The 72,089-nt window shown below is 38.3% G+C and overlaps 1 non-coding gene across 1 annotated transcript; it reads left to right on the forward strand.

Moving 5' to 3' along the window:
* The first annotated feature begins 9,651 nt into the window (after positions 1-9,651).
* On the forward strand, positions 9,652-9,761 carry LOC144309262 (U6 spliceosomal RNA). The gene has a single exon (XR_013375321.1). It is a non-coding gene; the product is annotated as a U6 spliceosomal RNA (small nuclear RNA).
* The last annotated feature ends 62,328 nt before the right edge of the window (positions 9,762-72,089 follow it).

A 72,089-nucleotide genomic window follows, 5' to 3' on the forward strand; every position in this document is an offset into this window, starting at 1 on the left:
GTTCCCTTTTCTCTGCCTCCTCTCCAACATTTGTGGTTTCCTGCCTTGTTAATTTTCCCCATTCTCACTGCTGTGAGGTGGTATCTCATTGTGGTTTTGATTTGTATTTCCCTAATGGCAAGTGATGCAGAGCATTTTCTCATGTACATGTTGGCCATGTCTATGTCTTCCTCTGTGAGATTTCTGTTCATGTCTTTTGCCCATTTCATGATTGGATTGTTTGTTTCTTTGGTGTTGAGTTGAATAAGTTCTTTATAGATCTTGGAAACTAGCCCTATTTCTGATACGTCATTTGCAAATATCTTCTCCCATTCTGTAGGTTGTCTTTGAATTTTGTTGACTGTATCCTTTGCTGTGCAAAAGCTGCTTCTCTTGATGAAATCCCAATAGTTCATTTTTGCTTTTGTTTCTTTTGCCTTCGTGGATGTATCTTGCAAGAAGTTACTGTGGCCAAGTTCAAAAAGGGTGTTGCCTGTGTTATCCTCTAGGATTTTGATCGAATCTTATCTCACATTTAGATCTTTCATCCATTTTGAGTTTATCTTTGTGTATGGTGCAAGGGAGTGGTCTAGTTTCATTCTTCTGCATGTGGATGTCCAAATTTCCCAGCACCATTTATTGAAGAGACTGTCTTTCTTCCAATGGATAGTCTTTCCTCCTTTATCGAATATTAGTTGGCCATAAAGTTCAAGGTCCACTTCTGTGTTCTCTATTCTGTTCCATTGATCTATGTGTCTGTTTTAGTGCCAGAACCACACTGTCTTGATGACCACAGCTTTGTAGTACAACCTGAAATCTGGCATTGTGATGCCCCCAGCTATGCTTTTCTTTTTTAAAATTCCCCTGGCTATTCGGGGTCTTTTCTGATTCCACACAGATCTTAAAATAATTTGTTCTAACTCTCTGAAGAAAGTCCACGGTATTTTGATAGGGATTGCATTAAACGTGTAAATTGCCCTGGGTAACATTGACATTTGCACAATATTAATTCTGCCCATTCATGATCATGGAATATTTTCCCATTTCTTTGTGTCTTCCTCAATTTCTATCAGAAGTGATCTATAGTTTTTAGGGAATAGATCCTTTGCCTCTTCGGTGAGGTTTATTCCTAGTATCTTATGCTTTTGGGTGCAATTGTAAATGGGATTGACTCCTTAATTTCTCTTTCTTCAGTCTCATTGTTAGTGTATAGAAATACCATTGATTTCTGGGCATTGACTTTGTATCCTGCCACATTACCAAATTGCTGTATGAGTTCTAGCAATCTTGGGGTGGAGACTTTTGGGTTTTCTATGTAGAATATCATGTCATCGGCGAAGAGGGAGAGTTTGACTTCTTCTTTGCCAATTTGAATGCCTTTAATGTCTTTTGGTTGTCTGATTGCTGAGGCTAGGACTTCCAGTACTATGTTGAATAGCAGTGGTGAGAGTGGACATCCCTGTCTTGTTCCTGATCCTAGGGGAAAGGCTCCCAGTGCTTCCCCATTGAGAATGATATTTGCTGTGGGCTTTTCGTAGATGGCTTTTAAGATGTTGAGGAATGTTCCCTCTATCCCTATGCTCTGAAGAGTTTTGATCAGAAATGGATGTTGTATTTTGTCAAATGCTTTCTCTGCATCTAATGAGAGGATCATATGGTTCTTGGTTTTTCTCTTGCTGATATGATGAATCACATTGATTGTTTTCCCGGTGTTGAACCAGGCTTGTGTCCCGGGGATAAATACTACTTGGTCATGGTGAATAATTTTCCTAATGTATTGTTGGATCCTATTGGCTAGTATCTTGTTGAGAATTTTTGCATCCATGTTCATCAGGGATATTGGTCTATAATTCTCCTTTTTGGTGGGGTCTTTGGTTTTGAATTAAGGTGATGCTGGCCTCATAGAACGAATTTGGAAGTACTCCATCTCTTTCTATCTTTCCAAACAGCTTTAGTAGAATAGGTATGATTTCTTCTTTAAATGTTTGATAGAATTCCCCTGAGAAGCCATCTGGCCCTGGACTCTTGTGTCTTGGGAGGTTTTTGATGACTGCTTCAATTTCCTCCCTGGTTATTGGCCTGTTCAGGTTTTCTATTTCTTCCTGTTCCAGTTTTGGTAGTTTGTGGCTTTCCAGGAATGTGTCCATTTCTTCTAGATTGCCTAATTTATTGGCGTAAGGCTGTTCATAATATTTTTAAAATCGTTTGTATTTCCTTGATGTTGGTCCTGACCAATCCTTTTTCATTCACGATTTTATTAATTTGAGTCTCCTCTCTCTTCTTTTTAATAAGGCTGGCCAGTGGTTTATCTATCTTATTAATTCTTTCAAAGAACCAACTCCTGGTTCTGTTGATCTGTTCCACAGTTCTTCTGGTCCCGATTTCGTTGAGTTCTGCTCGAATTTTAATTAACTCTCTTCTTCTGCTGGGTGTAGGGTCCATCTGCTGTTTTTTCTCTAGCTCCTTTAGGTGTAAGGTTAGCTTTTGTATTTGAGTTCTTTCCAGTTTTTGAATGGATGCTTGTATTGCGATGTACTTCCCCCTTAGGACTGCTTTTGCTGCATCCCAAAGATTTTGAACGGTTGTATCTTCATTCTCATTAGTTTCCATGAATCTTTTTAATTCTTCCTTAATTTCCTGGTTGACCCTTTCATGTTTTAGCAGGATGGTCCTTAACCTCCACGTGTTTGAGGTCCTTCCAAACTTCTTGTTGTGATTTAGTTCTAATTTCAAGGCATTATGGTCTGAGAATATGCCGGGGACGATCCCAATCTTTTGGTATCGGTTCAGACCTGATTTGTGGCCCAGTATGTGGTCTATTCTGGAGAAAGTTCCATGTGCACTTGAGAAGAATGTGTATTCAGTTGAGTTTGGATGTAAAGTTCTGTAGATATCTGTGAAATCCATCTGGTCCAGTGTATCATTTAAAGCTTTCATTTCTTTGGAGATGTTGTGCTTAGAAGACCTATCGAGGGTAGAAAGAGCTAGATTGAAGTCACCAAGTATAAGTGCATTATTATCTAAGTATTTCTTCACTTTGGTTATTAATTGGTTTAAGTATTTGGCAGCTCCCACATTCGGGGCATATATATTCAGGATTGTTAATTCCTCTTGTTGAATAGATCCTTTAAGTATGATATAGTGTCCCTCTTCATCTCTCACTACAGTCTTCGGGGTAAATTTTAGTTTATCTGATATAAGAATGGCTACCCCTGCTTTTTGTGAGGACCATTTGAATGGTAAATGGTTCTCCAACCTTTTATTTTCAGGCTGTAGGTATCCTTCTGTCTAAAATGAGTCTCTTGTAGACAGCGAATAGATGGGTCCTGCTTTTTTATCCAGTCTGACACCCTGCGCCTTTTGATGGGGTCATTAAGCCTGTTCACGTTCAGAGTTACTATTGACAGATATGAGTTTAGTGTCATCATGATATCTATTCAGTCCTTGTTTTTGTGGTTTGTTCCACTGAACTTCTTCTTAAAGGGGAATTTTAAGAGTCCCCCTTAAAGTTTCTTGCAGAGCTGGTTTGGAGGTCACATATTCTTACAGTTCCTGCCTGTCTTGGAAGCTCTTTATCTCTCCTTCCATTTTGAATGAGAGCCTTGCTGGATAAAGTATTCTTGGTTGCATGTTCTTCTCATTTAGGACCCTGAATATATCCTGCCAGCCCTTTCTGGCCTGCCAAGTCTCTGTGGAGAGGTCTGCTGTTTCCGTAATACTCCTCCCCATAGAAGTCAGGGCTTTCTTGTCTCTTGCTGCTTTAATAATATTCTCTTTATCTTTGGAATTTGCAAGCTTCACTATTAGATTTCGAGGTGTTGAACGGCTTTTATTGATTTTAGGGGGGGATCTATTTCCTGGATCTGAACGCCTGTTTCCCTTCCCAGATTAGGAAAGTTTTCAGCTAGGATTTGTTCAGATACATATTCTGGCCCTCTGGCCCTTTTGGCGTCCTCAGGAACCCGAATTAAGTAGGTTTTTCTTCCTCAGGCTGTCGTTTATTTGCCTTAATCTATCTTCATGGTCTTTTAATTGTTTGTCTCTTTTTTCCTCAGTTTCCCTCTTTGCCATCAACTTGTATTCTATGTCACTCACTCGTTCTTCCATCTCGCTAACTCTCGTCGTTAGGACTTCTAGTTTGGATTGCATCTCATTCAATTGATTTTTAATTTATGCCTGATTGGATCTAAATTCTGCAGTCATGAAGTCTCTTGAGTCCTTTATGCTTTTTTCTAGAGCCACCAGTAGCTGTATGATAGTGCTTCTGAATTGGCTTTCTGACATTGAATTGTAATCCAGATTTTGTAGTTGTATGGGAGAGAGGACTGTTTTTGATTCTTTCTTTTGAGGTGAGGTTTTCCTTCTAGTTATTTTGCTAAGTGCAGAATGGCCAAAAACAAGTTGTATTGGGAAAAGGAGAAAAAGAGAAAGAAGGAAAGAAAAGAGAAAAAGAAAAAAGAAAAAAGGAAGAAAAAAAAGAGAAGAATAAGAGAAAGAAAAAGAATGAAAGGGAAAAAGGGTGGGGGAAGCAAACAGAAATCAAAAAGAAAAAAAACAACAACACGGGGGAGTATCTTCTGATTCTGTATACTTTAAGTCCCTTGACTTCCCCTGGAACTTGTCCGTCGAGCTTGTCTTCTGGGGGAGGGGCCTGTTGTGCTGATTTTCAGGTGTTAGCACTTGGGGGAGCTCCTCTGTCCCCTGCCTGGTGCAGGGCTCTGTGGGGGTTGTTTACCCCGTGAGGCCCCAGGAGCAACAGCCCTAGTGGCGGCGGCAGCTCTGGAAACCTGGATTCAGCTCCCGCAGGAACTCCAGAGCTCTCGTCTGCAGGGCCTGGAGGTTCCGGGGGGCGGGGCTGCTGATCTGCTCAGCTCGGGGCAGGAGCGTCCTTGCTGTCCTGGGCCCTCCCGGCCTCTGCCTGTCCAGGGGGGAGGCCGGATTCCGGGCTGTGTCCCCGGCGCCCTGTGCTCCCGGCCCTGCGTTGTTGGATTCGTGCTCCCGGCCGCGTAGCCGCCTCCGCGGAGCCGTTGCCCGAGTCCCTCCGAGCTGCTCTGGGTCCCGTCGTGCGCGCTGCAGTCTTTTGTTTTTGTTTTTTTTGTGTGTGTGTGTTTTTTTTTTTTTAGGGAGCTCGGCCGCGGGGTGTGGCGCACTCTCCTGGGTGCGCAGGTGTCTGTTAGTGTCCCAGGGAGCCCGAGGACATCCCCGCCCTTCTGGGGTCCTGCTCTAACTCCCTGCGAGCCCCTTTCTCCCCAGGAAGGTTGGTGCAGCTCCTGCTTCTCCGGGACCGGGCTCTCCTGTCCTGGGGACACTCGCCCCAGCTTTAGCCCGGCTCCTCGCGGGGCCCCTCCCCCTTGGATGCCTTTTGTTTCTTTCTTTCTTTTTCCCCGTCTTCCTACCTTGATAGAAGCGCGAACTCTTCTCACTGTAGCATTCCAGCTGGTCTCTTTTTAAATCTCAGGCCGAATTCGTAGATTTTCAGGATGATTTGAGGGTTATCTAGGTAATTTGGTGGAAACAGGTGATTTGGGGACCCTACTCTTCCGCCATCTTGCCCCTCCCCGAGGCTGGGCTTTAAATGAAAACTGTAAGCACCCTTTTTTTTTTTGCTGAAAATGTAAATATTATTGACAAAGAGCCTAAAGTTCTTAAATTTAGCAGGTGGGAGTAAGCGGCAGAGAACCAGTTCATTGCCATTAAATGGCTTCATCTGTACTTGGCAGCTACTAAGGCTGGAGAAAATTCAAAGATGGGAAACATTTCTTTGTAGCTTTCTCTCTGATTTGAGGGCAGGGTCTGTGTATAAGTATCTTTTATATCCTTTGTGGTGCCTTATCACACAGCATGGCTCAGAGTGGTCACTCAACAAGTAAATGAATGGAGTATAACATACAAGGCAGAGTTGGATATTCCAGGAGAGAGAATTGGGCCATGTTACCTATGCTCTCCAGACATAACAACTGAGGGGTGTGGGCAAAGTGATGGTGAGAAAATACTTCAGGAGGTCAAAGCAAGATAAACCTGAAGATAAAAATGCAGTTCCATGTTGCCACTGACTACTAATATATGTGCTCATGACTAAACTGGATTTAATACTCATGGGACAATGTTCAATGTACTATATGGAATGTGAAGAAAAGTATAGGCCTTCTTGGGGAGTCACTGTCACCTTGGGTTCCTTGAAGCATTCTTTTTTCCATTTGACCCACTCTTCCCTCCTGGTGCATTTTCTCCCATCCTGTGGAAGAAACTACTGTTTGCACTGCTTCATCAGCCATGAGAATAGCTTGGTGACCTGAAGAACTCTCTCTGATCTAGAGTCTCTCCACTCCTCAGAGGAGGATAATTGCATTTCAAAGGGCAGTCATGGAAGCAACTTGGCATGCTAGGATAGAATCAGTGAGAACAGCCATCAAGGATGAGACTGTGCAGGAAGAGCTGAATTTTTGTTATGGTTTTGTGCACCTGCTAGCAACTACTTATTCACCTGTTCATTGGTATGTTGGCTGGATTTTTTTAAAAATGAGACTCTCACTAGGTGTATTTAGCAAATGATGTGTAGAAGCTATTTATTCTCTGTCTTCCATGGACTGTCAGGCTCTCCTCAAATTATCCATACCTTTGCTGTTCCCATTCTCATTTCTTGCCACCTGGTGTCCTGTCAGGACATTTTTTTTTTACTGTAATGGTTTTTATCTGCATAGATGTGCCTGGCAGAATTACCTCTCTCAGCACAGCTATGCTTAGAGATAATGACATAAACATTTGGGCAATGGACTGCAGGACCATAGCCCTGGGATTGAGTGCCATGCACAGTGCCTGCTCACATGCAGTTCATCTGTTGCAGGGCATACCTGGGACAGTCTTCAGCATTAGTTGTCCTGCACAAGTGGCCCTCTTAACTACATTACCATATGCTACACAAAGACAATGTAGTGTAGATTTTAGGAGCATGGACTATAGTGTCAGACGGACTCCAAATTAGAGTTCTATCCCTTATTACCTCTGATACCTTGGCAAGTCACTTAACTTCCCTCAGCTTGTTTCCCTGTTGATATCATAGGAGGAAATAACAATGTCTACCCTCCTCAACTGTTATGGGGACTAAATTAGATAATCAGGTAAAACAATTGGCATGGTGGCTGGCAAATAAGAAGTGCTCTACAAATATTAACTCTCATTTTAAAATTCATGGAAGTGTTTTTAGATCTTTTGGGATTTCTTTTCTGTTGCTTCTAGTCTGTGTTCCGCATTTGGTCTTCTCGGCATAGGTCTCTGGGGGATGGAGCGTTTCAAACAGAGGTTTGGGAAAAGTGAGGCAAAGCTAATGGAACCTACTTTGAAGCCTGAAATAAACCTCCCAAGTTGGAGGCATGACATTGAGGGATTAGGCTGCTTACAAGCTAGGAAATGATGGTCTCTAGACTCTACCAGCATCTCCTATAGTCTGAGTACTCTGTTCTGCCTAAGGCCTGCCCTGACTGTTCAGGCAGCTGCCCAGACTGTATTTGTTTGTCTAACTGCCATATCCCGAGGCACTCAGATGCTTGTGTTAGTCTTGAAGCTGTTTTAGTATTTACTAGCTTGAAAAAAATCCTTGGAATTTAAATATGAAAACCATGATCCAAATCAGCCATTCAAAATTCAGGAAGCATCAAACATAACTGTACCTAAACAAACATTTAAAAGTTAAGGTAGCAATAGAAAATTCTACAGAATTATCCAATTAACACTGGTAGCAAACTGTAATTTCTTACATATCTATAGCATAGTTTTCTTAGAACCATCAATACAATGATTTTAAATGCTGACTTTTGTGGAGAATGGGTTAATGTATCATGACTTCCTTTCTTAGGAATGAAACACAAGCTTTCTTTTATTTTGGTCATTGTTTCTGAAAAACTTATTAAGAATGGATGTTACGGGATTCCTGGGTGGCTCAGCGGTTTGGCGTCTGCCTTTGGCCCAGGGCATGATCCTGGAGTCCCAGGATCAAGTCCCACATCAGGCTCCCTGCATGGAGCCTGCTTCTCCCTCTGCCTGTGTCTCTGCCTCTTTCTGTGTGTCCCTCTCATGAATGGACAAATAAATCTTAAAAAAAAAAAAAAAAAAGAATGGATGTTACAAGACAAATAGGTTGATACCTTAACAATTAAGGCTTCACTTTATTTTTAAATCATTTTTTATTATTTTAATTCCAATGCAGCTAACATATGTTATATTAATTTCAAGTGTATAAAGTAGTGGTTCAATGATTCCATATATTACTCAGTGTTCATCAAGATAAGTGGGTGAAATACATAAAGGTTTCACTTTAATACTCAATGATCTAAAAGTTTTCCAGATTCAAAGAAATTTTCTAGATCACTCTTAGATGCCTAAGAGGCTCCAAAGAATGTTTTGCAGTTCACCAAAAACTACAGTAAAAAAAAAAAAAAAAAAAGAAAAAAAGAAAGGAAAAGAAAACTGCAGGAATCTGGATGGTCTTTAACAGAAGATGAATCTAAGAGACCCTGGGTCTAGGGTTCGTGCAGTCTGCTCTCAGGAAGTAGGCTAAGTTCAGAGAGAATCTACTTCCACCATCAATCTGATAATGTCTATGTTGATCTACAGTGGCTGCTACACAGCCCTTAAGACTTGTTTAGAATCATGTTACTATATATCCATTTATAAGAAGTTCAACTTGGTTTTCACTATCACTTGAACTACAGGCCACCCATAAACCTCAGAGAAGCAATATGTTTTATTTTTTTTAAGTAATTTTTTTTAATTTTTTTTTTTTTTATCTACAATAGTCATACAGAGAGAGAGAGAGGCAGAGGGAGAAGGGGGCTCCATGCACCGGGAGCCCGACATGGGATTCGATCCCGGGTCTCCAGGATCGTGCCCCGGGCCAAAGGCAGGCGCCAAACCGCTGCGCCACCCAGGGATCCCGCAATATGCTTTAAATATCACCCAGTTTAAACTTCTGTATTTTATAGACTGGGAAATGCAGAAGGGGGAAAGAGGATATAATTTGTTCAAGGTCACAAAGCTAGTCCACAGAGGGGTCTGGGCTAGAACCCAGACCTTAATCCAGTGCCTTAACTCCCCATTCAATGTCTTCTAAAGTACCCCCCTCCCCCGCAAAGTGAGGTTCTGTAGCCTTACCAGTTAAGACTCCTGCTTATATCTATGCAAACAAAGCATGTTTTAATGGTTTTGAGGAGTATAGAGAGTACTGAACATATTGCAGTGTGGAAATGAAGTCTACTATATTTTTATAAAGTTGCCAATTTTGGTTTTGCACTAAGGATTTGCCTCTGGAACCCTCTCAAGGAGTTTAAATTCTCTACTGTTGTCAATAATTGTGTGTATGCATAAACAGGCAGTACAACTCAATAATGGAGTTAAATATGAGATTAAGAGATATCTTGAAATCAATGGGAAATTGTTTTAGCATAAAGAAGAGTTTTTTGTTGTTGAGAACGGCTTCTTTTTCTTGTCTGTTGATGCTTTATTAATTGCAAGGATGGTTAAAAAATGGTATTTTCCTCCAAGGAATGGCATAATCAACACTAAATGAATTTAAGAATATTAATAGAATATTGAGATCCGTATTTTCTTCTCCTCATAACCTTGATATGAACTCCAAGTCCAGTAATGTCTATATCACTGTGATTTTACTAGACCATGGTGCTTGCTTCGGCAGCACATATACTAAAATTGGAATGATACAGAAAAGATTAGCATGGCCCCTGCGCAAGGATTACTAGACCATGACCCTAGAAAAATATCAAAACCAATATGTCTTGTGAAAAAAAAAAAAGATAGCAAATAGAGAGTAAATAGGCCCTTAGGAAATCAGACATTTCTTAAGCCAGGCATAGAAGAGTAGTGGTTCTTAAACTTTAGTCCAGGACTTGTGAAAACACAGATTGCTGGGCCCCTTTCCCAGAGTTTCTGATCTAAGTTCCCAGGTCCATACCATGAGAGTCACTAGTAAAAATAATTAAAAAAAAAAAAAAAAAAGAACTTCCCCTTTACAGAGTTCCTAGAGAATCACACTGTGCTAAGAGAGCTGATGGCCTGGAGACAAAGGAATGGAGTCTCAGTGTGCAGCGAACCCAAGGCCCATGACCCAGATCACAAACTCAAACAGCGGGTTATAAGCAGGAACCATGCTTTGAGAACGAGTATAGAGACTACAGAGGCAAAGAGCTCCTCAGGGAGCTCCTAGACTAGCAAGGGACATGGTTAAGGAAACAGACGTTTATAATAACAGTGTAAAGTGATATGTTGGTTATAGACTTTTAAGGTATGGATGATAATATAAAGATAGCCTGAAAAAATAATAGCTAATGTTTTGAGTGTTTTTAAAATATTATAGTATATATCCTCTAAACTGTGTTAAGTATTTTATATGGATAAACTCATTCACTTCTCAGAAAAATCCTGAAGTAGGCACTATTATTGTTGACAATTTAGAGATGAAGAAATTGAGGCCCAGAGAGGTTAAATAACTTGGCCATATGGTTAATATGGTACAAAGTAGGTTTATAATTCAAGCCCAGTCCTGGGCTCTTAGCCACTGTACTACATTTTTAGTATGATCAATTCCTTTGGGTTGAGAGAGAGCAGGGCAGAGAAAGAAAAAGAGCAAGGGGAGAAAGGTGTTCAGGGAAGGATTTCTAAAGATAGCATGTGAGTTAGGTATTGATGAAAAATTAAAAAAATAGGAAACATTTGTGTTGGGGCATTCCAGATGTAGGCTATGATCACTGACTGGGTAAGTGCTCCCTGATTGGGGTTAGCTGGTGGAGAAGATAAGGGTAGAGATAATGGAGAAAAGTGAAGACATTTTTAAAGGTTAGTCCAGCCTGACAAGGAAAAGTGGTTCTTTGGTGCCAAAGAGAACAGCACAAAAATACCTGAGGCAAGGTCAAGGCACTCCTGAGATGGAAGGCAGGAACAGGTTCAAGCAGTCACCTTCATAACCTCTACAGTCAGACAGTTAAATTGCATTTTTGCTTCTTACAAGCTATGAGGCCTTAGTCAATTTCCCCAACCTTTGTGGGTGTTTATTCTTCATCTGTGATCAGGTACTGGTCACAGCACCTTCTTCAGATAGCTGTGGTGATGCTTAAGTGAGGCAATACACATAAAATGATTTCCATAGTGCCTGGCATACAGTAAATGCTTAAAAAATTATAGTTGTTATAATCTTATAAAACAGTCATTCTTAACTTACTTTAATGCAGTGGTTTGCAAAGTGTGGTTCCCCATACCAGTGGCATAAGAATCATCTGGAAACTTGTTAGAAACGCAGTCTCAAGTCCCATCCCAGACCTTCTGAATCAGAAACTTGGGAGGTGGGAGCTAGTACTCTGTTTTAGCAAGCACCTCCAGGTGATTCTGATACAAACAAAAGTTTGAAAACACTATTTTAATCATTTCACATGAATGGATCTCATTTATTTCACATAACAAACCGATGAGGTAGGTAATATTATAATTTATATTTTATATATGAAGAAACTGAATTACAGAAAGGTAAAGTAGCTCTATAAGTTCATACACCTAGAAATGAATGGAAACTGATTTTGAATCCCATTTTAAAATTTTCAAAATTTCAAAACTTTCTTAGAAAAAGCCTTTCTTTATGCTTCCTTCCCTTTTCTGATATCATAGCCTATCCCCGTCTATCTTCATGCCTTTAATGTCCTGCACCAAAAAGAAATTACCACCTATTGCTTTATCCTCACCTTTTGGACCCATTGCTCTTGAGCATCCATAAAACTTTGCATGAAGCTAGTCATAGACAAAAGGGCAGGTATTGCACAGGCCATATCACTTGAATGATTCTCTATGTATTGCTTGCCTAGATACAGAAAACACCCTTGTCAGTAGTGCCAAGTTAGATTACAAAGGACAGCGACTGTTTGGGCAACCATTAGACATTTTTTTTAACCTTCTTTAACAATTTAAATACCTTTCATTTTATTTTGCAAATTAAAAATATTGAATTTCATGATTTGACCACACCTACAAACCATCTCTGGGTAGAAAATGCAATTCCAAGTGCCCTTACATCATTAGACTTTTATCAATATACTCTTAATCAGCAAGAAACTAAGGTCTAAATAGCATGAACTCTGCAGCATGAGATGGTAATGGTGCCTGTTTCCCTCCCTTAGTGAACATCCTAACCTTGTTTATTTCTTAGCTACTTTGATGAATTCTTTTAACGTGTGGCCAATATATCATTTAAAAACCCAGAACAAGCACTTTGAGATCTCAGAATTCTGATAATTTTGACCCCTGCTAAAAGCTAGTTTCTCCTGATAAATTATAGCAGATTCTCTGCTAACTTTGGCATTTAAATATTCAGATAATATAATAATAATTATTATTATATATAATAATATATGATAATAACCATAATAATAACCATTCCTAAAGACAAGAGAAAAACCTAATGATCTTTAAGGAGTGGATATTTGCTAAACATTTTCTTGCTGATTATGAATTTTATGGAGAAAATTTTGGAATATATAATTGTGTAGAAAGATATCTGATGTTGTTATCGGAGGCAAAATAACTACAAAGAAAGGTAGGGATTATAGTTCTAAAAAAGCAGTTACTGAACTAAGTCAGAAAAATAAATACCATATAATTTCATTTACATGTGGAATTTAAGACACAAAACAAATAAGCAAAGGGAAAAACCAAGATATGGACTCTTAACTATAGAGAACAAACTGATGGTTACCAGAGGAGAGTTGGGTGGGGGGATGAGTTAAATAGGACATGGGGCTTAAGGAGTGTACTTGGGTTGAACACCAGGTATTGTATGTAAGTACTGAATCAGTAAATTGTACACCTGAAACTAATATTACACTATATGTTAACTAGCTGGAATTTTAATAAAAACTTAAAAAATAAAAATAAAAAGTTTCCTAATTGTCACATTATATTCTAAAATTTATTTGCACATTAAAAAATATTTTAAAATATTCTACAAGTGGGGCACCTGGGTGGCTCAGTCAGTTAAGCATTCAACTCTTGATTTCAGCTCAGGTCATGATCTCAGGGTCATTAGATCAAGCCTCACATGGGGCTTCATGCTGGGTAGGGAGCCTGTTTGAAATTCTCTCTCCTTCTCCCTCTGCTCCTCCCCCCTACTTGCCCTCTCTTTCTCTATCTCCCTAAAAAAATATTCTACAAAGCTCCCTCATGACAGATTTTTAGAGCGAGCTGTGGTTGTCATTATTTCTTATCATAAATACTTTTTATTAAGGTGGAACTCATAAAACAAAATAATCATTTTAAAGTGAATAATTCAGTGGCATTTAGTACCTTCTGGTGTTGTGCAAGCACATCCTCTATCTAGTTTGAAAATATTTTCATCACCTCAAAAATAAACCCCATACCCATCAAACCATTATTCCCATTCCCCCATCTTTTAGCTCCTGGCAACAACAAATTGCTTTTTGTCTCTTACAGACTTACTTGTTCTGGACATTTCATATGATTGCAATAATATTTTTTTAAAAAAGGCATAATATAATATGTGTTCCTTTATGTCTGGCTTCTTTCACTTAGCAAATTTTCAAGGTCATCCACATTATAGCATTAATCAGTATTTCATTTCTTTTTACGGTTAAATAATATTGCATTATATGTATATACCAGGATATATTTATCATGAGTGCTTCTATGAATGTGTATGTCCATATGTTTGAATACCTGTTTTCAGTTCTTTGGGATGTAAACCTAATGGTGGAAATGATGTATGATGTAATTCTATAGTTAGCTTTTTGAGGAACCACAGTAGCTGAACCATTTTGTAAGGTTTCTAACATACCTATAACTTCATAAACGCTGATTATTTTCCTTTTTTAAAAAATTCTAGCCATCTCATAAAGGTGAACTGCTATTTCATTGTGGTTTTGATTTGGATTTCCTTTTTTTAATTTTGCACCCACATCAAACATTTTATTAAATAACAATATATATTGGCCAGAATAATGAACTGCACACATTCGCAGCTTCCAACGTAAAAACTGAACATGTCTGGAGGTATGCAGTATGTGGGAGTCAGCCAAAATTTTTTTTTAATAAATTTATTTTTTGTTGGAGTTCAATTTGCCAACATATAGAATAACACCCAGTGCTCATCCCGTCAAGTGCCTACTTCAGTGCCCATCACACAGTCATGCCCAACCCCCACCCATCTCCCCTTCCACCACCCCTACTTCCATTCCCAGAGTTAGGAGTCTTTCATGTTCTGATTCCCTTTCTGATATTTCCCACTCAGTTTTTCTCCTTTCCCCTTTATTCCCTTACACTATTTTTTATATTCCCCAAATGAATGAGAACATATAATGTTTGTCCTTCTCCGATTGACTTATTTCACTCAGCATAATACCCTCCAGTTCCATCCACGTTGAAGCAAATGGTGGGTATTTGTCATTACTAATGGCTGAATAATATTCCATTGTATACATAAACCACATCTTCTTTATCCATTCATCTTCGATGGACACCGAGGCTCCTTCCACAGTTTGGCTATTGTGGACATTACTGCTATACACATCGGGGTGCAGGTGTCCCGGCGTTTCATTGCATCTGTATCTTTAGGGTAAATCCCCAGCAGTGCAACTGCTGGGTCGTAGGGCAGGTCCATTTTTAACTCTTAGAGGAACCTCCACACAGTTTTCCAGAGTGGCTGCACCAGTTCATATTCCCACCAACAGTGCAGGAGGGTTCCCCTTTCTCCATATCCTCTCCAATATTTGTGGTTTCCTGCTTTGTTAATTTTCCCCATTTTCACTGGTGTGAGGTGGTATGTCATTGTGGTTTTGATTTGTATTTCCCTGATGGCAAGTGATGCAGAGCATTTCCTCGTGTGCCTGTGGGCCATGTCTATGTCTTCCTCTGTGAGATTTATCTTCATGTCTTTTGCCCATTTCATGATTGGATTGTTTGTTTCTTTGCTGTTGAGTTTAATGAGTTCTTTATAGATCTTGGAAACTAGCCCTTGCAAATACGTCATTTGCAAATATCTTCTCCCATTCTGTAGGTTGTCTTAGAGTTTTGCTGACGGTATCTTTTCCTGTGCCAAAGCTTCTTATCTAGATGAAGTCCCCAAAGTTCATTTTTGCTTTTGTTTCTCTTGCCTTCATGGATGAATCTTGCAAGAAGTTACTGTGGCCGAGTTCAAAAACGGTGTTGCCTGTGTTCTCCTCTGGGATTTTGATCGAATCTTGTCTCACATTTAGATCTTTCATCCATTTTGAGTTTATCTTAGTGTATGGTGCAAGGGAGTGGTCTAGTTTCATTCTTCTGCATGTGGATGTCCAATTTTCCCAGCACCATTTATTGAAGAGACTGTCTTTTTTCCAGTGGATAGTCTTTCCTCCTTTATCGAATATTAGTTGGCCATAAAGTTCAAGGTCCACTTCTGTGTTCTCTATTCTGTTCCATTGATCTATGTGTCTGTTTTAGTGCCAGAACCACACTGTCTTGATGACCACAGCTTTGTAGTACAACCTGAAATCTGGCATTGTGATGCCCCCAGCTATGCTTTTCTTTTTTAAAATTCCCCTGGCTATTCGGGGTCTTTTCTGATTCCACACAGATCTTAAAATAATTTGTTCTAACTCTCTGAAGAAAGTCCACGGTATTTTGATAGGGATTGCATTAAACGTGTAAATTGCCCTGGGTAACATTGACATATTCACTATATTAATTCTGCCAATCCATGAGCATGGAATACTTTTCCATCTCTTTGTGTCTTCCTCAATTTGTTTCAGAAGTGTTCTATAGTTTTTAGGGAATAGATCCTTTACCTCTTTTTTTTTTTTTTTTTTTTTTTTTTTAAAGATTTTATTTATTCATGATAGTCACAGAGAGAGAGAGGCAGAGACACAGGCAGAGGGAGAAGCAGGCTCCATGCACCGGGAGCCCGATGCGGGATTCGATCCCGGGTCTCCAGGATCACGCCCTGGGCCAAAGGCAGGCGCCAAACCGCTGCGCCACCCAGGGATCCCGATCCTTTACCTCTTTGGTGAGGTTTATTCCTAGTATCTTATGCTTTTGGGTGCAATTGTAAATGGGATTGACTCCTTAATTTCTCTTTCTTCAGTCTCATTGTTAGTGTATAGAAATGCCACTGATTTCTGGGCATTGATTTTGTATCCTGCCACGCTACCAAATTGCTGTATGAGTTCTAGCAATCTTGGGGTGGAGGCCTTTGGGTTTTCTATGTAGAGTATCATGTCATTGGCGAAGAGGGAGAGTTTGACTTCTTCTTTGCCAATTTGAATGCCTTTAATGTCTTTTTGTTGTCTGATTGCTGAGGCCAGGACTTCTAGTACTATGTTGAATAGCAGTGGTGAGAGTGGACATCCCTGTCTTGTTCCTGATCCTAGGGGAAAGGCTCCCAGTGCTTCCCCATTGAGAATGATATTTGCTGTGGGCTCTCATAGATGGCTTTTAAGATGTCGAGGAATGTTCCCTCTATCCCTACGCTCTGAAGAGTTTTGATCAGGAATGGATGCTGTATTTTGTCAAATGCTTTCTCTGCATCTATTGAGAGGATCATATGCTTCTTGGTTTTTCTCTTGCTGATATGATGAATCACATTGACTGTTTTATGAGTGTTGAACCAGCCTTGCATCCTGGGAAAAAATCCCACTTGGTCATGGTGAATAATCTTAATGTATTGTTGTATCCTATTGGCTAGTATCTTGTTGAGAATTTTTACATCTATGTTCATCAGGGATATTGGTCTGTCAGTCTCCTTTTTGGTGGGGTCTTTGTCTGGTTTTGGAATTAAGGTGATGCTTGCCTCATAGAATGAGTTGGTAGGTACTTGATCTCTTTCTATCTTTCCGAACAGCTTTCATAGAATAGGTATGGTTTCTTCTTTAAACGTTTGGTAGAATTCCCCTGGGAAGCCATCTGGCCCTGGACTTTTGTATCTTGGGAGGTTTTTGATGACTGCTTCAGTTTCCTCCCTGGTTATTGGCCTACTCAGGTTTCTATTTCTTCCAGTTCCAGTTTTGGTAGTTTGTGGCTTTCCAGATATGCGTCCATTTCCTCCAGATTGCCTAATTTATAGGGGTATATCTGTTCAGAATATGCTTTTAAAATCGTTTGTATTTCCTTGGTGTTGGTAGTGATCAATCCTTTTTCATTCATGATTTTATTAATTTGAGTCTTTTCTCTCTTCTTTTTAATAAGGCTGGCTAATGATTTATCAATCTTATTATTTCTTTCAAAGAACCAACTCCTGGTTTTATTGATCTGTTCCACAGTTCTTCTGGTCTCGATTTCGTTGAGTTCTGCTCTAATGTTTATTAACTCTCTTCTTCTGCTGGGTGTAGGATCTATTTGCTGTTTTTTTCTATAGCTCCTTTAGGTGGAAGGTTAGCTTTTGTATTTGAGTTCTTTCCAGTTTTTGAATGGATGCTTGTATTGCGATGTATTTCCCCCTCAGGACTGCTTTTGCTGCATCCCAAAGATTTTGAACGGTTGTGTCTTCATTCTCATTAATTTCCATGAATCTTTTTAATTCTTCCTTAATTTCCTGGCTGACCCTTTCATCTTTTAGCAGGATGGTCCTTAACCTCCACGTGTTTGAGGTCCTTCCAAACTTCTTGTTGTGATTTAGTTCTAATTTCAAGGCATTATGGTCTGAGAATACACAGGGGATGATCCCAATCTTTTGGTATCAGTTCAGACTTGATTTGTGACCCAGTATGTGGTCTATTCTGGAGAAAGTTCCATGTGCACTTGAGAAGAATGTGTATTCAGTTGAGTTTGGATGTAAAGTTCTGTAGATATCTGTGAAATCCATCTGGTCCAGTGTATCATTTAAAGCTCTTGTTTCTTTGGAGACGTTGTGTTTAGAAGACCTATTGAGTGTAGAAAATGCTAGATTGAAGTCACCAAGTATAAGTGTATTATTATCTAAGTTGTCTTAACTTTGGTTATTAATTGATTGATATATTTGGCAGCTCCCACATTCGGGGCATATATATTGAGGATTGTTAAGTCCTCTTGTTGGGTACATCCTTTAAGTATGATATAGTGTCCCTCTTCATCTCTCACTACAGTCTTCTTGGTAAATTTTAGTTCATCTGATATAAGGATGGCTACCCCTGCTTTTTGTGAGGACCATTTGAATGGCAAATGGTTATCCAACCTTTTATTTTGAGGCTGTAGGTGTCCTTCTGTCTCAAATGAGTCTCTTGTAGACAGCGAATAGATGGGTCCTGCTTTTTTATCCAGTCTGAAACCCTGCGCCTTTTGATGAGGTCATTAAGCCCGTTCACATTCAGAGTTACTATTGACAGATATGAGTTTAGTGTCATCATGATATCTATTCAGTCCCTCTTTTTGTGGATTGTTCCATTGGACTTCTTCTTAAAGGGGAATTTTGCGAGTCCCCCTTCAAATTTCTTGCAGAGCTGGTTTGGAGGTCACATATTCTTTCAGTTCCTGCCTGTCTTGGAAGCTCTTTATCTCTCCTTCCATTCTGAATGAGAGCCTTGCTGGATAAAGTCTTCTTGGTTGCATGTTTTTTTCATTTAGGACCCTGAATATATCCTGCCAGCCCTTTCTGGCCTGCCAGGTGTCTGTGGAGAGGTCTGCTGTTACCCTAATACTTCTCCCCATAAAAGTCAGGGCTTTCTTGTCTCTTGTTGCTTTAAGGATCTTCTCTTTATCTTTGGAATTTACAAGCTTCACTATTAAATGTCAAGGTGTTGAACAGTTTTTATTGATTTTACGGGGGGATCTCTCTATTTCCTGTATCTGAATCCCTGTTTCCTTTCACAGATTAGGAAAGTTTTCAGCTATGATTTGTTCAAATACACATTCTGGACTTCTGTCCCTTTTGGCGCCCTCGGGAACCCCAATTAAATGTAGGTTTTTCTTCCTCAGGCTGTCACTTATTTCCCTTAATCTATCCTCATGGTCTTTCAATTGTTTGTCTCTTTTTTCCTCAGTTTCCCTCTTTGCTATCAACTTGTCTTCTATGTCACTCACTCGTTCTTCCACCTCGCTAATCTCATCGTTAGGACTTCTAGTTTGGATTGCATCTCATTCCATTGATTATTAATTTCTCCCTGATTAGATCTAAATTCTGCAGTCATGAAGTCTCTTGAGTCCTTTTTCCTTTTTTTAGAGCCACCAGTAGCTTTATAATAGTGCTTCTGAATTGGCTTTCTGACATCGAATTGTAACCCAAATTTTGTAACTCTGTGGGAGAGAGGACTGTTTCTGATTCTTTCTTTTGAGGTGAGGTTTTCCTTCTAATCATTTTTGCTCAGTGCAGATGGGCCAAAAACAAGTTGTTGGGAAAAGGAGAAAAAGAAAGAAGAGAAAGAAGGAAAGAAGAAGAAAAAAGAAAAAAGAATAAAGGAAGAAAAAAAGAGAATAAAAGGGAAAAAAGAGAAGAAAAGAATAAAAGAAAAAGGGGTGGGAAGCAAACAGAAATCAAAAAAGAAACAAACAAACAAAAAACAAGGGGAGTATCCTCTGATTCTGTATACTGTAAGTCCCTCGACTTCCCCTGGAACTTTCCAGTGCTGCTTGGTCAATAATTTGTTTTTCCCCTGTCTGTCTAGCTGGTCTTCTTTTTTTTTTTTTTTTTTTTTAATAATTTTTATTTATTTATGATAGTCACAGAGAGAGAGAGAGACAGGCAGAGACATAGGCAGAGGGAGAAGCAGGCTCCATGCACCGGTAGCCTGATGTGGGATTCGATTCTGGGTCTCCAGGATCATGCCCTGGGCCAAAGGCAGGCGCCAAACCGCTGCGCCACACAGGGATCCCTCTAGCTGGTCTTCTGGGGGAGGGGCCTGCTGTGCTGATTTTCAGGTGTTAGCACTTGGGGGAGCTGCTCAGCCCCCTGCCTTGTGCAGGGCTCTGTGGGGGTTGTTTATCCTGTGAGGCCCCAGGAGGAACAACCACAGTGGCGGCAGCCAGCTCTCCAGCCCTAGATTCAGCTCCTGCAGTAACTAAGGAGCTCTCAGCCTGCAGGGGCCTGGATGCTCCGTGGGTGGGGCCGTTGATCTGCTCAGCTCGGGGCAGGAGTGTCCTTGCTTTCCTGTGCCCTCCTGGATTCTGCCTGTCCTGGGGGGAGCGCCGGATGGTGGGCTGTGTCCCCCACGCCCTGTGCTCCTGGGCCTGTGCTATTGGATTCACACTCCCCAGCCGAGTAGCCCCCTCTGCGTGCAGCCTCTCCCGGAGCCGCCTCCATGCAGCTTCTGAGTTCAGCCGGGCGTGCCTGCTGCAGCTATTTAGGGAGCTCGGCCGGGGTGTGGCGCACTCTACCCGGGGTACAGGTCCTCTGTTAATGCCCCTGGGAGCCTGAGGTCATCCCTGCCCCTCCTGGGGTCCTGCTGTAACTCCCTGGGAGCGCCTTTCTGCCCGGGAAGATTGGTGAAGCTCCTGCTTCTCCAGGTGGGTCTTTCCTGTCCTGGGGGCATTATGCTACCATTTGTATAGCCTCTTTGAAGAGATATCTATTTTTTTTAATTAAGTTTTTAATTTAATTCCAGTATAGTTAACATACAGGGTTTTCTTATTTTCAGGTATACAATTTAGTGATTCAACAACTCTATACATTACTCAGGGCTCATTATGATAAATGTACTCTTTAATCCCCATCACCTATTTCACCCATCCTCCACCACCTCCCCTCTGGTAACCATCAGTTTCTTCTCTATAATTAAGAATCTGTTTCCTTCTCTCTCTCTCTCTCTCTCTCTCTCTCTCTCTGCCTTTGCTAATTTGTTTTGTTTCTTCAATTCCACTTGAGTGAAATCATATGGTATCAGTCTTTCTCTGACTGATTTATTTCACTTAGCATGATAAATCCTAGCTCCATTCATGTTGTTGCAAATGACAAGATTTCATTTCTTTCTATGGTGGAATAATATTCCATTGCATACATACATCATTTCTTCTTTATTCACCTACTGATGGATACTTGGGCTGCTTTTATAATTTGGCTTTTGTAAATAATGCTGCTATAAACACTTTTGTATTAATGTTTATGTATTTTTTTAGTAAATACCCAATTTACAAAAGTACAATAGTTGGATCATAGGGTAGTTCTGGTTTTGTTGTTGTTGGTGGTGTTGTTACTGAAGCACACCAGGCTTTCCTGACTAATTGAAAGGATCAAATAAATTACTGACTTATAGATAGTATTTATTACACTGCACAATGCTCTACAAATTAAAATATGGGGAAGGAATGAAGTGGATTTTATCCTAACTGGGCAACCTGACTTTACTCTGTCTCTTCTCCTGGGTTTCTATACATCAATTGCTAATATTCTTTTAAGAAGATATAAATCTAATCATATTATTATATGTATAATATATTATATATATCCCCCTGTATAAATATTAGGTTAGTTTCTCAAGGAGATATTTGATTCCTCCTTCTGGTTTCATTATTTTGTTGATTTTAGGGGGGGGGGATCTCTCTATCTCCTGGATCTGAATGCCTGTTTCCCTTCCCAGATTAGGAAAGTTTTCAGCTATGATTTGTTCAAATACATGTTCTGGCCCTCTGGCCCTTTTGGTGCCCTCGGGAACCTGAATTAAATAGGTTTTTCTTCCTCAGGCTGTCGTTTATTTGCCTTAATCTATCTTCATGGTCTTTTAATTGTTTCTCTTTTTTCCTCAGTTTCCCTCTTTGCCATCAACTTGTCTTCTATGTCACTCACTCGTTCTTCCACCTTGCTAACCCTCGTCGTTAGGACTTCTAGTTTGGATTGCATCTCATGCAATTGATTTTTAATTTATGCCTGATTGGATCTAAATTCTGCAGTCATGAAATCTCTTGAGTCCTTTATGCTTTTTTTCTAGAGCCACCAGTAGCTGTATAATAGTGCTTCTGAATTGGCTTTCTGACATTGAATTGTAATCCACTTTTTGTACCTCTGTGGGAGAGAGGACTGTTTCTGATTCTTTCTTTTGAGGTGAGGTTTTCCTTCTAGTCATTTTGCTCAGTGCGGAGCGGCCAAAAACAAGTTGTATTGGGAAAAGGAGAAAAATAGAGGACAGAATGAAGGAAAGAAAAGAGAAAAAGAAATAAGAAAATGAAGAAGAAAAGAAAAAAGAGAGAAGAGAAAGAAAAAGAAAGAAAGGGAAAAAATGGTGGGGGAAGCAAACCGAAATAAAAAAGCATGCAAAAAAAAAAAAAAAAGGCAAACAAAACAAACAAACAAAAAAACACGGGGGAGTATCTTCTGTTTCTGTATACTTTAAGTCCCTTGACTTCCCCTGGAACTTGTCCGTCTAGTTGGTCTTTTGGGGGAGGGGCCTGTTGTGCTGATGTTCAGGTGTTAGCACTTGGGGGAGCTGCTCTGCCCCCTGCCTGGTGCAGGGCTCAGTGGGGGTTGTTTACCCCGTGAGGGCCCAGGAGGAACAACCACAGTGGCCGCGGCCAGCTCTGGAGCCCTGTAGTCAGCTCCCGCAGTAACTATGGAGCTCTCAGTCTGCAGGGGCCTGGATGCTCTGGGGAGGGGCCGCTGATCTGCTCAGCTTCGGGCAGGAGCATCCTTGTTGTCCTGGGCCCTCCCGACCCCTGCCTGTCTGTGGGGGAGGTCGGATCCTGGGCTGTTTCTCGGCGCCCAGTGCTCCCGGGCCCGTGCTGTTGAATTCAGGCTCCAGGCCGCGCAGCCGCCTCTCTGCAGAGCCCCCGCCCGAGCCGCTCTAAGCTGCTCCTGGGTCAATGCGTGCACGCTGCAGCCCTTTAGGGAGCTCGGCGCACTCTCCTGGGCACGCAGTTGCTCTGTTAGTGTCCCCGGGAGCCCGAGGGCATCCCCGCCCTCCTGGGGTCCTGCTCTGACTCCCTGCGGGCACCTTTCTGCCCTGGAAGGTTGGTGCAGCTCCTGCTTCTCCGGGACCGGGCTCTCCTGTCCTGGGGACACTCGCCCTGACCTTAGCCCGGCTCCTCGTGGAGCCCCTCCCCCTTGGATGCCTTTTGTTTCTTTATTTCTTTTTCCCCGTCTTCCTACCTTGATAGAAGCGTGAACTCTTCTCACTGTAGCATTCCAACTGTTCTCTCTTTAAATCTCAGGCCGAATTCATAGATTTTCAGGATGATTTGAAGGTTATCTAGGTAATTTGGTGGAGACAGGTGATTTGGGGGACCCTACTCTTCCGCCATCTTGCCCTCCCCCCAGTTGAAAGCTTCTTAGTTTAGATAACTATAATCATGCCAATATATAAACTTGTTGCTTCTTTGTTTCATATATTTCCTTTTAGATATTTTGTAAGTGGTTAATTTAGAAAAATCTCTAATGGTACAAACAGTGTACAATGAAAAGTAAATCTGCCGTCCACCCTGGATTAACCACCTCACAGTCTTCTTAGTTTCCCTCCACAGAGACCACTATAGTTAAGTCTCTCACACTTGCATGTTTGCAAAGACCAATGTTTCTTGAGTTTGATGCAAGAAGCCAATGTCATTTGAAGAGTTTTTATAATCATATTATTATGGAAAGACTTTCCAGGAAATAAATCGTATGCTATCCATTTGAAATGGAAACTGAAGTAGATCAAATTAACATCCTAATACCACCTTACCCTTGTATCATAGGACTTTAAATTTTACAAAGCATTTTCATATGCATTGTCTCATTTGACCTTCTTACTGATTCTGTGAAGTTCAGCAGGGCAGATATTTTCCCCTAATTAAGTGATTTCTGAGGTTCAGAGAGGTTGATTTGTCCCATAATCATGTTTCTCACCAGAATAAAAGGATTTCTCAGGGTGTTTTGAATGTATCATAGTTAAAATTGAAATATAGTGAAATATTTATTTTCAATACTTCTCAGGAGCCCTCTTGCCTGACTGCAAAATCCTACTTGGATTATTCACTAGGGTAGGATGTCCAACCTCTTTCACCAATGAAAACATTCCCTAGGTTTTCACAGGCCCAGCTACTGTGATTAACTAACCAAGCTCAGGTAATGATTACAATAACTTCAGTTAACTAAACTTTTCCAGTTTAACATGGAGCTTCATGCCCAGACAAGTATCAATTTGTTTAACAAATATTTCATCCTGTTCTGTGCCAGTCACTGTTCTAGACACTGGGAAAACAGTGGTACACAAGACAGGCAAGCTCCTTAATCTCATAGAGTTTACATTCCATTGGGGGAAAAGAAACAAAGAAAACAAATGAATATGAATTTTAGATGATGATGAGCACTATAAAGAAAATAAAACAAAAATGATGAGTGATGTGACAGAGAATGACCTGTGCAGGGTGCTCATTACTTTAGATTAGAGATGTCCAGAAGACTCTCAGGAGTTAACCTTTGGAGCTGAGAATTGAATTCTAGTCCTGGAGCTATGCTCTTTGCTAGCTGTGTGAACCTCAGGCAAGTTAGTTAACTTATTTAAGTATCAGTTTATTCCTTTGTAAAAAATGGGTTATATAAAGTAGTATAATAATGGTATCTACCTCATGGTGTTATTTTTTGAGGATTTAAGTGAGGTAACATATGCAGAGAATTAGAAAGTTTAATACTTAAGTGCCCAACAAAGATTAGTGTGTGATTATCCTTGATTTCACTTTGTCCTTGTAAACAACCCTTGTCCTTGTAAATGAATTGGGATGGGGAGTATTATGTTTATTTTTTAGTTAGGGAAATTGATATTTAGATAGGTGAAATGATAATGAAAACTAGATAATGAAACTCAATGAAAACTTGTCCAGATTATCTATTTGCAGTAGAGAGTTCTAGGAATGCTATCTTTGAAATAATTTGATAGGCTGAAGACTGGGGATGTTTGGGGACAGGCAACCATTTTATGCTGTTCACATCAGAATAGGACTTCCTATCTCATTTTCTCACTTCTATAAAGGTACAAAAAAATCATTTTTTTTTTTTATGATAGTCACACACAGAGAGAGAGAGAGAGAGAGAGAGAGGCAGAGACACAGGCAGAGGGAGAAGCAGGCTCCATGCACCGGGAGCCCGACGTGGGATTTGATCCCGGGTCTCCAGGATCGCACCCTGGGCCAGAGGCAGGTGCCAAACTGCTGCGCCACCCAGGGATCCCCCAAAACAATCATTTTAATGGTCTCCAGGAACAAAGCATTAAAATAGGGGATCAGTGATACTAAATACTATAGGTATAAAGCATCTTCATTAAGTTAATTGAAAGTGTGCTCCATCACTCGCTCCTGAATAATAAGCAATACTCATTAATTAAAATGGATACTCTCCTGTAAAACTCTAATCTATTTTTTTCTTAGCCTAGTACATTTTTAATCTAATAGAGTTAGGAAAAATTAATTTGCATATGCTGAAATCATTACATTTTTATATTCAGCAGCATCTGATATATAGAATCTATAAAATTTGTGTTATTACAAATTGATAGGTTGTGATGGTGCATAATAAAGTTAAACTGATATTCACAGGAATAAACAAAAAAATGAAACTTCTTGGTGAAATAACCTGCTCTAAAGGGGAATGCTGAACATGCTTTCCTATGCCTACCAGAGAGCCAGTCATAACATTACCATTAGGGACCCTAGAATCTGAAATCCCCTGCAGGACATAATGTGGGGTCTACTTTCATCCATATCTTTAGCAAAACGAACAGGAGGAGCCTGGACTCCTTATCTCAAGTAAGGTTAGGGGCCACTGGGCTGATGGTTTTAAATCACACTATACATTGCAAAGATTGTCCCTTTTTGTTGTTCCACTTAATGGCTAACTACAGTGTTATTATGTGCCAGCTTTCATTTGGGGGGGTTTTATATGAATTAACTAATTAAATTTTCATAGCAATCTTACAAGGATAAGTACTATGTATTAGTTTGTTAGGACTGCCATAACAATATCACAGAGTGGATAGCTTAAACAACAGAAATTAATTTTCTCAAAGTTCTAGAGACTAAAGTTCAAGTTCAAGGTATTGGCAGGGTGAGTTTCCTCTGAGGCCTCTCTCCTTGGCTTGCCAAGGACTGCATTTCTACTGCCTGTTCACATGGTCTCTCTGCACATGTGTTAGGACCCCACTCTAATGGCCTCATTTTAACTTAATCATTTCTTTCAAGGTCTTTTTTTCCAAATGAAGTTAGTTACATTCTGAAGTACTGGGTGTTAGAACGTCAATATATGAATATAGGGCAGGGAGTAGGCAATTAAGTTTATAATATACAATTATTATCGTTGCTTTATAAATGAGGAAACAGGTACACCCACTCTGGAAAACAGTGTGGAGGTTCCTCAAGAAGTTAACAATAGAGCTACCCTATGACCCAGCAATTGCATTACTAGGTATTTACCCCAAAGATACAGATGTAGTGAAGCAATGGGACACCTGCACCCCAATGTTCATAGCAGCAATGTCCACAATAGCCAAACTATGGAAAGAGCCATGATGTCTTTTGACAGATGAATGGATAAAGATGTGATATATATATATATATATATATATATATATATATATATATATATATACACACACACACAATGGAATATTACTCATCCATCAGTTGGCTGGATGGAACCATGGATAGAACTGGAGGGTATTATGCTGAGTGAAATAAGTCAATCGGAGAAAGACAATTATCATATGGTCTCACTCATATGTGGAATATAAGAAATAGTGAAAGGGACTATATAAAGGAAAGGAGGGAAACTGGGTGGGAAGAATTAGAGAGGGAGACAAACCATGAGAGACTCCTAACTCTGGGAAACAAACAAATGGTTGCAGAAGGGGAGGAGGGTGGAGAGATGGAGTCACTGGGTGGTGGGCACTAAGGAGGGCACACCATGAGATGAGCATTGGGTGTTATACTATATGTTGGCAAATTGGATTTAAATAAGATATTAAAATACATAAATAAATAAATAATGATAAAATAAAAAAAATAAAAATGAAACTGTGGCATTAGGAGATTAGGTATCTGTTCCCAGGCGACACAATAATAAGTGACAGCTGAGAATTGAACCCAAGCAATTTGGCTCCTAAGCAAATAGGCTTTTACTCACTACTGTAGGGTACTTTATGTGCAAGGGTGGGGTTCTCTGCCTCCCCTCCCTGAATACTTCCTAGTAAACTGGTTTCTCTGCGGTTTTTTACTCTGTAGAATGGAGACAAAACTTTAACAATTATTACTGTTTTTATTGTTTTGAATTGGGAAAAAGGGAGGGCAGGATAGTATTTGTTTACCCGAGAGTAGTTTATACTGCGTAAGCATTCCCTGGAAGAGGATATTTTTGAGGGACAGCCCCATCTTTCTTATATCATAATGCCTCTGTGTGGGATGCAACAAATTCTGTGAGAAATAGAACCTGGCAGGGACACCTGGGTGGCTCGTTGGTTGAGCATCTGCCTTTGGCTCAGGTCATGATCCCGGGGTCCTGGAATTGAGTCCCACATCAGGCTCACTGCAGGGAGCCTGCTTCTCCCTCTGCCTATGTTACTGCTTTTTTCTGTGTGTCTCTCATGAAAAAATAAATAAAATCTTTAAAAAAAAAAAAAGAAATAGAACCAGGGAACCTTGGCTTCTCTCCCAGGTCCCCACCATCAAGTCTCCTAAGACATCTTAGTGGCTGGGTATGTTTCACATTGATCTACCCCCTGTTTTCAGTGAGGGAAAAGAAGGGAAAAGCCTTATCAGAGCAGACCATAAAGATGGCCTGAAATCCTGAAAATTCTGCTCTGGAGATGACATTATGGAGATCTGCCTGACTTAATAGATCATATCCTGCCTTGCTTTCCAGAGTTACTTGAGCTGATTGTTACCAATTTGGTCTGCCTTCATCCTTTTTGAAGAACAGTTTTAAATAGCATCTTGTCTTTTACAAAATGGAAGCAGGAGGTTGAAGAGCAATGTGATGAAATTTCCATTTGCCATAACTCTAAGAAGTCTGCTTTATGCAGGTATTCCAGCATTGATGAGATGATTTTGAGAAATAATTGTCAGTGGCTCCTAAGGGACACATACATACTTCCAGGTTTATAGGATAAATCCATGATTATTAAGTGCTTTCAAATCATAAAGTCCTTTTAGATTTCTAAATGTTATATCTGAAAAGATTTTACAATGGCCAATTTCCCAAACATTGACTTTTTGGAAAAAAAATCAAGAGATTTAGAAATTACAATTAATAAAATCTACCTATAGGTTAGCCATAGAACTGGCTTTTTCTAAGTTATTATCCCTCTGCCACTGGCAAGAAATGGTCTGGCCAATTTATTCTTAAATGTTCAAGCTGAAAGATTAGAGATTACTTAGCCCAGCTCCTTCATAAGCCATGGGAAAACATTTAATAAACTCCAGTAACGTGGAGATGTTTTTTTCTTGTTCTCTGCTGTCTTTCCAAAACCCAGCACCATGTTTGGCCTATCACAGGTATTCAATAAGTAGTTTCAAATGGGGAAATGATTAGAGACTCCTATAGCTGAAAAAGACCTTTAAAAAGGCCATATAATTAATTTCCCTAAATTTTTAAAAGCCATATAAAATCTTCTATAAAATACACATTTAGGGCAGCCCTGGTGGCCCAGTGATTTAGCGCTGCCTTCGGCCCAGGGTGTGATCCTGGAGACCCGGGATCAAGTCCCACGTCAGGCTCCCTGCATGGAGCCTGCTTCTCCCTCGGCCTGTGTCTCTGCCTCTCTCTTTCTCTCTGTGTCTGTCGTGGGTAAATAAAAATAAAAATATATATACATTTATCCTATTGCAAAAGGCTATTAAAAAAGGAAATTCTATAATCTCTGTAGTAGAGTATTCCAAATGCTGACGACCTTCACTGATCAGAAATCTCCCCAATAGGTTCTCTGTCCCTCATGTGCACTATTCCCAAGTTGATTGTTTCTTTAAAGGCCAATGTTCAGTTGCCCTTCTGTCGTTTTTCTCTAGCTTTACCATTTTGACTTTTTACTCATCTTCTTGGTTCTCCTTTAGGACCTCTAAACTTTTCTTAGTCTCTCTTAAGTACTAAAATCACTCAATGTACAGACATAAAATATTAAAATGATCACAAAAATGTATATGGGATTTAGACAAAATCTATTTCAAATACACACAAAAATGATAAGGATAAAGAAAGTCTATTTTCTTTATTATATGGATTTGACAAGAAGGGGAGAGGAAAGGAAAAAGATTTTTTTTCTGTTTTCCTTCATTTTCCCATGTGAATTTTTTTCAGTCACCCTTACAGTCTATACCTGACAATTCTCTAGAAAATTGCTATTTCAAATGCATTGTGGTGCCTGTTAGCTCAACTGCAAATGGTCACTTTCTCTTTTCTGCAAATTTTCACTTCTCTTTTTTGGGGTACTAGTAGGACTGAAGAAAAATCAAGAAAAGAATTTCTAATTAATGCAGCACTAAAGCTGACCAGAAACATCACAAATCTAACCTATTTATCATAGGTTAGAGAGGGTCTGAGTGGCAGACCCTCAACATTGCTGGCTGCTTTCTTGATTAGCAACTCTAGTTGATTTTTAAAAATATGCTATGGTTTCCCAGAATAGGATTGTAGATTGTGGGTAGGTTGGAGGGAGAGGTTTCATCCCTTGATGATAAACTGTCATAGGGTTTTGTTAATTTATACAGCTTGAATGCTTCAGAAAACTGATTTTTTTTTTATTTAAATTTTGTTAACATATAGTGCAATATTGGTTTCTGGAGTAATATTCAATGATTCATCACTTACATAAAACACCCAATGCTCATCATAAGTGCCCTCCTTAATACCCATCATCCATCTAGCTCATCCCCCACCCTCCTCCCTCCATGAACTCTCAGTTTGTTCTTATTGTTAAGAGTCATTTATGGCTTATTTCTATCTCTCCTTCTTTTTTTCTTTCCCCCCTTTCTATCTATATGTTCATCTGTTTTCTTTCTTAAATTCCACATATGAATGAGATCATATGGTATTTGTCTTTCTCTGATTTATTTCACTTAACATAATACTCTCTAGCTCCATCCATGTCATTGTAAATGGCAATATTTCATTCTTTTTGATGGCTGAATAATATTCCATTGTATATAAAAAGTTAAAAATAGAACTACCCTACGATCCAGCAATTGTACCAGTAGTTCTATTTTTAACTCCTTTAATACATTAAGGTATATCAAGTATTCTATCAGTTTCATTTTCTTGTGAAAAAAACCTGTCCTACAGCCTTTAGAGTAGATTATACCAAGACTGTCTGTCACTATCATTCTGAGAATACCCTTTGCCTCTCTTCTAAGTTGGAGTCCATGTGAATTTTATTATCAGACTTCCTCTTCCTTGGTTTACTCCTCCACTTTGGTGGAAGATATGCCCTAGTTATTTTCCAGAAAAGTGTGCATGGGAAAAGGAAATTTAAAAAAATTTTTGAATATAGTTGACAAACAATATTATATTAGTTTCAGGTGTACAACATAGTGATTCAACAAGTTTATATATGATGCCATGCTCACCACAAATGTAACTACCACCTGTCACCATACAAAGCTCTTAAATATCACTGACTATATTCCCTATGTTGTGCCTTTTATTCCTATTACTTATTCATTCCGTGGAAACCTGTACCTCCCACACAAAGGGGATATTTTTTTGAGATTTTTCAAGTTTGAAAATGTATTTTTTATACCTGACACTTGATTAACAGTTTGGTTGAGTATAGCTTTCTAGGTTCAAAATAATTTTCTCTTAGTAATTTGAAGACTTGTCCCATTAGCTTCTAGCTTTCAATATTGCTACTGAGAACTTTTTTTTTTGTCATTCTGAATCTGGTTCATTCTCTTGGAAAGTTTGCAGGATTTTTTCTCTTTGTCCCAGGTATCCTGAAATTTCATAGTGATGTACTTTGTCAGTGGGCCCTTGCAATATGAATATTGATGTTCTTTAGGAGTAGGGACTTTTCTTGAATTATTTCTTTAATATTCTTCACTACGTTTTCTGTTGTTTTTTTTTTCCTGAAACTTCTTAATATTCAAATGTTGGAGTTCCTATAATGATCCTCTGATTTCTTACCTTTCTCTCCCTTTCTTATTATTTTGTCTTTTTACTCTGCATTCTGAAAAATTTCCAATGACTGTTTTTAAACCATTCTATCATTTTTAGTGTTTTTATTTCTGCTATATTTTTAAATTTCTGAAATGTCTCCTTATTCCCTGAATGGTGTGTGTGTATGTGTATAAAACTTACTGTTTCATGAAATTTTTTTTATATTATATATTGCACTGTGTAGTTTATTTCTCCACAATTCCTTTTGTTTAATTTTTGTGTACGTGCTTATTTGTTGTTTTGGTCTTTGTCATTCATATTAGAGATTTTCCTCAAGTGTCTGGTCATCCTTGGCTATCTTCATATTGTAGAATGAGAAACTAAAAAAGCCTGCATGTTTTATTGTAGGGTTTTCTGGTTGAGTCATTTCTTTGCAGAATCCCTGATTTCAGAGTTTTTCGGTCTTTTCTATTATATTGGTTAGATTTACCAAGAAAAATAAAACCTTCAGATTTTCTGCCTAGATAATAATGTTTATGAGAGATAAGGAAGGGGAAGAGTACTGGGGATCCCAATATTCAATGAATTCTCCTATTTTCAGCACAGTACCCAATCCTCAATTATGATTGGTGTTCCCTACCCAGAGCCTCTATTTATGCTCTACACACAATAAATTCTCAACCTTCTGTCAAGATATGGGAAGGCTGGTTCTTCAGTACATTGAGAAGAAAAGAACACTTGGTAAATCTGTTTCTTAATGTAAAGTTTGGCAATTGGAATTGAACTGTTTCTCTTCCCCATTTTCAGTTTAGGAATAGGCTTTCTTGGGGTTTCAAAATCAGGTAGTACTTGTTTATAAGCTTTCCAACATACAAAATTTTACTCCTCTGGTACCTTTCATGTTTACTTTTTATTGTAAGTTTATGCCTTTTGAAATATACCTATAATTTTTAGGAGAAATCATAGGCTAATATTTTCCTAATCTGCCATTCTTCATTTGAAATCTACTTGCCATTCTTGTGTTTTTTTGTAAACATCATTGATTTTCCTAAATTCCAAACCCATTTTTCCCTTCTGTAAAAAATTTCTGCAAACCCCAATCTGCTATGGTAATATCTACCATCTTATCTTTATAGAGGCTGTGCATAGTAAGAAAATAACTGAGTAACAAAAGGTGGCCAAATCGTCTCTTTATATAAATAATACTACACAGAATTAAATGTTTTTCATATTGAATTGAGTTTTTCTATCTATATGAAAAAAACAATATAGGTTAGGAGGGGGAAAGCAACAATAAATGCTAAAGTTACTCTAATTGCATACTTCTGAATTAGCTTCTAATTTATTTTTATCTTAAATAATTTTCAAAATGTAACCCACAAACTTACCTTAATAACTCTCAAGTATCACAAAAGTACTTAGGTACTAAGATGATAGATATCTTTTTTTTTTTTTCTTGTGCTTCACTACTTCAGACTATGGAAAGTGTAAATCTGTTAAGAGCCCAATATGTTTTTGCATCTCCTCACTTTTGTCTTCTGTAATTCTATGGGTTTTTTGCTTCTAAAGCTGTGAAACTTTTATTTTCTTATCATACGATGGTCTATTTTATGCCTTCCCCATAAACTCTATTTGCTAGATCTCTAAAGTAGACTATAACACATTAAAATGAGTTCACTATATTATGTGCCACTATATGTTACTATTGTGGACATTAGGTTGATTATTTCAGTAAAAAGTATAATTAGCCACCAAGCTGACCCCATCTTCTTTAGTAAAACCTAAAATTCAAGGTGAAAAAGATGAACTAGTACTGCCACTATTTGTCCAAAATCATTTGAGTTGTCATATATTATGTAGGAGAGAGTCTGGTACTGAGCAAGAGCCCCAGAAATCAACCATATTATGTCCAACATGTCTTACAACCAGCAGGACAAAGCTTTAACCTCAGGTAGAAGTAAACTTTTTTTTAAATATTTTATTTATTTATTCTGGAGAGACACAGAGGGAGAGGCAGAGACATAGGCAGAAGGAGAAGCAGGCTCCCTGCCTGATGTGGGACTCCATCCCAGGACCCTGGGATCATGACATAAGCAAAAGCAGACACTCAACCACTGAGCCACCCAGATGCCCCAGAAGTAAACTATTTTTCATGGAATTTCTAAAAAGCATCTATAGTAATAGTGGTCTGTTTTGAAAGAAATCATGAATGCCACGCTAATCTTTGAAGTATATTACTATACTTGTTTTAAAAGAGTTGTTATTTCATAAAAGGCTTGGAGAATTCACAACAATAATATTTCAAACACAGTCCACTGTGCACTTTGCACCCATTGGCTATATTCCATTTATCTATGTGAGAGTGAATAACTGATATGACTGGGTGTTATATTCATGGACCTACAAGGTATTGGTTTCCATAAGTACACTGATATATAGAAAATCTTTCAAAAGTTTAATCATATATCCAATTTTATCCCTACCTCTAGGTAGACAGAGCAAGAGTTGGAAGATGGAGGGTAGTGAGGAGGGTGGAAAGGAGTGCATTTGCTGAACTAATTCAGATTGGATTCTTGACTTGTATTGCTTCTCTTCTTTCAACAGTACCTTCAGGTACTGTTTCAACAGGTTGCCTTCAAAGATTGCAATTTATGGCAATGAGACAGATAGGAATATATCCTACCTATGATACTTTTTAAAAAGTACTTTAAACAAACTGAATATAACACACCACACTGTAACACTTTTCAATAACAAAAATAATGAACTTAGATTTCCAAAGGTTGATGACTGAAAAGTTCTGCAGCAATTGGTCAGTTGGTTTTTCTAAGGTTAATTTTGCTTTAGTCTGATCTTCAGAACCCAAAAGACAAAGACCTCTGGTAACAAGATCCAGATAACATCTGTCATCCTGCTAAATGACTCATTCTAAAAGTTATGGATGTACTTTATCATTGTAGTGTTGTGTCTTGTAGAACTACCTCTGAAAAACAAATGTCTGCATGGCAAAAGCCATTATTTGGGGATAAACTATCTTGTAAAAGATCCATGGTTTAGATCAATGCCAAAACAGGTACACAATCACACCATCATGCTAATCACCGTACTATGCCACAGTGAAAAAAGTGTTCCTCGTAACAGATTCCACATCAAGAAAGGAGATCATTTTACAGAAATTGTTTATAGAAGATACACACAAAAAAAGGAAAGAAGACAGTGCAGAGATACCAAGGCTTAAGAAATGTTTGATTCCCCGGGATTGTGAATAACCAATAGGATATCTTTGGCTAAGTTCTGTTATAACAAAAGTAGGCAGCACCTATCACAGAGCCTGGTAGATACCAATTGCTCAAGAAAGAAATGGAGAATGGTGTGGGGGGTGCTGATGACAATGATGATAATGATATCAGTTTTACATAATCCAACAGAAAGACTTGGACATATTATGATGTAATCAAAAAATTTTTCTACCAATGTATTTTTAATGCAGAATGCTCTGTTTTGTGTATGAAATACTGAACTTTAAAAATTAAGTTTTGGAAATGTTCTGACCACTGTCTTGACTAAATAGTTAAATGCAAAATGCTATGTAAATCAGGGATGTTTTTGTGTAAATGAAGGGACCTGTAGTTTTGGTCAAAGCAGTTAAAAAGATGGAAGTACTATCTTATTCTATAAATTCTTACTAATATATATGTTTTAGCTTTTTTTAAGTATCTTAAATTGGGATGTATCATATAATGAATGAATACATTTCTCTTTTTTTCCCACTGAGAGAGAGAGGAGAGAAAGTGCTTGCAAATGTTATTTGCAAATAACATTGTGAAGACAAGCTGTTACTCCAAATAGTGAAGTGCTTTTCTCTTCTTATTCTTTGGTTAATTTTAGAGAGAAAAAAATCAGAGCTTCTGTAAGCATCAAAGTTAGAAAAAACTTATTTCTGACTAGCTAGGCAAGGTGAATTGGCTGCCTACAAAAAATCCAAGAGTAGGCCTTCATTGAGAGATAAGTACCCTGATCATTTTGACCTCCAATATAAATACCTGAAGTTGAAGCCAAACCTGTAAGATGGCTTCTTGACTACAGGCTGTAATTCAGAATGATGTTATAAAATTAAAGATCAGAAAAATTGATACTAAATTGTACATAGTATAAATTTCTTTAAAAAGATAAAACTAAAAACAAAATCTTAAAAGCTATAAACAAATTGCCTCCTTATAAGTTTAAGCAAAGCTTTTTTGTAATAAAAAATTTTAACAGAAGATAGGAATGAAGAATGCTAATCTTTTCCCTAAAGCACACGTTTATAGCTTATGCCTTATTGCTTGGACTATATGGCTATGCCATTTTACCACCACCACCTGGTAGCAGCATACCTAAATTGAAAAAATCTGCAAGATTTTTTTTCATTTTAACAATATAAACATTTCCTTGAAGGGCAATACTGCAAAACTGGAAATATAAAGGATGGAAAATATCACATACACTTATTCAGGTACTTAGAGCCTCTTTGTGGGCACTTATTCATCTACCTCCCTGTAGAAATAGGCTATTATGATCTCTTGGTTGCTAATCTGAGCTAATTTGGCCTTGGCACATGTATTGAATCATAATTGGTTTTCTTTCAAGTGCTATACAGATTGCCAAATGTTGGAGATGTGTTTGTGAGTTTGTGCTTATGGCCCATGAATGCTTTGATTAACTTGATAATGAGACAGGTGGAATCTCATTACATGAAAGTTTGTCCTGATGAAAAAAATCTTATACATATGATAACAAGTTTGCGCAAACAGGGCTTGTCCTGGGTTAAATGATGAGATATGTGAAACTTCTCTTCCATTCCTTGCCTTTTTCCCCCTATTTCAGTATCTCAGATCTCCAGCAGCCCTCTCTCTCCAGGGACCTGTTCTGGTTCTCTCCTCCTTGTTCGGAATATAGCTTCTCACCCACACCTCCCCGACAGCCTGCCCAGGGCTTCTCTCACCACATTTTTCTAAACTCTACTATCAAGTTGAAATTGATTTATTTCGTATCTTCTCTCAAGCTCTTCAGGATTTTTAATGCAAGGGTTCCTAACCTTCTTTCCACTGCAATGCATATGTCTAATGATATTCATGTACATGACATGACCCCCATAATGTATCAGGATTTCTGCAATTCTTGGTGCACCATCTGTAATTCTTGCCCACTCAAAAAAGCCTATCCAAGTGCAGAAAAGAAAAAGTGCTGATATTATAGGGCTGTTCTTGAACCTGCTCTGATTTTGTTTTTGAAACAAATCTTTTAAACTTTAGAACTTTTTGGGTGTAGGATCTATTTGCTGTTTTTTCTCTAGCTCCTTTATGTGTAAGGTTAGCTTTTGTATTTGAGTTCTTTCCAGTTTTTGAATGGATGCTTGTATTGCGATGTATTTCCCCCTTAGGACTGCTTTTGCTGCATCCCAAAGATTTTGAACGGTTGTATCTTCATTCTCATTAGTTTCCATGAATCTTTTTAATTCTTCCTTAATTTCTTGGTTGACCCTTTTATCTTTTAGCAGGATGGTCCTTAACCTCCATGTGTTTGAGGTCCTTCCAAACTTCTTGTTGTGATTTAGTTCTAATTTCAAGGCATTATGGTCCGAGAATATGCAGGGGACAATCCCAATCTTTTGGTATCGGTTCAGACCCGATTTGTGACCCAATATGTGGTCTATTCTGGAGAAAGTTCCATGTGCGCTTGAGAAGAATGTGTATTCAGTTGAATTTGGATGTAAAGTTCTGTAGATATCTGTGAAATCCATCTGGTCCAGTGTATCATTTAAAGCTTTCGTTTCTTTGGAGATGTTTTGCTTAGAAGACCTATCGAGTATAGAAAGAGCTAGATTGAAGTCACCAAGTATAAGTGTATTATTATCTAAGTATTTCTTCACTTTGGTTAATAATTGATTTATATATTTGGCAGCTCCCACATTCGGAGCATATATATTGAGGATTGTTAAGTCCTCTTGTTGAATAGATCCTTTAAGTATGATATAGTGTCCCTCTTCATCTCTCACTACAGTCTTTGGGGTAAATTTTAGTTTATCTGATATAAGGATGGCTACCCCTGCTTTCTTTTGAGGACCATTCGAATGGTAAATGGTTCTCCAACCTTTTATTTTCAGGCTGTAGGTGTCCTTCTGTCTAAAATGAGTCTCTTGTAGACAGCAAATAGATGGGTCCTGCTTTTTTATCCAGTCTGAAACCCTGCGCCTTTTGATGGGGTCATTAAGCCCGTTCACATTCAGAGTTACTATTGAGAGATATGAGTTTAGTGTCATCATGATATCTATTCAGTCTTTGTATTTGTGGACTGTTCCACTGAACTTCTTCTTAAAGGGGAATTTTAAGAGGCCCCCTTAAAATTTCTTGCAGAGCTGGTTTGGAGGTCACATATTCTTTTAGTTGCTGCCTGTCTTGGAAGCTCTTTATCTCTCCTTCCATTTTGAATGAGAGCCTTGCTGGATAAAGTATTCTTGGTTGCATGTTCTTCTCATTTAGGACCCTGAATATATCCTGCCAGCCCTTTCTGGCCTGCCAGGTCTCTGTGGAGAGGTCTGCTGTTACCCTAATACTCCTCCCCATAAAAGTCAGGGATTTCTTGTCTCTTGCTGCTTTAAGGATCTTCTCTTTATCTTTGGAATTTGCAAGCTTCACAATTAAATGTCGAGGTGTTGAACGGTTTTTATTGATTTTAGGGGGGGATCTCTCTATTTCCTGGATCTGAATGCCTGTTTCCCTTCCCAGATTAGGAAAGTTTTCAGCTAGAATTTGTTCAAATACATATTCTGGCCCTCTGTCCCTTTCGGCGCCCTCGGGAACCCCAATTAAACGTAGGTTTTTCTTTCTCAGGCTGTCGTTTATTTCCCTTAATCTATCTTCATGGTCTTTTAATTGTTTGTCTCTTTTTTCCTCAGTTTCCCTCTTTGCTATCAACTTGTCTTCTAGGTCACTCACTCGTTCTTCCACCTCGTTAACCCTCGTCGTTAGGACTTCTAGTTTGGATTGCATCTCATTCAATTGATTTTTAATTTCTGCCTGATTAGCTCTAAATTCTGCAGTCATGAAGTCTCTTGAGTCCTTTATACTTTTTTCTAGAGCCACCAGTAGCTGTATAATAGTGCTTCTGAATTGGCTTTCTGACATTGAATTGTAATCCAGATTTTGTAACTCTGTGGGAGAGAGGACTGTTTCTGATTCTTTCTTTTGAGGTGAGGTTTTCCTTCTAGTCATTTTGCTCAGTGCAGAGTGGCCAAAAGCAAGTTGTATTGGGAAAAAGAGAAAAAGAGAGGAGAGAAAGAAGGAAAGAAAAGAGAAAGAGAAAAAAAAAGGGAAGAAAAAGAAAAAAAAACGAAAAAAAAAAAAAGGGAAGAAAAAGAGAAAGAAAAAGAAAGGAGAAAAAAAGGGGGTGGGGGAAGGATACAAATCAAAAAGCAAAATAAAACAAAAACAAAAACAAAAACAAACAAACAAAAAAAGAACCACCGGGGAGTATCTTCTGATTCTGTGTACTTTAAGTCCCTTGGCTTCTCCTGGAAGTTGTCCGTCTAGCTGGTGTTCTGGGGGAGGGGCCTGTTGTGCTGATTTTCAGGTGTTAGCAGTTGGGGGAGCTGCTGTGCCCCCTCCTGGTGCAGGGCTCAGTGGGGGTTGTTTACCCCGTGAGGCCGCAGGAGGAACAGCCCCAGTGGTGGGGCAGCTCTGGAAACCTGGATTCAGCCCCCGCAGTAGCTCCGGAGCTCTCCGTCTGCAGGGCCTGGAGGCTCCGGGGCGGGGCCGCTGATGTGCTCAGCTGGGGCAGGAGCGTCCTTGGTGTCCTGGGCCCTCCCGGCCTCTGCCTGTCCCGGGGGAGGCCGGATCCTGGGCTGTGTCCCGGCGCCCTGTGCTCCGGAGCCTGCGCTGGTGGATTCGCGCTCCCGGGCAGCGCAGCCCCCTCCGCGGAGCCGCCGCCCGAGCCGCTCCGAGCTGCTCCTGGAACCGCGCAGCCCCCTCTGCACGGAGCCTCTTCCTCTACCCGAGCCCCTCCGAGCTGCTCCGGGTCCCGCCGGGTCCCCCGTGCGCGCTGCAGCCCTTAGGGAGCTCGGCGCACTCTCCTGGGCGCGCAGTTGCTGTTACTGTCCCAGGGAGCCCGAGGGCATCCTCGCCCTCCTGGTTCTTGCTCCAACTCCCCGCGAGCCCCTTTCCCCCGGGAAGGTCGGTGCAGCTCCTGCGTCTCCGGGACGGGGCTCTCCTGTCCTGGGGACACTCGCCCCGGCCTCAGCCCGGCTCCTCGCGGGGCCCCTCCCCCTTGGAGGCCTTTGTTTCTTTATTTCTTTTTCCCCGTCTTCCTACCTTGATAGAAGCGCGAATTCTTCTCACTGTAGCATTCCAGCTGGTCTCTCTTTAAATCTCAGGCCGAATTCATAGATTTTCAGGATAATTTGAAGGTTTTCTAGGTAGTTTGGTGGAGACAGGTGATTTGGAGACCCTACTCTTCCGCCATCTTGCTCCTCCCCCCTAAACTTTAGAACTTTTTAATCCACCATATTACTTATATCTCACAATTGGCTGTGACATATCAATACATTAAGATATTTGAATAAACTATTCTGATCATGGTCTAACATAATATATTAACTAGTTTATCTGAGAACCAAGCATTTTTTTAAATTTATTTTTATTGGTGTTCAATTTACTAACATACAGAATAACCCCCAGTGCCCATCACCCATTCACTCCCACCCCCCGCCCTCCTCCCCTTCTACCACCCCTAGTTCATTTCCCAGAGTTAGGAGTCTTTACGTTCTGTCTCCCTTTCTGATATTTCCCACACATTTCTTCTCCCTTCCCTTATATTCCCTTTCACTATTATTTATATTCCCCAAATGAATGAGAACATATAATGTTTGTCCTTCTCCGATTGACTTACTTCACTCAGCATAATACCCTCCAGTTCCATCCACGTTGAAGCAAATGGTGGGTATTTGTCATTTCTAATAGCTGAGTAATATTCCATTGTATACATAAACCACATCTTCTTTATCCACTCATCTTTTGATGGACACCGAGGCTCCTCCCACAGTTTGGCTATTGTGGACATTGCTGCTATAAACATCGGGGTACAGGTGTCCCGGTGTTTCATTGCATCTGTATCTTTGGGGTAAATCCCCAACAGTGCAATTGCTGGGTCGTAGGGCAGATCTATTTTTAACTCTTTGAGGAACCTCCACACAGTTTTCCAGAGTGGCTGCACCAGTTCACATTCCCACTAACAGTGTAAGAGGGTTCCCTTTTCTCCACATCCTCTCCAACATTTGTGGTTTCCTGCCTTGTTAATTTTCCCCATTCTCACTGGTGTGAGGTGGTATCTCATTGTGGTTTTGATTTGTATTTCCCTGATGGCAAGTGATGCAGAGCATTTTCTCATGTGCTTGTTGACCATGTCTATGTCTTCCTCTGTGAGATTTCTCTTCATGTCTTTTGCCCATTTCATGATTGGGTTGTTTGTTTCTTTGGTGTTGAGTTTAATAAGGAGAACCAAGCATTTGTTTAAAAATGTTGAGCTGGCTTCTCTTTATTCTCCAAAATAACTATGGTAACATGAGAAGGAAGAAAATAATATTTTGATAGGTTATTGGAAAAGATGTCTGGACCTTTTACTAGATTTTAAATAGTATCAGATAGTGGATGAGGAGTTCTCCACATAGAGAAGTACTTAAAGTTGCACAGAGATGCCCAGCCAACTCCCTCTGCTCCAGCCCACCACTGCCAGCTCCAACCACTTTCTGACTGCAACTGTAGGAGAGACTCCAATCCAAAGCCTCCCAGATGAACCTTCCTGTCTTCCTGACCCACAAAAGCAATGGGAGGTGATAACAAGATTGTTGTTTTCAGCTCTACATTTTGGAGTGACTTATTATATAACAATAGTAACTAGAACAGAAAGAGAATTTGATCCCATGCATTTCTTGGCTTTTATCATTTCCTATTTTCTTGGTGCCATTCTGCAGTCATATAAGGGTTTTTGACAAGCAAACAGACAAAAACATTTGAAGACCAAAATTTCAAGGCAAAGCAGATGAGAAAATGTAGTATTCTTAGCTGTATTTTTTTTCTTTAAAAAGAAATCTGTTCTTTCTTAAAAATAATCAATCTGGCCTTTCTTTGGAGCAACACCATTTTTTTAGTGTTTTCCATATCCGTTGCTACCATACGTGAAACGTGGTAGTAATGAGCCAGATGACAGATTTGGCAGTGAAATTATTTTGGTTACTCAATGATTATAAGTTTGTGGTGATATATAATTACAAAGAATATGCTTATAGACAACTGAAAGGAAGGGAAAGGAAAAGGAGAAAAATCAATTTAGATGTAATAATGGCTTATTCTGCTAATTTACTGACTTAATAGCTACTGTAAATTCTGATACTCATATGCCCCTTACAGAATGATGGACTCAGATATCAAATTGCCCATGCAGGTCATGATCATCCCTCTTTATAGGATACTATGTCACATGCTCTGTATAACCAGAAGAAGGTGAAGGCCTATAGAAACATCTGCAATGAGATTTGTGGATGAAATTGTGGCTTTGCTATAGGTGATGTTGAGAAATTCTTAAAGGAATTCCCATGCAATCTTCTAACTTTAGGAAGAAAAAGTTTATTTCCTTTTCATACTTTAGAAATTAAGATGCAGTTACTTACCCCAACCTTAGCACTCAAAGGAAGTTATTTCACCCATTTGTTTCCAACACAGCAATCTGGTTTTAGCCATTTGACTCTGCATATCTAAATAGTACATGTAAATTTTACTCAATATTTTAATTGTTTTTCCCAACCACTTGTGGAAAAAGAAAAACTTTGGCAGTCTAGAAAATATATTAATTTTCTCTAGGGTCCCAGAACATGGAAATTGTAATTTGCCAAATGGCACCCTTGTGGTCTGTAAGTTGATACAGCTTTTGCAAGTGTCTAACTTTCCCCTGGGGAAGGATGGAAACTTTTGGAGAATTTGGCTCATTAACAATGAAAGATATGTGAAGTTTACTCAATAAATGCAGAGAAGCAAAATTTGGCTCTTTTGGAGGCAGTTTGAGATTTTGTCTCTGATGATGCCTTTTCACAACTCTGATAGACTCTTGAATCTGGGAAGAAAACACCTTGCAAGTGAAAATATGTAGGACAAATATTAATGAATACTAAGTCCTATACTGCATACTGCATGGAAATTTAAAATGCAATGGTTTTAGTTAAAATTTATTTCTTCTGGAAAAGAAGCATTGGTTCCATTCAAAATAGCACATAATGGAAAAATGCCCTGACTTAAAAATTATATATTTAAATGATAAATATACTCATCCACAAACCTTGATGTTGGTGGCCATTTCATTATAATTGTCATTATTTTATTTAGCACAGTTTTAAGAACAATCTGGCTAGAAAACAAAGGCCTTGGCTCAGATAATGTACAGTTACCACAGTGCTAAGCTAGCATGATTTCTTTTCAGCTAATTTTATTTGTTTGGAATATCTTTTGAAACAGAAACTTAACCTTGAATGACAGAAATAGGGGAAAACACTGTGTTTGACCTTCCTACTGCCCTGTCACCTGCCAGAGAGCTCCAGGTAATTGTATTTATTGAAGTGAAATTCACATAACATAAAATTGACCATTTAAAGTATAAAACTAATTTGCATTTAGCACATGAACAATGTATTTAGTTCCAAAACATTTTTATCACTCTAAAAGGAGACTCCATACACATTAAGCAGTAATTTCCCCCATTTCCCCCTACCTGTAGCCCATAGCAACCATGAATCTGCTTTCTGATTCTATGGATTTATCTATTATGGATATTTTATGTAAATGGAGTAATACAACATGTGACCTTTTATGTCTGGCTGCTTTCACTTAACATATTTTCAAAGTTCTTCCATACTATAGCATACACCAGTACTTCATTTGTTTTCATGATTGTATAATATGCCATTGTATGGTATAACTTTATCTACTCATCTGTTAATGGACATTTGGGTTCTTTCAACCTTTTGACAGTTGACAACAGTACTGCTCTGAACACTGATGTACAGATATTTGTTTGAATACCTGTTTTCAGTTCTTTTGGTTATATATCCAGAGTGGAATTGCTAGGTCATATGGTATTTCATGTTTTCACCAACTGCCAAACTGTTTTTCACAGCAGCTGAATCATTTTACATTCCTACCAGCAATATATGAGTGTTCCAATCTCTCCACATCCTTACCAACACTTTTTGTTTCTTTTATTCTAACCATCCTAGTGACTGTAAGGTGGTATTTCCTTGTGGTTTTGGTTTGCATTTCCCTAATGGCTAACAGTGTTAAGTATGTTATTATTGAGCACTTGCATATTTTCTTTGGAGAAATGTCTTCAAGTCTTTTGTCCATTTTTTAATGAGTTGTCTTTTTATTGTTGAGTTGTAAGAGTTCTTTATATATTCTGGATAATAGATCTTTATCAGATATATAAGCTCCAGGTAATTTTGAAATGTTACTGAACTAGTTATAACATTACGTATTCTCATAGACAATAATAATCCTTGATGGAAATTCCTGGAATGAGATCTAGACCAAAAAGAAGAATGAGATCTAGACCAATGGTTTAGCCTTATATATAGAAAGACCTAGGTAGGAACACCTGGGTGGCTCAACAGTTGAGTGTCTGCCTTTGGCTCAGGCATGATTCCGGAGTTCTGGGATCAAGTCCCATATTGGGCTCCCTGCAAAGAGCCTGTTTCTCCCTCTGCCTATGTTTCTGCCTTCTCTCTGTGTCTCTCATGAATAAATAAAATATTTTTTTAAAAAAAAAAGAAAGACCTAAGTGAAAAAAGAAAATGTAGCACTTATATCTCAGAATCTAATAAGTGTCTACAGTGGAAGGCAGATTGAATTTCATATTTGCCATTCCAGTTGAAAAGCAAATATCTAACTTACCTTTTGCCTCGGATACAATGGAATATTCTGGGGGCATGAATTAAATCCCTCTTACTTTATTTATTTATTTTATTTTATTTTTTTAATTTTTATTTATTTATGAGAGTCACACAGAGAGAGAGGAGAGAGAGGCAGAGACACAGGCAGAGGCAGAAGCAGGCTCCATGCACTGGGAGCCTGACGTGGGATCCGATCCCGGGTCTCCAGGATCGCGCCCTGGGCCAAAGGCAGGCGCCAAACCGCTGCGCCACCCAGGGATCCCCCCTCTTACTTTAGATTAGTGAAGTGTAACAAGCTAGAGGAAAGGCATTTTCTCATTCATTAGAGAAATGGTTGGAGGGACTAGAAACATCTAGCCTGGAGAGCAGAAAACTCAGGGGATATGATAGCTGTCTATGAATATTTTAAGGGCTGTCATATGGAGGAACAATTAGAATTGTGTTATACATTCTCAAAGGGAAAAACCAAGACCAATGGGTAGAAAGCCTTCAGGGAGACAGATTTTCAATTCTATAAAAGGATAAAACATTCTAACAGTCACAGCAACCCAACACTAGAGTGGGCTGCCATAGTGGAAAGTGGGCTTCACATCCCTAGATATAGGAATGGATAGCTCTGGAGTCAGACAGGTTAGAATCCCAGCTCTGAAAAAAAAAAAAAAAAAAAAAAAAAGAATCCCAGCTCTGTCATACATACTGTGTGACCTGAGCATGACTTAATCTCTCAAGCCCCAATTTTCTCATTCATAAAATGGGGCTAAGTGGCTACTATATAGGAATGCTCTGATGACTAAATGTCAGTCTAGGGCGTGTACTCATTGATCACATAGGTGAAAAATATCAACAGCACTGTTTTCATGGTGTTTTTTTCTCTCTCTTTCCTCTTTCTTTCTTTTCCTCACTCTCCTCCTTCCTCACCCACTTCTTTCTTCCTTTTAGGTGTGCTCATAGTTAAACGTGCTTGTGTTAAATATGTATATAGTATAGCTGTTTTCTGTTATGATAGTTATGAGGTGCTCAAGCTATAGGAACAACTCCTTGTCAGAGATGTTCTCTAAGGAACTCAATATTGGGTAATAACTGGGACTAAATAGCCCCATCTTTACTTTTAACCTAGGTTGCATCAATAAGAGACAAATTTAAAAACCAGAGCATCTTAACTCTTTGTTTGCCTTAGCAAAACAGAAAAAAAAAAAGTGTTCCCTTTTATCCTCCCTTCCCTTTACTTCCTAAACTCTTTGGTCCTATAGTATTAGAAGGGCCCAAGCAAGGTAGGCTTGCATACTGGAATGCTTGAGGGATGGGGCACAGTTGAGGAGACTAGAGAAGTGTGTTGGAAGTAAAATAGGATGACAGAGGCATTCATACATATGGGTGACTAAGTATGGGGTGACAGAACAAAAATAGAGTAAAGAGGTTGCCCTATAGAAGGACAGCCCTGCAAGAGGTAGACTAGAAAGTAGTGTCAGTGCCTAAGCCTGCATGGAGGATGGCCCTATAACATCTATGGGAGCATAAGCAGGATTAGAAGGAATCCACACTGGGAATGGTGACAGCAGCCTAGCATAGAATTCAGAGCCCAAGGGGGAAAAGCATATTTGCTCAGAGTTAGAGGGAGATAGCACCAAAAATGAGTAATCAGTACATGCAGGAGGATTTATCAAATAAATACATTAAGAATAATGGGCATCAGGTTTTTCATTGTCTAAGAAAAGTTAAACTATGAAAAAAGTAAAATCTAGAATGACTCTTGTGGTATTAGATTGGAATTAGAGTTATTAGTATGAATTTTTTTTTAATTTTTATCTATTTATGATAGTCACACACACACAGAGAGAGAGAGTGAGAGAGAGGCAGAGACATAGGCAGAGGGAGAAGCAGGCCCCATGTACTGGGATCCCGACGTGGGATTCGATCCCGGGTCTACAGGATTGCGCCTTGGGCTAAAGGCAGGCGCTAAACCGCTGCGCCACCCAGGGATCTCTATTAGTATGAATTTATTATTAATATGCATAAATACAGGGATCCCTGGGTGGCGCAGCGGTTTGGCGCCTGCCTTTGGCCCAGGGCGCGATCCTGGAGACCCGGGATCGAATCCCACATCGGGCTCCCTGGTGCATGGAGCCTGCTTCTCCCTCTGCCTGTGTCTCTGCCTCTCTCTCTCTCTCTCTATGACTATCGTAAATAAATAAATAAAAAAAAATTCAAATTGTTAAAAAAATATGCATAAATACATAAAATTTAATATAGATGTTAATTTGTGCATGTAGGTTTATAGAGTATGCACATACATATGTTTCCTAGTTCTGTTCATAGAGAGGGCCTGGGAACAGTGACACCAAAACAATGGATACATCTACCACTCAGATGTTGTTTTTTCAATACCCTTCTTCACGAAAAGGAATGATGACTCTGGAGAAATGGATAATTTGAGGGCTAGGGAAGGGAAAATACAAAGTGATCATAGAATATATTTATTGTATTAGAAAACAGGGAGGTGCTCAGAGAATGATGAGGTCATGACTAAAGGACACAGGAGCTCGTTTGAACAAGTCTCCCGCTGGCCAAATCTGGGATAATTTAAGCATCAAAATATTAAATTTATAGATGATATTATCCTATATATAGAAAATGCCAATGAACCCACCAAGAAAACCTGCTAGATCTAATAAAAGAATTCAACAATGTTGCAGTGTACAAGACCAACACACCAAAAACCATTGTTTCTCTATACAGTAGCAATAACAATCCAAAAAGGAATTTAAGAAAACAAAGCTGTTTACAATAATATCCAAAAGAATAAACTACTTAGGAATAAATTTAACCAAGGAGAAGCAAGACTTATACACTAAAAATTTTACAACATTGTTGAAAGACATTAAAAAAGAGATAAATAAATGGAAAGACATCTCATGTCCATGAATTGGAAAATGTAATATTGTTAAGATGGTAATACTCCTCAAAGCAAAATATAGATTGATTGTGTACCCTATCAAATTTCAAAAGGTGCTTTTCTTCAGCAGTGGAAAAGTTTATCATAAAATCTATATGTAATTGCAATGGCCCTGAATAGCCAAAAAAAAGTAAAAGGCAAACAAAGCAGGAAGACTGACACATCTCAATTTTAAAATTTACTACAAGCTTACAGAAATCAAACTATGATGGCGCTGGCATTATGATTATAGACTAATAGAAGTGAGAGTCCATACTTCTATGGCCAACTGACTTTCAACAGAAGTACCAAGACTATTCAATGAGGAAAGAATAATCTTTTCAATAACTGATGCTAGGGCAATTAGATATCCGCTTGCAAAAAAAAATGAAGTTGGACCCCTACCTCACATCACATACAAAAATTAACCTAAAATTGATGAACAACTTAAATAACTAAAACTATAAAACTCTTAGAAGAAAAAATAGGGGCAGATCTTCATGACTTTGTAATTGATAATGGCTTCTTAGATAAAAAACCAAAAGCATGAACAACAGAAAAAACAAACAGATAAATTAGACTTTGTCAAAATTAAAAACATTTTTTCCTCAAAGATCATTATCAAGAAAGTGAAAAGATGACCTATAGAAAGAAGAAAAGTATTTGCAAATCATATATGTGGTAAGGATCTGTTTTCCAGAATATATAAAGAATTCTTACAGAGTTCTATTATAGAATATATAAAGAACTCAACCTTAAAAAGAAAAATAATCCAATAAAAAAAAACAGGCAAAGGGTTTTAATAGACGTTTCTGTAAAAAAGGTATTCAAATAGTCAACAAGCACATGAAAAGATGTTCAATGTCATTAGTTATTAGGGAGATGCAAATCAAAATCTCAATGAGTTATCAGTTTATACCCACTAAAATGGCTAGAATAAAAATAACAGAAGGTAACTGGTGTTATTGATGAGGATGCAGAGAAATTGGAATCCTCATATGTTACTGGTGGGAATGTAAAATGGCTTAGTTACTATGGAAAACAGTTCAGGACTTTAATCTGGGGATCATAGAAATTTTTTGGAACTAGATAGAGGTGGCAGTTGCACAACATTGTGAATGTACTAAATGGCACTGAATTTTTCACTTTAAAATAGTCAAATTTATGTTATGTGAATTTCACCTCAACAAAAAGTCAATAAACAAATAGTTATTGATAATAATGGATATTATCCATTGAATGACAATGGCAAGTCCTGAACTCATGGTGATATAAATTTATAAAATATATTGAAAGATTGATGAGAAATGTATTTCTACATGGCTTCTTTTTTGATATATTTGTTCGACATGGCTTCTATATGCCTTCTCATAAAACGTTAATATGGTCATTGAAGATGCTTACATTAGTAGAAATTGGGTGATGGATATATGAGATTTGCTGTATGAATTTGTTACATATCTAAAATTATTTTAAAATAAAAAATTGTAAATGTCCTAAAGAAGAAAGATTAAATTTAGAGCATTAATTTAATCAGATTACCAAGGTGAACACCACCAATAATGGAACAAATAGAAATCACATGGCATGTGATAGGATGCAGTGAGAAGAATGCAGTATCACTTCTGTGATATTCCTGCCAAAGGTACATACCTGAACCTAATTAGGATAAAATATCAAATGACTTAAACTGAGGGAGAAACTACAAAATAACTGGTCTGTATTCTTTGAAAATATAAAGGTCAAAAAAGTCAAATTAAAACTAAGGAAATGTCTCAGGCTCAAGGAAGGTAAAGAGTCTGTGGGCGACCACGAACTAGCTGGAGTAATTGAACCAAACCAGGCCCAGACTTGCATCCCTCATTCACTCAAAAGGCTCGGGAGTCTAAAGGGTGAAGACGCTTGAGAAAGGGCTTGAGCAATGGTTCTCAGGGCTCGCTTGTATGTGATCGCCCACATAACACAATAGATACAACTTATTCTGACCTGGTCATAAATGTAAATAAGGGTCTGTCTGTCCTTGCTGGTCTGTTTACCATACCTAATATTCCTTTGAAGTATGCACATCTGGAGCAACAAGCTTATCTATTTACCAAGGTCTTCTGGCACCCGTGAGTCTGTCTTGCATGCTGAGAAAAGGGAACTTTGGAGAGTTTCACAAACCTGCTAAAAATAAACACCTTCTTGGCTTTGTTTTGCTCATGCTATAAAATGTTGTAAACCCTTGAATAAAGCTGGCACTGCTTGGACATCATCCACTGTGTCCCTCCTGTCCCCATATCTTTATTTTTCTTTTATTTTCCTCATCCCCTTATCCTCGGGACCCTGATGGTGTTGCCGCAGCATGCAACAAGAGTCATGACAACTAAATGCACCACCTTATTCTGAATGAGATTCTCTTGCTCTAGAAGACATTATTGGGGCAACTGGCAAAATGAGAATGGTCTCTTAGGATGCAGTGGTAGTAACGAATATCCTCATTTGGGTGGTTGGTTGTTTTGCAGTAGGAGAATATCCTCTTTTGTAGAAAATGTCTACTAAACCGGTATGATAAGATGATGCGACATCAACTTACTCTTACATTGTTCAAGGGAAAAAAAGTTTATTTGTACTATAATTGTTTTGAATAACCTCAAACTATAGAAAAGTTGCAAGGAGCAAGAAATCTTAAGTCAACTTAATAAAGGTGCAGTTCATGAAATTTTATTCTGTACCGTCTAAATTGTAAGAATCAGATTGCAGTGACTATTTTGGCTGTGAGTTGGAAAGACCAGTTCTATCATTTATACTAATGATCTTTCTTTTCTTGGGATGACTCATTACCAAAAGTGTGGGGTGAAGGGAGAAGTCAGGAAAGCATAATGTTACCTAAGGAAGGACCTATGTGGAAGAGGGTGGCACCACCCTCGAACCTTGGCTTTGAAGAGAAAGATGATTAGGAGCTAGTGCTTCCCACAACTGCCCTAATTGCCTTCTCCTCCTACTAGTAGCTACACAATTGCCCCACACTTTGAAGACAGCTCTGTATAACAGCACTTAAATAATGTGTTGACTCAACAGATATCTTGCTATCTTACTGGCAATCCATTCATTTTCAGGGCCTCAAGCCTGTTCAGAGTAGACTAATTCTCTTTTTATTTTTTTTTAAATTTTTTAATTTATTTATGATAGTCACAGAGAGAGAGAGAGAGAGAGAGAGAGGGAGAGGCAGAGACATAGGCAGAGGTAGAAGCAGGCTCCATGCACCGGGAGCCCGATGTGGGACTTGATCCCGGGTCTCCAGGATCGCGCCCTGGGCCAAAGGCAGGCACCAAACCGCTGCGCCACCCAGGGATCCCTCTTTTCATTTTTTTTTAAAGATTTTATTTATTCATTCATGAGAGAAACACAGAGTGAGAGAGAGATAGAGAGAGAAAAAAAAGCAGGCTCCAAGTAGGGAGCCTGATGAGGGACTCGATCCCGGGACTCCAGGATCATGCCCTGGGCGGAAGGCATGCACTAAACCACTGAGCCACCCCCAGGGATCCCTTAATTCTCTTTTTAGATGAGAAAGTAGGAACTGAGTTTTGTAATTACACTGTCAGAATCATATTAGGACTTGGGGTAAGAGCAGAGGAATTTAGCTCTGAAAGGTGAGAGCCTCATTTCTTAGCATAATGACCAGGGAGCATAAAACAGTCCAGGAACCACAAAATAAAAGTAATGTGTATCGTGTGCAGTTAAGCATTACCTAAATATTATAAACTGCTAGCAACAGCATCCACCCAGCCACACATGGTCAGATAATTCCCTTTCCCTTTTATATTACAGTATGACAAAACTACTTTCAGAGAGAAATTGGGGCTTCTTCAGGGCACTTGTGAAGTTATTACAAGCTTAGCTCCAGCCACATGGGCTGCATCTATAAACACCGACTTTTTAAAATAATACTACATTTAAAACTCCCTGCTTCTCTACTTGACAATCCATGAACTCAATGGTAATATACATTGGTTCCAGTTCTCATCCTTTTTTGGACCGTTATTTCTCATACTATATTAAGAGATTTGGAAAGAGGTATCCTCTGTAGAGAGAGAATACCCCACCTACTAAAATTTTTCCGTTAAGATGTTGGTCAAGAGTTAGTAAGTTAGGGAAAGAGTAACACACAGATTGTTTCTATGTAAGTGGCTCTTTAAGCTTGGATAATTACACCACCCTAGCACACTCACTCTCATTTAAGCTACTCAAATAACTATGACTTGGTCCTTAAAGCACCACCCTTGCAGTACATTAAAGCATTTGCATTACCTGTTTAACAGAATGTTCTGCATCTTAACAACTAGATCATTGCAAATCATTGATCGTTTTTAAAAAAGAAAGAAAAGAAAAATGAAATCAATAAAAACAATATGATATCATTGGTCCAGACAACCAGAAATCAGGTTTATGTGAATACGGACAAGTTTCATATTTCCAGATGAGGCCTTTGCCCTAGAACAGGGGTCAGAAAACTGCAGTCCTTAGGCCAAAGCCTGCCTGCTGCTTGTTTTTGTGTTTTATACTGTTTTGGAACACTGCTACATCCATTCTTTTTCTTACTGTTTAGAACTGCTTTTGCACTATAATCCCAGAGCTAATTAGTTGCTCACATGGGCTGTCTGGGCTTCAAAGACTAAAATATTTACCATCTGGCCTTTTGCAGAAAAAAAATGTTGTGACCCCTGTCCCAGAAGCCTCTGGCATATAGTATAGCTCCTCTAATGCCATTCTGGGTATCTGGCTCCCTGCCTAGCCTAGAGATGTCAGTCACATCCTCCTTGCTTACATAATTTCTTTAGGGAATCTGACCTGACCACTGGCTTAAAGGGATAGCTCACATGGCTCTTCTGATCACAGCTAATAGGGCCTGAGGTGGAAATCTGGCCCACCTGCCAATGAAGACTGGCAAGAGAAACTGTTTTACCCGGCATCTGTGAAGTTGAAGCCAGAATTACTACTATGACAAAACAAATTCAAGCTTATGTGATGAGGGAAGAGGAGCTGTAAAGTTTGCAGTGAAGCTTGTACAGAAAGAAAATTGGGGGTAGACAATGCAACACATATGAGAGATCTTAAGATCACAATGAGATGTAGAAAGTATCTACCTCAACACTTTGTAATACATAGCTAGTACTCTGGCTGTATTTCCTGTCACTCGGGGCCTGCAAGATTCCCTTTATTCCTTAACCTAAATCCTTTTTGCCTAACTTGGATTGAGTGGATTTATGTTTTTTATAAATAATTAACCCTAGACAAAAAATAGAGGGAGGTATTTTTTACAGGTAGGTATAATATTTATTGGGTGGCTATTATCTTCCAAATACTGATCTAGATGCTCAAAATACCTCTGAGAAAGAAAGAAAGAAAGAAAGAAAGAAAGAAAGAAAGAAAGAACGAACCCCTGTCCTCATAGTTCCTATTTTAGTGGCATATGTATTTGGCTAAATCATCTTGCCTTTCTTATCATTTCAATTTGGAAAAAGGAGATAAAATAGTACTTATCTCACTCAGGTTGTCAAACAACAAAACTAAAGCAATTTAGTAATAAGTTTGGTATCCTTTATTCAAGAGAAAATTTCCATGGATTTGGGGGTACAGTGTGTCACAAGCAGTGAAGCATCCTTCCAAAGGGATTTTGGGCAAGAGTAATTTCTATAGAACTTTAGAAGAGGTATCTGAGGAATGAGAAATGATTGGCTAGAAGGTCCTATTTTCTAGGGTAAGCTAGCTTAAGTCGAGCTGGGGATTGCTATTGGTGTTAAGTTTCCTTGACAATGAGGAGCTTCCTGTAAGTGCAGGCTTACTTGGGTTTAGATTTGTGACATGGGTCAGGCTACTAGGGTGGCTACAATATTGTGGGTCCTAATATACAAATGAACATTATCAGGATTCATGTGATGATTAAATGGGATATGTCCATGTGTATCTGAAGCACATTAGAGTCCCTGGCACTGAATATATATGTACTAAATGGTGGTGGTGGTTGAAAAGAGAAGCTAAAAAGAAAGGTCAGAAGGTTTGTAAAGGAGGGCAAATATAGACAGATATTGGTGCAAGGACTGCAGTATCACAGAATCCTTTGTATCTTTGTCTTTTACAACTCAGAGTAACTGTTATTCACCACTATTAGTTTTCCAGCAATCATCTGCCTTCCTATCCTTGTGACTTATTTATAAAGGTTTTGTTTTTTCTTACCCTCCCCAACAGAAAGTCAGGGGAGAATAAGGAGTTAGGTTCAATAGCCTTATTCAGTTATTCTCTATTACCTTATGTAGTTGTTGAGTTACAGGCCTTGAATACTCCCTGATGTTTTCTGCTTGCCCAGCAGAAGAAGCCTTATTATAGAAAAGAGATGTGGTATATGTACACAATGGAATATTACTCAGCAATTAGAAACAACAAATACTCGCCATTTGCTTTGATGTGGATGGAACTGGAGGGTATTATGCTGAGTGAAATAAGTCAATCGGAAAAGGACAAACAGTATATGGTCTCATTCATTTGGGGAATATAAAAAATAGTGAAAGGGAATAAAGGGTAAAGGAGAGAAAATGAGTACTACCTGAGGGTAGGGCGCAATTAGCAGATTTCTGGGCTGCCCTGCACCCAGATCCATTGAATCAGATTGTCTGTTTCTGGGGACTAGGAATTTACAATTACAGGAAGCTTCCCTGGTAATTGTTAAACTAGCTAAGCCTGAGAATCACTGGCCGTAAATGCCACTATCAAAGATTGGTTTGGGGCTTTGGTCCTTTTTAAAATGTAAATATTTTTAGAAAAGAATACATAAATATGTGAATGTAATGAGCATGAGTTGATTTGTAACCAGCTCTCCAACATCACAATTCATAGAAAGCATGACTAGAATTGGGGACAGAATGAAGAATCAGGAAGGCATTGGCTCCTGGTAGAGTTATTGCAAGGGGAAGCAGGGGAAGAGGGTATTACTTAACAATCTTCCTACTAGTCCGTTCTGCCTCCAAGTAGTAGACAAGCCTTATGTAGAAGCGCTTATATATGCAGTCATTACATCAGTATTTGCACTTGAGTCTGTGTCATAACTATCTGACCAGCAGACCTGCTACTGAGGATGATTATGATTTTTGCTGCGTGTGTGTGTGTGTGTGTGTGTGTGTGTGAAAGAGGGCCTTTCTAGGTAGAGCTAGCCAACCTTGCTTTTGGTTATATGAGTGGACAGGGGGTATATGAACCTTTATTTTCTCCTTTATAGGCTTTTCTCAGGAGATGGGAACATAGATATACCATGCACAACTCAAAGTTGTTCCTTCCCTAGACTAAATGGTGATCATTACTGAAAAATCCCAGGCTCTATTTATTTTCCCTGCCTTTCCTCTGGCTGAATGAAAAAAAATCATTAGGTTTGTGGGAAGCAAGCTTCCTTTCTTGTTAAATGCTATAAAGCCAAGCCTTGTGGGAAGCTCTGGCTGATTATCAGGATTTTCAAATTGACTCTTCTACTGTGGAGAAGAAACTTAATTCTGTATCTAATTTTAATCTGCATCGCATGGTCAGGTGTATTGAGCTAAAGCATTTGTTAACATTTAAAGAGGAGGAGCTGGTTATATTGATCCTTCCTGTGTAAATTGGCCAAGATGATCAATTTTGCATTATAAATTTTGATGTTTAAATGCATTACCTTAATGCCATTTAAGCACAGTTAATTGTCAACCCCATTAACTCATAGTGTATGGTCTAAATTTGGTTTTCAACATTTCCAGAATGGTATAATGAGGAGGGAAGTTTAGCAGTTTGCATGCAGAGTAGATCTGCTGTTCTCTTATAGGCTATTTTGTGTGTGTGTGTGTGCGTGTGTGTGTGTGTGTGTGTTTTAAGATTTATTTATTCATTCATTCATTCAGAGAGAGCGAAGAGAGAGGCAGAGACACAGGCGGAGGGAGAAGCAGGCTCCATGCAGGAAGCCCGATGCGGGACTCGATCCCAGGTCCCCAGGATCACACCCCAGGCTGCAGGCGGCGCTAAACCGCTGCACCACCCGGGCTGCCCTATTTTTTGTGTGTGTTATTGAAATAGGCAATCATGGGGGTTTTCGCATAGTCATAAATTGTGTTGTCAAGAATCTACTTTTCCAGAATACCTGGGTGGCTCAGTGGTTGAGCATCTGCCTTTGGCTCAGGTCATGAACCCCGGGATCCTGGAATCGAGTCCCACATAGGGCTCCCTGTGGCGAGCCTGCTTTTCCTCTGCCTATATCTCTGCCTCTCTCTCCACATCTATCATGAATAAATAAATAAAATGTTTTTTTAAAAAAAGAAGAATCTACTCTTCCTTATCCTGCAATTATGAGAAAATGAGATTTGTATTAAATTAGCATTCAGGAAGTTAGTATACAGAGAAGGATTGATAGTGGCATCTGTTGTTATACACCAACAGGAGATAAACACAAAGGCAAAATGTTGTCAGTGTGAAACAACTATCATGCAGAGGCTAAGGGCCCAATGATTTCCAAAACCCAGGAGATGGTTCGTAAGCACAGAGCTACTTTGATCTGCTGAAAACAAAATTATCAGCAAATAATCCCCTTCCAAAGGGCATTCTCTGTCATTTGCCCATATAATAAATTCCCTCTATAAAAAAAAAAAGAATATGATGAAATGCTATGTCAGTTAGGATTAGGTACAGCTCTGAGTGACAGAAAAACAAAACAAAACAAATTAACATTGGCTTAAACACACAAGACTCAATCCTCTCGCATGAGAAATCTGGAGGTTGACAATCCAGGGTAGGTTGGCAGTTCCATTAAATTACCAAGGATGTAGGCTTCTTCTAGTTTTTAGCTACATAATCCCTAGGGTAAGTCTCTCATGCTTATGACCCAAGATAACTGCTTAAGCTCTGGCTATTGTGTCACCTTTCCAGGCAGTAGGAAGGAGAATGAGAGCAAAGTATAGTGTATCATTTTCTTTTAAGGGTACTTTACATAAGTCAAACATCGAACTTTCACTTACATGCTCATGATTATAACTTAGCCATGTGACCATGCGAAGACACAAGAGAAGTTGGAAAATATAGTATCAAGCATGTGTTCTGCTTAAACTTAAAATTTTCTTACAAATGGAGAGAATAGATATTGGTCAACTAGCCATCTCTGTCCCAAGTACTGTGTATGTTGGAAGTGGGGAGAAAAGAACTGAGTCAAACAAATTAAATTTTTTCCCTGCCATCATGTATCAACCATTCTCAATTTCTCCTTATCACAACCCATCTAAAAAGTTTCTGGCAACCTAGACAAAATAGAAAAACATCCAGAAAGATCCAAGAGAAGGGGAAAGGGCATACACAACATCAATGTTTCTCTCCCAAATGGTTTCAAAGCATTTATTTTTTACTTGTTCATTTTATATGGTACAACTCTGTCTCATTTTTACTCTAGTAAGCTAAAAATATAATTTTTGCAATGCACTTGCAACTCTAATACACCAGTTGAATCATTGATGTTTTTAAATGAAGATAATTTTTCCACAATTGTGGATACTCCAGAAAGTACTTACCTACATATATCTATCATACTGATTTATACCTATCATACCTACCATTCCAGATGTTCTGGTGGTCCATGAGAAGTTTTGTGGAAACCTGAAGCTTCAAGGTGTCCCTAAACCAGGTGCCCAGGGTCCAAGACCCAGTTCTTGTGAGGCCATGGTGGGAGAGGTTGTCACTAGGTTTCCCTGGGATTGAACATAGTATTTTTCTTAGGAATTTTTATTAGGAACTGAGAATTCTCATTTGTTCAGGGAAGTTTGTTGGACACATCTTCAGGAATGAAAAATTTGCTAATAAAGATGATTTTAAACCTATGGATTAGCCATATTTAATGATTTATCCCAGACAGGCTTCACACAACTCTCTATTATATGCTTCTTAACTGTCTCTTTGCCCATTTATGTATGCTGAGGGAATGCAAATTTAAGTTTAACAGGAGCCTAGGAAAGTATAATTGAGAAAGTAACTTTCCCCAAAATAATATACAAGGTAAAATAGAAATGAGTTAAAAATTATCAGTGTCACATTCGTTGATGTGGATAATCAAGATATGACTGGACAGTAAAGCCTCATTATTTTGGGCCCCAGTAATCCAGAATTTGTGATTCAATTTCTGAGTTCCTGTTCAAATTACAATTGCACTATCTCTGAATGAATGGTTAGGTAAGCAAAGTAATGGTGCAAACAAGATTGCAAAAAGGCATGTTTAACCTAGGAGAGATCAATCTCTTTTTAAGGGCTTTGACACATTAATTATTTGCATGCAAATGAGTATTGCTCCTTATAAATAAATCATATCTAGTCATTAAACTCTTAGAACTTCATTTGGAAGCATTTGGTTGCTAGTTAGTTACTATGTATTATTGGAAATAATATAACTACACCTACTTTTTAAAAATATAAAACTGAGGCCCTTAGCAAATTGAGATTAACTTTCCTCTTATTTGGCCTGTATCATTGAGCTTTCCCTATACACATGGAGATATATTTAGCTATCCACAGGCTGAAACTAGCCCATTTATGGATTAGTGACTGTTTCTGCAAATGGGCCAACTAGTCTTGCCCACATGCCAAAAAAATTCAGATAACTTAAAATTCAGATAACTTAAAACTACCTAAAATATTTATAAGCTCTGAACCAGCTCAGTAAAGATACTGGTCAGATATTCAGACTTTGATTCTAATCCAATCTCAAGTCACAGCCAAAGATCTTAAATTATTGGGATGTCAATTACTATATTTTTGTTTTGTGGATCTGATCAGCCCAGTCACAAATTACAGTAATCAGATGTATTTAAAACAAATAAAAACAAAATATCTTTTTCAGTACATTTAATATTAATGACTTTCAGTAAAATAGATCAAATAGTCCAGCTAGTTGCTTTATCATTAAAGTCCCAGTACTTAATTCCTTGGCTTAGCAAATAGGCTCACTAGAGAAGCAGTATTTCATTTTAGTTAAGAGTACAAAACAACATAGTTCAAACTCCAGTTTGTCCACTTTTACCTTAAGCATTCTATAAGTCAGTCTCCTCACTTGTGAAATGAGGAATATATTCCCTACCTCAAAGAGTAAGGGCTTAGTTCAGTGCCTGGAAAATAGCATTCTAGTACTATTGGTGATAAGGTTTGCTGAATTTATGTAACAAGGTAACAGAACTTTAAAGGGGACAGAAAGTCCTATTGGTTGTTAGTTGCAACAAGCTTAGCCAGAAGGTTCCTGTCATTGGTCTTGAGCCAAGACAAGTGATTGTCTTGTGTACACAGTGATTAAACCTCAGTTAACCTTTTAATGCATAGACACTACTTGAAAACCCATTATGGACTAGATGTGAGTGTAACTGAAACGCTTACTGTGGGATCAACAGTACCTTCCAAATTGGGATTTCTGGGTGACTCAGTGGTTGGGCGTCTGCCTTTGGCTCAAGGCGTGGTCCTGGGATCCAAGATTGAGTCCCGCATCGGGCTCCCTGCATGGAGCCTGCTTCTCCCTCTGCTTGTCTCTCTGCCTCTCTCTGTGTGTCTCTTGTGGATAAATAAATAAAATCTTTAAAAAAAATAGTACCTTCCAAATTAAGCATATGTAAAGTCTTGTCTTCTGGTTAGTGAGTGTGACCACTATCCAAATTGCCTACCATCTAGACTCCCCACATGGCATGACATATTATATACATGTAAGGAATTCCCAGACTCCCAGCACTTTAATGATTTTGAAGACATACTCATAGACTACAATTGTGCAACAGAAAAGTTACATGTAGCATCAGCTGAATAGAACAAAATGGCAAAATGAGTGAAAGTCTACCTAGAGTTAGTCAGCAAATCATATTCTTCATAGTCTCTTATTAAATGTCAAGCGTTTCAAAAATGAGTGTTTATTCCTCCTCAGCATTTTAATCCAAGAACAATGTATAAATTATTTACCAATCTCTATCCCTTCAGAAGTAATTATTATTATATTACCTAACAGGCCAGACACAGGTGCATATGAAAAATTAAAAGAATAGTATTAAATGAAAAAAAAAAGAATAAGTCCTCAGATTCCAGCCATACAAATTAAGAAGTAGAATTTGTCAGACAAAGAGTGGAAGTGGGAGCTTCACTAACTGGTGTGTATATATATAAGTATTTAGACATGTCACAAGTAATTTAATGAATATAATAAGGTATTGATAGTTGGGCATAATTTAATTTTTTAAAAAGTGATCCTTCTAATTATGTGACTTCCATACACTTATATTCTTTTAATGTTTTCTTGAGTGGCAGCTAAAGGGGCAAGGTTACACAGAAGAAACAGGGTACTGCACATAACTCTAGGCATATTCAAGGGTAGGTAACTAGCCATCAACATTCCCTATCTTGTATGTTGCAACTGGGAAAAGAAAGGTGGTTAACCACTGGCTCAAAGTGCAGTCTAGGGCATCTGCTTCCACCAAGCTTTGTCTTGGTAAGGGTGCTGATTTCCTTGTGTTTTTCTCACCTTCCCTCCCATTGCCACCCCCAACTTTCTCAGGTTCAGATACCTGACATCCGGAAAAGTCCTTAAGGTTTGTTTATTAACAATCAGAGCATTAAAAATACCATCCTTTTTTATGCTTCTTCCCTGTGTAGAGCCATATGTTTTGGGGATCCTCATGGACACACAATAAGATATGTAGACAAATTCATATTTACCCAACTTGTATCATGTTGAGCTAACGAAAGTTTTGGACAAAAATATTATGAAAGTTTATCTTAAGTATATGGTGAAACCCACGCACAGATATCTACAATGACATTGCTTCTTATCCTTCAAAGTCATATTATCACTGTGGAATAATGGGAATTCTACGTTATAAGAGACTAAGTTTCTCTATTTATAAGATGGGCTAGATAATATGACCTCCTTTTTATTGATGGATTCTGAGAGCTATTAAATTGTGCTTTTTAAAAGGAGTTAAATAAATGCTGAGCTGTATTATAAACAAATTTCACTTAAAAATGAATAATGAAATCTGTGCTTCATTTATCATTTCTGGCAATGCAAATATATCAGAGGAAGCCAGGCGTTTTTTTCAGCTTTTACAGCAAATTTGCAATTCAAAAATCATTCTTTGGGTTCTTTTTGCCTCCTGCTCAATCTATCATTAACTGTTGAGATTGATGCCTGATTGTTGGTTTGGTGTCTGTTGGGAACTAATGGTAAATAAAAGTGTACACTGATGAAACAGTATGGACATAAGGTTGAGAAAAGAGGTTAGAGTGGAAGAGGTAGAAGAATGTATGCTGTGAGTTCAGTCTGGAAATGCATTGGTAGGCCTACTGTGGGAACTTCTAAATAAACTCCAATTTAATATTTGTTCCTTCTCTCACTTTTCAGAATATACACTTTAAACTTCCATCTGTATATGCCTGTCTAAGGCTCTGGTACTCATGAACTAATCACAGAATTACCTTTCTGATTTTCCCATTGGGTAGAACATCTAATCAAAAGGGATGCTGTATCCCTCATTCTTGAATGTTATGGCTGGATGATTGCATAGCAGGATAAAAAAGCACTCTTAAATGAAGGAATAGATGAGCATCTCAAATTTCTTTTCACGTTTTTATCCATGCATTTTGGGTTGGATCTGCCTAAATGTTACTCCCACATCATAAAAAACATATATTCAATATTAGTGTGTAAAATAATATTTATAAAATATTAATAATTTGTGAGGAATGGGGAATGGGGTATAATAAACTTGTGTTCCTACTACCCACTCAATTTAAAATATAAATATTAGCATCAACCTCAGCCTCCTGAATGCCCTTCTAATCCTATCTCCTTTATCCCCCTCTGAGGTACATAATCACTACCCTAAGTCATATTTTTATCAATACTTTGCATTTTTCATAATTTTACATATATTTATATTTCCACATAATACATTGTTTACTTTTGTGTAATTTTGAACTTAATTTTTAAATTGATTTTATTCTTTTTAATTCCAATGAAGTTAGCATACAGTGTTATATTAGTTTCAGAATATAGTGATTCAACAATTCCGTACAATACCCAGTGCTCATCACATGTGCATTCCTTACCATCTATTACATCTTTAACCTATCACCTCACCCACCTCCCCATCAGTTTGTTCTCTTTAGTATGAGTCTGTTGCTTGGTTTGCCCCCCCCCTCCTGTTTTTCTCCCTTTGCTCATTTGTTTGTTTCTAAAATTCCACATATGACTGAAATAATATGGTATTTGTCTTTTTCTGGCTTATTTCTCTTACCATTATATTCTCTGGATACATCCATGTTGTGGAAAATGGTAAGATTTCATTCTTATTTATGGCTGAATGATATTCCAGTGTGTGTGTGTGTGTGTGTGTGTGTGTGTGTGTGTGTGTATGTGTGTATGTGTATAAAATGCTGCTATAAATATAGGTCTGCATGTATCCCTTTGAATTTTTGTATTTTTTTTTGGGTAAATATCAAGTAGTGTGATTACTGGATCATGGGGTAGTCTATCTTTCACTGAAGAACATCCATATTGTTTTCTGGAGTGGCTGCACCAGTTTACATTCCTACCAAAGTGCTGAAGTTTCCTTTTTCTCCACATCCTCACCAACACTTCTTTCTTGTGTTTTTTTATTTTGTCATTCCAAAAAGGTGTGAAGTGATATTTCATTGTAGGTTTGATTTGCATTTCCTTGATGATGAGTGATGAATATCTTTTCATGTGTCTGTTAGCCATCTGGATGTCTTCTTTGGAGAAAAGTCCGTTCATGTCTTCTGCCCATTTTTAAATTGGGTTATTTGTTTTTGGGGGATTGAGTTGTATGAATTCTTTATATATTTTGGATACTAACCTATTATTATATATGTCACTTGCAAATATCTTCCTCCATTCAATAGGTTGCCTTTTAGTTTTATTGATCATTTCCTTCACGGTGTAGTTCTTAATTTGATCTCCTCCCAATAGTTTATTTTTGCTTTTGTTTCCCTTGCCTTGGGAGACACATCTAGACAAATGTCAGTATGGCTAGTGTCAGAGACATTACTGCCTGTACTTTCTTATAAGATTTTGTGGCTTTCAGGTCTCACATTTAGATCCTTAATACATTCTGAGGTTATTATCCTATATGGTGTGAGAAAGTGGTCCATTTTCATTTTTTGCATGTAGCTGATGAGTTTTTCCAATACCATCTGTTGAAGAGACTTGCTTTTTCCCATTGGATATTCCTTCCTGCTTTGTTTAGATTAATTGATCATATAGTTGTGAGTTTACTTCTGGGTTTTCTATTCTGTTACATTGACTGATATGTCTATTTTTGTGCCAGTGCCATAGTGTTTTGATCACCACAGCTTAACATTAAAATGTAAAGTCTGTAATTGTGATGCCTACAGCTTTCTTTTTCTTTTTCAAAATTGCTTTGGCTATTTGAGATCTTTGTGGTTCCATATAAATTTTAGGATTTTTCTAGCTCTATGAAAAATACTGTTGGTATTTTGACAGGGATTGCATAAATATGTATATTGCTTTGTATAATATAGATATTTTAACAATATTTGTTCTTCTAATCCATGAGCATGGACTGTCTTTCCATTTCTTTGTGTTATCTTTCATTTCTTTCCTCAGTGTTTTATACTTTTTAGAGTACAGATCTTTCACTTCCTTGCTTAGGTTTATTCACAGGTATCTCACTGGTTTTAGTGCAATTTTAAATGGGATTGACTTTAATTTCTCTTTCTGCTATTTCTTCATTGGTTTATAAAAATGCAATTAATTTCTGTACATTGATTTTATATTCTGGGGTTTTACTGAATTTAAGAATCAATTTCTTGAATTAGTTTATTTTTTACTTTGTTTCCCTTGCCTTGGGAGACATATCTAGACAAATGTTACTATGGCCAATGTCTTGATGCAATCTTTTGGGTTTTCTATATAGAGTAACACATCATCTGCAAATAGAGAAAGTTTGACTTCTTCCTTGCTGAATTGGAGCCTATTATTTATTTTTGTTGCCTGATTGCTGTGGCTAGAACTTCCAGTACTATGTTAAATAACAGTGGTGAGAGTAGACATCCCTATCTTACTCTAGACCATAGAGAAAAAGTTTCCAGTTTTTCCCCATTAAGGACAATATTAGCTGTGGGTTTTTAATATATGGCCTTTATTATTTTGAGGTCTGTTTTCCCTCAACATACTATGCTGAGGATTTTTATCATGAATGGATACTGTACTTTGTCAAATGCTTTTTCTGCATCTACTGAAATTATATGGTTCTTGTCCTTTTTTTTTATTAATGTAGTGTATCATGTTCATTGATTTCTGAATATTGATCCACACTTGCAACCCAGGAATAACTCCCAGTTGATCATGGTGAATGATTCTTTTAATGTATTGTTGAATTCAGTTTGCTAGTATTTTATTGAGAATTTTTGCATCTGTATTCATCAGGGATATTGGCCAGTAGTTCTTCTTTAGTGATGTCTTTATCCGGTTTTGGTATCAGAGTAATGCTGGCCTCATAGAATGAATTTGGAAGTTTTCCTTCTTTTTTTAGTTTTTGGAATAGTTTAAGAAGAATAAGTACTAACTCATCTTTCAATGTTTAGCAGAATTCACTTGTGAAGCCATCTGGTCCTGGACTTTTGTTTGTTGGGGTTTTTAAATTACTTGCTGGTAATTGGTCTATTCATATTTTCTATTTGTTCCTGTTTCACTTTTGGTAGGTTATGTTTCTAGGAAATTACCCATTTCTTCTAGCTTGTCTAATTTGTTGGCATATATTTTTTCATAATATTTTCTTATAATTGTTTGTATCTCTGTGATATTGGTAGTTATTTCTCCTCTTTCATTTGTGATTTTGAGTTATTTTTCCAGTTTTTTAATTTATTTTTTTATTATTTTTTGTTGTGAGTCTGGCTAGAGGTTTAACAATTTTGTTGATCTTTTCAAAGAACTAGCTTATGGTTTCATTGATCTGTTCAGGGTGTTTTGTTTTATTTTGTTGTTTTTTAGTTTCTGTATCATTAATTTATGCTCTAATCATTATTATTTCCTTCCATCTGCTGTTTTTGGTTTTGTTTGTTATTTTTTCTAGCTCCTTTAGGTGTAAGGTTAGGTTGTGTATTTGAGATTTTTTTTCTTGTTTCTTGAGGTAGGCCTGTATTGCTGTAACCTTCCCTCTTAGAATAATTTTTTCTGCATCTCAAATGATTTGGACCATTGTGTTTTCACTTTTGTTTGTAAATTTTCATTTCTTCTTTGATTTCTTGGTTGACCTGTTCATTGTTTAGTAGGATGTTATTTTACCTCTGTGTATTTCTTTCCAAATTTTTTTCTTGAGTTGATTTCTAATTTCATACCTGTGATCAGAAATGATGCAGAGTATGACTTCAATCTTTTTGAATTTGGGACTTGTTTTGTGAGCTAATACGTGACCTATTCTGGAGACTGTTCTATGCATACTTAAAAAGAATATGTATTCTGCTATTGTAGGTAGGATGGAATGTTCTGAATATATCTCTTAAATACATCTATTCCAGTGTGTCATTCAAAGCCATTGTTTCCTTGTGGACTTTTTGTTTAGGTCATCTGTCCATTGATGTAACTGGGATGTTGATGTCCCCTGCTATTACTGTATTATTATCAATTAATTCTTTTATGTTGCTATTTACTGTCTTATGTTATTTGTCTTATGTTGGATGCATAAATATTTATAATTGTTATACTCTTCTTGTTGGATTTTCTCCTTTATTATTATATAGCATCCTTCTTTGCCTCTTTTTACAAACTTTGTTTTAAAGTCAATTTTGTTCTATATAAGTACTGCTACTCCTGCTTTCTTTTGACATTCTTTTGATGAGGGAGCAGAAGGCTAGCTGAAGACAAAGCATAAGCTGACATCCTGCAACACCCCCCTTTCCTGGATGGGATATGTGTGACATTCTTCCAGGAAACTCTCAACTGCCTTAATGTTAATGCATTGCTAGAAGGAAAAACAACCTTAACTTGACAATGTCAAGGCCTCCAGTATCTTGTAGGTCCTCTTTAGCATATGAAAGTTCTTTTTTTTTCTTTAATTTTTATTTATTTATGATAGTCACAGAGAGAGAGAGAGGGGCGCAGAGACAGGCAGAGGGAGAAGCAGGATCCATGCAGGGAACCCGATGTGGGATTCGATCCCGGGTCTCCAGGATCGCGCCCTGGGCCAAAGGCAGGCGCCAAACCGCTGCGCCACCCAGGGATCCCGAAAGTTCTTTTGAAAATCTCCTTTTTTCTTACCTTTCCAACTCCCAACACCCCTCACAACCATGGTGCAGCAGCTCTTTCTGCCTGTCCTGTCCCCATGCTTAAATAAAACCACATTTTTGCACCAAAAATGTCTCAAAAATTCTTTCTTAGTCATTGGCTCTCAACCTCACCCCCACTAAACCAAACTACATTCCAAAACTACGTAACATTTGCATGATAAATGTTCCTCTATTCCCTTGCTTCCAATCTGTAGGTGCTTTTAGGTCTGAAATGAGTCTCTTGTAAGCAGTGTATAGTTGAATCTTATTTTTTTAAATATTTTATTTAAATTCAATTTGCCAACATATAGTATAATACCCTGTGCTCATCTCATCAAGTGCCCTCCTTAATGCCTGTGAGTCTTGTGAGGTTTTTCTTTTTAAGATTTTATTTATTTTTAGAGAGAGAGCATTAGTGGCAGGATGGGTGGAGGGAGAGGGAGAGGGAGAGAAAGAATCCTGAGCAGACTCAGTGTTGAGCCCCACATGAAATTCGATCTCACGACCCTGAGATCATGACCTGAGCCAAAATCAAGAGTCAAATGTTTAACTGATTGAGCCACCCAGGCACCCTAAGATGGGTCTTGATTTATTATTCACTGTGTTACTCTGTGTCTTTTGAATGGAATATTTAATCCTTTTACATTCAAAGTAATTATTGATAGACATATATTTATTGCCATTCTGCTACTTGATTTGTAGTTGTTTTTGTAGTTTTTCTCTGATCCTTTCTTGTTCTCTTTCATGGTTTGCTATTTTTTTTTAGTGATATACTTGGATTCTTTTCTCTTTATTCTTTGCATATCTATTACTGGTTCTTGATTTGTGGTCACCATTAAATTCGTACGTAACATCTTCTGCCAATAGCAGTCTATATTAAGTTGATGGTCACATTCAAACCCATTCTTTATTCCTTTTCCCAACCCCCACACACATTTTAGGTGTATGTTGTCATATTTTACATCCTTTTATTTTGTGAATCCAACTGACTTTTTACATAAATACTTACTGTACTGCTTTTGTGTTTCCTTCCTTTCATACTTTTAATGGTCTTTCCTTTCCACTCAAATAGTCCCTTTAATATACATTGTAGGGCTGGATTGGTGGCCATGAACTTCTTTAGTTTTTGTTTGTCTGAGAATCTCCTTATCCCACCTTATATTCTGAATGACAGCCTGCTGAATAGAATATTATTGGCTGTATAATTTTCCTTTTCAGCAATTTGAATAATCATGCCACTTCTTTATTTCCTTTTCACTTTTCTGATAAAAACTTCACAGATAGCTTTATGGGCTTTCTCTTGTATGCAATTGTCTTCTCGTGCTGGTTTTTATTTTTCTTTTCTTTCTTTCTTTTATTTTTTTAAAATAATTTTTGCCATTTTGATTTGTGTGTCTTGGTGTGGACTTCCATTGGTTGATTTTGTGGTTTTGTTGGAGGATCTCTGTGCCTTCTGGATTTAGATATCTGTTTCTTCAAATTATAGAAGTATTCAGCTATTATTTCTTCAAATAAATGTTCAGCCCCCTTTTCTCTCTCTTCTCCTTCTAGGATCCCAATAATGGGAGTGTTATTATAATTGATGTAGTCAATGAGTACCCTAAGTCTATTCTCTTTTGCATAACTCATTTTTTCTGCTATTTGTTTAACGTGATTATTTCCCAGTACAATGTCTTCCTAATCACTTTTCTTTTTGTAAAGCCTTTGGTATATATATTTTTAATTTTTTGGATTGGAGTTCAATTTGCCAACATTTACCATAACACCCAGACTCATCACGCCAAGTGCTCCCTCAGTGCCCATCACCCAGTCACCCAAACCCCCACTCACCACCGTTTCCCCATCCCTTCTTCATTTCCCAAGTTAGAAGTCCCTCATGTTTTGTCACCCTCACTGATATTTTCACTCATTTTCTCTCCTTTCCCTTAATTCCCTTTCACTAATTTTTATATTCCCCAAATGAATGAGACCATATACTGTTTGTCCTTTTCCGATTGACTTATTTCACTCAGCATAATACCATCCAGTACCATCCATGTCGAAGCAAATGGGGGGAATTTGTTGTTTCTAATGGCTGGGTAATATTCCATTGTATACATAGACCACATCTTCTTTATCCATTCATCTTTCGATGGACACTGAGGCTCCTTCCACAGTTTGGCTATTGTGGACATTGCTGCTATAAACATTGGGGTGCAGTGACTCAGCATTTCACTGCATTTATATATTTGACGTAAATCCCCAGCAATGCAATTGCTGGGTCATAGGGCAGTTCTATTTTTAACTCTTGGAGGAACCTCCACACAGTTTTCAAGAGTGGCTGCAACAGTTCACATTCCCACCAACAGTGCAACAGAGTTCCCCTTTCTCCACATCCTTTCCAACATTTGTTGTTTCCCATCTTATTAATTTTCAACATTTTCACTGGTGTGAGGTGGTATCTCACTGTGGTTGTGATTTGTATTTCCCTGATGGCAAGTGATGCGGAGCATTTTCTCATGTGCTTCTTGGCCATGTCTATGCCTTCCTCTGTGAGATTTTTGTTCATGTCTTTTGCCCATTTCATGATTGGATTGTTTGTTTCTTTGGTGTTGAGTTTCATAAGTTCTTTATAGATCTTGGATACAAGGACGTTATCTGATATGTCATTTGCAAATATCTTATCCCATTCTGTAGGTTGTCTCTTAATTTTGTTGAATGTTTCTTTTGCCGTGTAAAAGCGTCTTATCTTGATGAATTTCCAATAATTAATTTTTGCTTTTGTTTCTCTTATCTTCATGGATGAATTTTGCAAGAAGTTGCTGTGGCTAAGTTCAAAAATAGTGTTGCCTGTTCTCCTCTAGGATTTTCATGGATTCTTGTCTCACATTTAGATCTTTCATTCATTTTTAGTTTATCTTTCTCTAAGGTGTAAGAGAATGGTCCAGTTTCTTACTTCTGAGCATGGCTATCCAATTTTCCCAGCACCATTTATTGAAGAGAATGTCTTTTTTCCAGTGGAGAGTCTTTCCTGCTCTGTCAAATGTTGGTAGACCATAAAGTTGAGGGTCCATTTCTGGATTCTCTATTCTGTTCCATTGATCTATGTGTCTGTTTTTGTGCCTGTACCACACTGTCTTGAAGACCACAGCTTTGAAGTACAACCTGAAATCTGGCATTGTGATGCCCCCAGCTATGGTTTTCTTATACAATATTCCCCCGGCTATTCGGGGTCTTTTCGGATTCCACACAAAACTTAAGATGATTTGTTCCAACTCTCTGTAGAAAGTCCATGGTATTTTGATAGGGATTGCATTAAATGTGTAAATTGCCCTGGGTAACATTAACATTTTCACAATATTGATTCTTCCAGTCCATGAACATGGAATATTTTTACATTTCTTTGTGTCTTCCTCAATTTCTTTCAGAAGTATTCTCTAGTTATTAGGGTATAGATCCTTTACCTCTTTGGTTAGGTTTATTCCTACGTATCTTATGCTTTTGGGTACAATTATAAATGGGATTGACTCCTTAATTTCTCTTTCTTCAGTCTCCTTGTTAGTGTATAGAAATGCCACTGGTTTCTGGGCATTGATTTTATATCCTGTCACATTGCCGAACTGCTGTATGAGTTCTAACAATCTTCAGGGGGAGTCTTTTGGGTTTTCTATGTACAGTATTATGTCATCTGCAAAGAGGGAGAGTTTGATGAGTTTGACTTCTTCTTTCCCAATTTATTTTTTTTTTGTAGATTTAAATTATTTATTCATGAGAGACACAGAGAGAGAGGGAGAGACACAGGCAGAGGGAGAAGCAGGCTCCATGCAGGGAGCCTGATGTGGGACTCAATCCAGGGTCTCCAGGATCACACCCTGGGCTGAGGGAGGTGCTAAACCGCTGAAGGACACGGGCTGCCCATTCTTTGCCAATTAGAATGCCTTTTATTTCTTTTTGTTGCCTGATTGCTAGGCTAGGACTTCAACTATGTTGAATAGCAGTGGTGAGAGTGGACATCCCTGTCTTGTTCCTGATCTTAGGGGAAAGGCTCCCAGTGTTTCCCCACTGAGAATGATATTTGCTGTGGGCTTTTCATAGATGCCTTTTAAGATGCTGAGGAATGCTCCGTCTATCCCTACACTCTGAAGAGTTTTGATCTGGAATGGATGCTGTATTTTGTCAAATGCTTTCTCTGCATCTGTTGAGAGGATCATGTGGTTCTTGTTTTTTCACTTGCTGATATGATCAATCACATTGATTGCTTTAGGAGTCTTGAACCAGCCTTGTATCCAGGGATAAATCCCACTTGGTCATGGTGAACAATCTTAATGTATTGCTGAAGCCTATTGGCTCGTATCTTGTTGAGAATTTTTGCATCCGTGTTTATCAGGGATATTGGTCTATAATTCTCCTTTTTGGTGGGGTCTTTGTCTGGTTTTGGAATTAAGGTGATGCTGGCCTCATAGAATGAGTTTGGAAGTATTCCACCTCTTTCTAGGATTCTGAACAGCTCTTGTAGAATAGGTATGGTTTCTTCTTTAAACGTTTGATAGAATTCCCCTGGGAAGCCATCTGGCCCTGGACTTTTGTGTCTTGGGAGGTTTTTGATGACTGCTTCAATTTCTTCCCTGGTTATCGACCTCTTCAGGCTTTCTATTTGTTCCTGATCCATTTTTGGTAGTTTGCGGTTTCCCAGAAATGCGTCCATTTCTTCTATATTGCCTAATTTATTGGCGTATAGCTGCTCATAATAAGTTTTTAAAATCGTTTGTATTTCCTTCGTACTGGTGGTGATCTCTCCTTTCTCATTCATGATTTTATTAATTTGTGTCTTTCTCTCTTCTTTTTAATAAGGCTGGCTAATGGTTTTTCTATCTTATTAATTCTTTCAAAGAACCAACTCCAGGTTTTGTTGATCTGTTCCACAGTTCTTCTGGTCTCTATTTCATTAAGTTCTGCTCAAATCTTTATTAATTCTCTTCTGCTGTTGAAGGTTCCATTTGCTGTTCCTTTTCCAGTTCTTTTAGGTGCAAGGTTAGCTTTTCTATTTGAGTTCTTTCCAGTTTTTGGATGGATGCTTCTATTGCCATGTATTTCCCCCTCAGGACTGCTTTTGCTCCATCCCAAAGATTCTGAATGGTTGTATATTCATTCTCATTAGTTTCCATGAATCTTTTTAATTCTTCTCTAGTTTCCTGTTTGACCCTTTCATCTTTTAGCGGGATGGTCTTTAAGCTCCACGTGTTTGAAATCCTTCCAAACTTCTTGCAATTTAGTTCTAGTTTCAAAGCATTATGGTCTGAAAATATGCAGGGTACGATCCCAATCGTTTGGTATCAGTTAAGACCTGATTTGTGACCCAGTATGTGGTCTATTCTGGAGAAAGTTCCATGTGCACTTGAAAAGAATGTGTATTCACTTGCATTTGGATGTAAAGATCTGTAAATATCTGTGAAATCCATCTGGTCCAGTGTATCATTTAATGCTCTTGTTTCTTTGGAGATGTTGTGCTTAGAAGATATATTGATTGTAGAAATCGCTGTGTTCAAGTCTCCAATTATAAGTGTATTATTATCTAAGTATGTCTTAACAACTTTGATTATGAATTGACTGATAAACTTGGCAGCTCCCACATTTGGTGCATAAATATTGATGAATGTTAGGTCCTCTTGTTGGATAGACCCTTTAAGTATGATATAGTGTCCCTCTTCATCTCTTGCTACAGTCTTTGGGATAAACTTGAGTTTATATGATATAAAGATAGCTACCCCTGCTTTCTTTTGAGGACCATTTGAATGATAAATGGTTCTCCAACCTTTTCTTTTCAGGCTGGAGGTGTCCTTATGTCTAAAATGAGTCTCTTGTAGATAGCAAATAGATGGGTCTTGCCTTTTTATCCAGTCTGAAACCCTGCACTTTTTGATGGGGTCATTAAGCCCATTCACGTTCAGAGTTACTATTGAAAGATATGAATTTAGTGTCATCATGATACCTATTCAGTTCCTGTTTCTGTGGATTGTTTCCTTGGACTTCCTCCCCCTTAATATTTCTTACAGAGCTGGTTTGGTGGTCACATATTCTTTCAGTTTCTTTCCTGGTCATTAATTCATTCCTCTGCTTCTTTTAGCCTCCTATTTATCCCATCAGTGTATTCTTAATTTCATTTATTGTGTTCTTCATCTGTGATTAGTTCTTCTTTATGTCTGGGTTAAGGGTCTCACTACTGTCCTACACTTTACTCAATTCCATTGAGTATCTTTATGATGAGTATTTTAAATTCTCTTTCAGGCATGTTACTTATATCTGTTTTGCTTAGGTATCTTGTTGCGGTTTTGGTCTGTTCCTTTATTTTTGACATACTCTTGTGTCTCCTCAATTACCTACATCTCTATGTCTATTTCTATGTTAGGAAAGTCAGCTATGTCTTTTGCCCCTGAAAGTAATAGGTAGGATGTGCACTTTCTTTTTTAAATATTAATTTATTTTTTATTGGTGTTCAATTTGCCAACATACAGAATAACACCCAGTGCTCATCCCATCATGTGCCCTCCTCAGTGTCCGTCACCCATTCACCCCCCCACACCCCTGCCCTCCTCCCCTTCCACCATCCCTAGATCGTTTCCCAGATTTTGGAGTCTTTATGTTCTGTCTCCCTTTCTGATATTTCCTACCCATTTCTTCTCCCTTCCCTTCTATTCCCTTTCACTATCATTTATATTCCCCAAATGAATGAGAACATATAATGATTGTCCTTCTCCGATTGTCTTATTTCACTCAGCATAATACACTCCAGTTCCATCCATGATGAAGCAAATGGAGTGTATTTGTCATTTCTAATGGCTGAGCAATATTCCATTGTATATATAAACCACATCTTCTTTATCCATTGATCTTTCGATGGACATCGAGGCTCCTTCCATAGATTGGCTATTGTGGAC

The sequence above is a fragment of the Canis aureus genome, chromosome X (assembly GCF_053574225.1).
Source record: "Canis aureus isolate CA01 chromosome X, VMU_Caureus_v.1.0, whole genome shotgun sequence".
Lineage (NCBI taxonomy): Eukaryota > Metazoa > Chordata > Mammalia > Carnivora > Canidae > Canis > Canis aureus.